The sequence below is a fragment of the Crinia signifera genome, chromosome 5 (assembly GCF_055691185.1).
Source record: "Crinia signifera chromosome 5, ASM5569118v1, whole genome shotgun sequence".
Classification (NCBI taxonomy): domain Eukaryota; kingdom Metazoa; phylum Chordata; class Amphibia; order Anura; family Myobatrachidae; genus Crinia; species Crinia signifera.
Window position 1 is genome coordinate 40,604,415 of NC_139221.1, and position 72,089 is coordinate 40,676,503.

General features: G+C 44.6%; 1 protein-coding gene across 1 annotated transcript; it reads right to left on the reverse strand.

Annotated features, from left to right (window-relative positions):
- Positions 1-27,063: 27,063 nt before the first annotated feature.
- On the reverse strand, positions 27,064-31,824 carry LOC146005688 (uncharacterized). Its single transcript, XM_083145112.1, has 2 exons — positions 30,456-31,824; positions 27,064-27,416 (listed from the first exon to the last, which is right to left on the reverse strand). Exons 1-2 carry the CDS (start codon positions 31,822-31,824, stop codon positions 27,361-27,363), a joined length of 1,425 nt encoding a protein of 474 aa, XP_083001238.1. The 3' UTR covers positions 27,064-27,360.
- Positions 31,825-72,089: the final 40,265 nt, after the last annotated feature.

Sequence of the window (72,089 nt, forward strand, 5' to 3'; positions counted from 1 at the left end):
ACGACTGCTTTGTAACCCTCCGATGGTGTAATGATTCGTATTAGCGGCCGTATATACGGCTGCTAATACGAATTATTTCTAGCAGTCTGCACGGATCAAGTCAGATCCGTGCAGGCTGCAGTGTGTAAAAAAAATAGAAAAATAAATAAATAAAAAAAAAAACCGGCGTGGGGTCCCCCCCACAGCCGAAACCAGCACCAGGCTGAAGGAGCCGGGGCCGGTAATTAAAAATCAGGGAGCCCGACAAATAGGGGTTCCCCGATTTTTAACAACCAGCCCCAGGCTCCAGGTCCGGGGCTGGTTCCCAAAATACGGGGGACAAAATGAGTAGGGGTCCCCCGTATTTCAAGAACCAGCCCCAGGCACAACCAGCCGGCAGGCTAATGCCACAGCCGGGGGGAGACTTTTTATGCAAGTCCCCCCGGCCAAAGCATTAACCCTACCGACCAGTCAGCCTGGCCAGGGGCCCTGGGGGAGTGGGGACCCCCCCAATAAAGGGGTCCCCCCCCCTCCAGGACTTACCTGACCAGGCTGAAGCCTGGTGCTGTCCCCGGTGACCCTGGGCTGTGGTCACCGGGCTGATCTTGGTGTAAAAAATAGAATAAAAACCATTGTCTTTTACTGGTGAACTATGAGTCCCAGCAAGCCTCCCCGCAAGCTGGGACTTGGAGAACCACAAGTCCCAGCCTGCGGGGCATTAAAGGGCCCGCTGGGTCTTGTAGTGCCACAGTAAAAGAAAGAGTTAAATAAACACACTGACACACGTGAAAAATAAAAGTTTAATACATACATAACACATACATACTGATACTTACCTTTCTTGATCCCGTAGGTAGCCCTGGTCCTGATGTCCTGGTCCGTGTCGGCGTCTGTATCCATGTCGGCATCCCTGTCGGCGAAGGCGTCGGCGGTCCGGAGTCCGAAGAAATCCATTTGGGAAGCTGTGGAAGGAAATCCTACTCACCTGTCCCAGCGCTGAAGAAGTCTTCTCTTGATCCGACGTAGTCCAGGTAATCTTCATGCTGTCGCCGGTCCCCGCTGTCTGCGCTGTCTCTGCATCGCGCTGAGGAGAGATGCTGAAGTTTCATATTCGGCGCCTCTCCTCAGACTGAATTCTATTGGCCGCCTAGCGGGCCGAGAGTCGGCTCCTGATTGGCCCGCTAGGCGGCCAATAGAATTCAGTCTGAGGAGAGGCGCCGAATATGAAACTTCAGCATCTCTCCTCAGCGCGATGCAGAGACAGCGCAGACAGCGGGGACCGGCGACAGCATGAAGATTACCTGGACTACGTCGGATCAAGAGAAGACTTCTTCAGCGCTGGGACAGGTGAGTAGGATTTCCTTCCACAGCTTCCCAAATGGATTTCTTCGGACTCCGGACCGCCGACGCCGTCGCCGACAGGGATGCCGACATGGATACAGACGCCGACACGGACCAGGACATCAGGACCAGGGCTACCTACGGGATCAAGAAAGGTAAGTATCAGTATGTATGTGTTATGTATGTATTAAACTTTTATTTTTCACGTGTGTCAGTGTGTTTATTTAACTCTTTCTTTTACTGTGGCACTACAAGACCCAGCGGGCCCTTTAATGCCCCGCAGGCTGGGACTTGTGGTTCTCCAAGTCCCAGCTTGCGGGGGAGGCTTGCTGGGACTCATAGTTCACCAGTAAAAGACAATGGTTTTTATTCTATTTTTTACACCAAGATCAGCCCGGTGACCACAGCCCAGGGTCACCGGGGACAGCACCAGGCTTCAGCCTGGTCAGGTAAGTCCTGGAGGGGGGGGACCCCTTTATTGGGGGGGTCCCCACTCCCCCAGGGCCCCTGGCCAGGCTGACTGGTCGGTAGGGTTAATGCTTTGGCCGGGGGGACTTGCATAAAAAGTCTCCCCCCGGCTGTGGCATTAGCCTGCCGGCTGGTTGTGCCTGGGGCTGGTTCTTGAAATACGGGGGACCCCTACTCATTTTGTCCCCCGTATTTTGGGAACCAGCCCCGGACCTGGAGCCTGGGGCTGGTTGTTAAAAATCGGGGAACCCCTATTTGTCGGGCTCCCTGATTTTTAATTACCGGCCCCGGCTCCTTCAGCCTGGTGCTGGTTTCGGCTGTGGGGGGGACCCCACGCCGTTTTTTTTTTTATTTATTTAATTTTTCCATTTTTTTACACTGTAGCCTGCACGGATCTGACTGATCCGTGCAGGCTAAAACGCAAATACGACATGAAAATGGTGTTCTATTTTCCTGTCGTATTTGCGTGCCTGTTTTACACCAATTAGCAGCCGTATTATCAGTACGGCTGCTTAGTAAATCAGAAACCACCATTCTTTTGAATGGTGATTTCTGTCGTATTCTATCGATGGTGTAGACATTCGTATTTGTAAATACAAATACGAATGTTCCATCTTTAGGACTACGAATTTTTGTATTTTTGGGATTGTAAATCCCGAAAATACAAATTCGTAAAAAAAAGGTGTATTTCTCCCTACGAATACACCTTTTTTCTACGAATCCATTTTGGTAAATGTCCCCCTTAATCTCCAAGTGTCGGGACCGCCGGGTCCACCGATCGTCACACTGGGGGCAAGGCCAGCACCAAGGTAAGCTGCCGGGCTGCCCCCACCCCTCATGCAACCCCCCCAGCCCCCGCCCGCGAGGTGAATGGATGCTGCACACAGGCATCCATTCACCTCCTCCCGGCCTCTGCTGCTGCTGTCTGCAGAGTACAGCAGATAGCAGCGGAGGCTGTGCGCGCCCCCCCGCCCAACCTTCATGTTGACCGCAGGACGCTGCGGTCTGGAGTTTGGGCTTACCCCATTGCTGTAAATGAGAGCCGAGTCGGATGATGGGTATGTCAATTTTGTCCCAAATTTTGTTTATAAAGTATAAATGTGCTCTAAAACCATAAAAACTAGTCAGTAATTGCCTTTTTTCAGTTTAGGGCAAGATAGACATTAAAAGCAAATGTCTATAATTATTGTTAGTATATTGCCCCTCAGTATCCATTGACTACTATGCTTATTAGTCACATTGGCATTTATTGATACAAACGGCATGCTACAGATACTGTACAGCCTTCTCATTAGGTTGAACCAACAGGTGTTGTTTGCATTGTACTTTTTATTTCATATTTATGATGTATTATGTTTAATTTATGGAACATTTTACATGTTCATTTTAATACAGCTGTAACTTATGCATCCTATCGTGGCATGCTGTGATGATTTATTGTAAATGAACATCAGAAGCTTTCACTGAAATATGGACTAAGATGCACTGAGGAGATGATTGATTGGATCTAGAACTCGCTGTTAGGAGAGCATTTTCCTCATGAGTAACATCGGTCAGCACAGAGTTCTTCATTCATAAGAAACAAACCAATGACTAAACATCAAAAGGAAAATAATATGGGAAGAAGACTAGGAGCCTAATACTGGGTCACATGCCACTTTGGGGAGATGTATTAGGCCTGGAGAAGAGATCAACTGGAGATTAAAGTGGCGATAGAGTGAAAGGTGTTCATTGGCTGGTGCGTTATCGCCTTTCACTTTATCTCCACTTTATCTCTTGTCCAGGCTTAATAGATCTGCCCCTTTATCTGCTGCTGTATCTAGTGTGGTTTGGGTGTTGCCATGTGTGAAATAGGGTGCAACTGGTCGTAAGCACGTAACAGAAAAGTCAGGCAAAGGCCAGGTTGACACCTATGTCAGACAGGACTCTTACACCTGGCATGGGATAGGTCGAAGTTATTGGTACTGATGATGTCAGACTAAAGACTGGGGTTTGGTGAAACCCATGCAATGGATGGAGGCCAGTATAAAAAACTGGGGCACAATTTGCCTCCCTTCCCCCCCTGAGTTTGCCACTATCCGGCTACATTAACTCCATTGCATACAGTGTTATCTTGTCTGCTGGGCTTAGATTGACAGATCACATTGGTGAATGGACCAGAAGAACACTTCTACATGTAGTCATATGGTTTCCGCTATCCAATCCAATTATAACAAGTGCAATGGGTACTTGTTTCCTATCAGGGCGCCCACTAAGCAAATAGCTTAGTGGGCGATTCAGCGTAAGAAAATCGCATGCGATCACATGCTATTGTATAGGGTGCAATGACATTTACTTTACTATACAGTTGTATCAGATGCAATGAGTTTGAGGCACCCCCCCCCCCTAGTATCCACGCCACCCCGAAGCATGGCGAGCGCAGCGCGCCCTGCGAGGGGTGGTGGAATGCGTCCTACCAACCTTTTCATACCCCCACTATCCACGTCGGCGTGGAGTTGATTTTATATAGCGTGGCGAGCGCGGATTACGTTACATGAATTCTTTGTCCCCTCACGGGACTCACTACGCTCGCCGCGCTTCGGGCTCTGTGGCTCGCTGCTCTTGCCACACTATATAAAGTCAATTCCACGCCGAGGTGTATAGTGGGGGTATGAAAAGGTCGGTAGGACGCGTTCTGATGCCGCTCGCTACGCTTCAGGGTGGCGTGGATACTGGGGGGGTGCCTCAATCTCATTGCATCTCATACAACTGTATAGTAAAGTACATGGCATTGCACCCTATACAATCGCAATTTTGCCGTACAATGTGATCGCATGCGATGAGATCGCACCGCCTGGGGGGGGGGTAGCACTGAATAAATTACATAGGAAAACCGCATCGCATGCGATCGCATCGCATGCAAAAACACGGTACCGTACGTAGTGAAACTGGGTGCCCTGCTAGGAAACAAGTACCGTGCAATGTACTGTATGGTGGATCCATTTTATCCTTCTCCATTACTTGTCTATCAATCCTTGACCGCGACATCTCGGGTTGTAACAGCTGACAGTGCAAAGTTAGCTGTCAGCTGCTACATGATAAATACGCTTGATGACTGCATTGGTATTTGATATCTGACTGCTTGAAACTATTATGAAACATGTTGCATGGAGTATGCTGAAGCTGTTTCTATAGCATCAGGTGCACCCTTAGTTTAGCAATGCAACAGCGCAATAATAGTTCTCAAGTGGATCTGTGCTTGGTTAGAATGAGGGTCACTTTGATCTCTTATTAAGTTAACCAGATCAAGTTGACCTCGTCTCCACAAATAATCTTAAACGTTCTAAAATAACGTGAACTTTTTCTTCATGTCATTTACTCTTTGTTTCTGATTTACCAAGTGTAATATCTACACCACCACTGAAGGGGATCGTTTTATCGACCACACTTAGGTCGACAGTCATTAGGTCGACACCGTTGGGTCGACATGCAACTAGGTCGACAGGGTTCTAGGTCGACATGGTTGAAGGTCAACAGGTGTCTAGGTCGACATGGGACAAGGTCTACATGGGTTTAGGTCAACATAGCAATAGGTAAACATGGGTTAGGTTGACAGGTCGCGAGGTCGACATGGGTTTTTTCACAGTTTTTTTACCCGAATGTCGACATAGTCGACATGGACACAGTTGGAAGTCAACCGCAGCCCCTCGCATCCCTCGTTTTGCTCGCAATGCTTCGGGCACACTATTTTATTCTCCCACTACGCCCTAGTGCAGGGGTGGGGAATATTACTGAAGTATCAGCCGCCAGCCCGCCTATATTACATACCAGCAGCCGGGGATGGCTGCTGCTGCTGCCGCCGGGGAGATGTGCATAAGACGCGCCCGCCAATCACTGCCGGCGCATCACCTCCACAGCCACTGTAATTGGCGGGCGCGTCTTCTGCACATCTCCCCGGCGGCAGCAGCAGCAGCAGCCATCCCCGGCGCCTGGTATGTAATATAGGTGGGCAGGCGGCTGATACATCAGTAATATAGGCGGGCGGGCGGCTGATACAGCAGTAATATAGGCGGGCGGGCAGCTGATACATCAGTAATATAGGCAGGCGGGCGGCTGATACATCAGTAATATAGGCGGGCGGGCGGCTGATACATCAGTAATATGGGCGGGCGGCTGATACATCAGTTATATAGGCGGGCGGGTGGCTGATTAATCGGTAATAAAGCCGGGCGGGTGGCGGGGGAGATGTGCAGAAGACGCGCCCGCCAATGCTGCTTCTCTCACCCTCCCTTCCCCAGTGACTGACAGGTCCAGGGGTTGTCATTTACCCCTGGATTCACCCCCAAACAGGTTAATGTGATTATGTCTGATTCTCATAATCAGGCATAATCACATTAACCTGTTTGGGGGTGACACCCCCCCCTCCTCCACACTGTCACTTTTTATGGTGTCTCTGCCCACATGTGTATGTCGCTGCCCGTGTGTATAATGCCCACATGTATATGCCGCTGCCCTGTGTATAATGCTCACATGTATATATCGCTACCCTGTGTATAATGCCCACATGTGTATGTCGCTGCCCGTGTGTATAATGCCCACATGTATATGCCGCTGCCCTGTGTATAATGCTCACATGTATATATCGCTACCCTGTGTATAATGCCCACATGTATATGCCGCTGCCAGTGTGTATAATCCCACATGTATATGTCGCTGTCAGTGTGTATAATGCCCACATGTATATGCCGCTGTCAGTGTGTATAATGCCCACATGTATATGCCGCTGCCCTGTGTATAATGCCCACATGTATATGCCACTGCCCGTGTGTATAATGCCCACATGTACATGCTGCTGCCAGTGTGTATAATGCCCACATGTATATGCCGCTGCCCTTGTGTATTATGCCCACATGTATATGCCACTGTCAGTGTGTATAATGCCCACATGTATATGCCGCTGCCCTGTGTATAATGCCCACATGTATATGCCACTGCCCTGTGTATAATGCCCACATGTATATGCCACTGCCCGTGTGTATAATGCCCACATGTACATGCTGCTGCCAGTGTGTATAATGCCCACATGTATATGCCGCTGCCCTTGTGTATTATGCCCACATGTATATGCCACTGTCAGTGTGTATAATGCCCACATGTATATGCCGGTGCCCTGTGTATAATGCCCACATGTATATGCCGGTGCCCTGTGTATAATGCCCACATGTATATGCCGCTGCCCTGTGTATAATGCCAACGCGTATATGCTGATAATTTTTATATGGCCCCCGAAGGGTTTTCAAATTTTCCAAATGGCCCTCGGTAAAAAAAAGGTTCCCCACCCCTGCCCTAGTGGATGGTAGGGCATGAAATACCGCCTGTCGGCACATGTTGGCTCAAAAAAACAGTGAAAAAACCCATGTCGACCTTCTGACCTGTCGACCTAACCCATGTTGACCTAACGCTATGTCGACCTAAACCCATGTCTACCTAGACACCTGTCAACCTAGTTGCATGTCGACCCAATGGTGTTGACCTAAGTGTGGTCGATAATACGACCGTATACCCACTGAAGCCAGGTATTAAAGACAGATCATTTGTGGGCTGAACCCATGCCCAGATTATCAATTCACGAGATAATGTCTCCACAATGTCACTAGCTTATTGTTAAATTCTAGGTTTCATTCTAGTGGCGGAACTTGTGGGTGTTGGGCTCAGGTGCATAAATATAATTGGGGCCCACCTCATCCACCTTAACCCAAGTTCACAATATGTAACACTGCAATGGATGACCTGGGAAAGGCAGAGGGTGACAGGAAGAGGCAGGCAGAGGCAGAATGTGACAGGGAAAAACAGTGGGTGACAGGGACAGCAGTGGGCCCCTTAGACCTCAGGGGCATTTGGAGCACTGCTCCTGCTGCACCAATCCTGTTCCACATCTGTATTCATTCCCTCCACAACCAGACACCAACATGAGGTAGAATGTATCAGAGACAGAAGTACACACACACACAATTATCTTGGCAGCCATAATGGGCCTTATTCTGGTTGGAGCGGCCGGGCCGTACGCGGACGTCCCGGTGTTTTTTATGATCTGCGCATGCGTACATTCGCTAATGCGCCTGCGCGACCACTCCACAACGCTTACGGACGGGTCTCTACGTGCGAAAAAACCTATACGCGAGTGTACGGGCATTGGGGGCGGCATAGGGGCGTGATGAGGGGAGCGGCCGAAATAATGAGGGAAAATGGGCGTAAATATGGGCGTACACGGGGGTGTGCACCAAAAATGAGCGGTGCTACTACCGCACGATCGCCTACAGCACCGTTCATTTCGGACACAAAACAGGCGGCCGCCAACCGCCATCTCAAACCACCCCTACAGATACCGCATGCCAGCGTGGGCCTGGGTTTGCTAATTTACGCTGCTTACTACCAAACACATACACCTGAATGTAATAACCAATGCTGCAGTCTATTAAGTCCAAACCATGATTTCACTACCTGCAAGCCACACACAGCACTCAAACACATTGGAAGCTTATCTTTCCATACTTCTCTACATTTAAAGGTTTGTTTAATTTAAGGTAAGACCTGCTTATATATGCTAAGGTAGGTATTTGTTAAACAGTTAGACACATTCACTACGTGCTTTCATAGACTTTACACAGTAGCACACTCAATCTACACAAGTCGACATGTGTCAACGTGTTCACTCTAATACAAACATAGGTTTTGTATTTATGATACAATAACATAAACCACATCTAACACCTACAAAGGATGTTTCAGCAATGTTTTAAGCCCATGCCCACTATTTTGCACATTAATTAATTCAATCAATTAATTAATTTTCATAATTATAGTTGAAAGGCAAGATTTGCAGGTCCATATATGTGAAGGGTATGTCAGCGTACACGGACGTACGCTCACTCTCACGAGCGGTGACATAAGCTGACTTTTCTATTGAAAACTATAGGGACCCGTCCGTGCAAGCTGGCGTACGCTCAGATAGCCGCAAGAAGTCGGTGGGAAGACGGACGAGAGACGTCCGTAAACGGTGGTGTACGCTCAATTGTACGCCAGTTGTCGTAGTGTAAGGGCTGGCCCGTCCGTGTACGTTGGCGTACGCACATTTGTACGCCACTCCCCTTCGACGTTGTTTCTGGCCGTACGTATGCGGCTGAGTTGTGGGTGGACTTAACCCCAACGGCCGCGTGCGGATAGCGTATGTTATTAGCGAACGTACGCACGTTTGGCCGCTCCGATCAGAATAAGGCCCAATGTAACATACTGTGGGGGAGATTTATCAAGCCCCAAGGGCAGTATTCAATGAGAAAAGTTCTCCGTGTTTTGTGGAGAATTTGTGCTTTGTTCGCCTTGGATGGAGCATTTTGCTCTCCAAAAGCGAGCAACCCTATTCAATGTGAAATATTCTCCGTCTTTTTAAGTGATTTTCTCCGTCTCTCTCCGTGTAGCAATTCTCCATCTTTTGATGGAGAGCTGGAATGTGAACTTTTGAACGTAAAGGTTTTTTTTTTTAATTTTGGTGTCAAAAAATCAGGTTTTTTTTTCCTGTGAAGGGGCATGTTATTTTTATTCATGTGCTTATAGCACATGAATATATATTTAATTTTAAAAAAAATATTTTTTTACATTTTTTTTTTTTTTTTTTTTACACAGTGCAGCCAGCAGGGGGCCCGAGCGCTCGAGCCGCTCATTAGATATTCATATATTCACTGCAGCCGAACGTAACTATGCACGAATGGTGCAGTGAATACTGGGTCCCCCGCTGGCTATAGGGGGGTGCAGCCTGGGTCCTGGAGAGCCCCCCTCCCCTCCACAGTCCTCTGGAGCAGCCAGGGAGACTTTAATCTCTCTGGCTGCTTCCGGCTCCCTGAAAGCTCCCTGCTCCCTGCAGGGGTTAAGACTCGCCGCGAGTGGCGGCGAGTCTTAACCACATTGAATAGAGGGAGCAGGAGTGGCAGCGAGCCCTCCGGAACACGGAGAGTGCATGGAGAGCTAAATAAAACGCTCTCCATGCACGGAGAACTTTTTCATTGAATACTGCCCTAGGAGAGAGAGAAAGTGGACAAATAAGTATTTGAAAAATGACAGGAGGTGACTGGTTGGTACTTTATCTATCACTATTTTCCCTCTCTCCAAGTTTTGATATATCTTCCCCATGATGGTGTATGGACTATGGAAGACTCTACAAGTAGAAGAGGTGCAGAGGACTTTTTACTAGGGGTGTGCACGGGGCACTTTTCGGGTCTGTATCTCGGGCAGTATTTTGGATCTGGATCTTTTACAAGACACCACCATTTTTGTATTTTGTGTTTCGTGTTTCGGATCTGGATAACTAAAAAATTTGCTCCTACACTATTATTAACCTCAATAACATTAATTTCCACTAAGTTGCACCGAGGTAGCTGGATGACTATGCTAAGCAACTAAAGTGGGTGGCACAAACACGTGGCCCAACTCGGAGTGGCACTGCAGCGCAGACAGGAAGGCAGTTTGAAAAACTAGGCCGCAAAGAGCACATAATGCCCAAAAAAGAGGGGCAAGGAGAAGGGCTTAGATCGTTGTGTGAAGCTGAACCACTAGTCATGAACATAGGCAGGGCCTAAGCTGTTCCTTGCCACTCCGTGTTGTAAATGGCATATTGGCAAGCTTACGTTTCTCCTCAAACGATTTACATTTAATGATTTTTGTTCGTGTTACTAAACTTTTGGGATTTTACATGCCCTCTACGATGATATTGGCAGACGACGTTAATGGCATTTCATTGTCTATGTCATGACTAGTGGCAGCAGCTTCAGCACTAGGACATGATTCTTGTTCTTTCACTATTTTATCCTCTAAATTTTGGTTCTCCATTATCTTTCTGGAGTATCGCTGAACTGGAATTATATTATACAGCTGTATCACTGCACTGGAATTATGCAGGAGTATTGCTGGGCTGGAATTATACAGCTGTATCACTAGACTTTAGCGGCAGTATTACCGGACTTTATCAGCAGTACCACTGGACTTTAACGGCAGTACCACTGCACTGGACTTATGTAGCAGTATCACTGGACTGGATTTGCAATGGCAGTACCCCTGGTCTGGACTTATATATAGCACTATCAGTGGACTTCAACTGCAGCAGTATTACTGGACTGTATACAGCACTATCACTGGACTGGAATTGCAGCAGTATCACTGGACTTTAAAGGCAATATCTCTGGAGTGGACTTATGCAGCAATATCACTGGAATGGACGTTAATGGCAGTACCACTGGACTTTAATAGCAGTACCAATGGACTTTATCAGTAGTATCACTGGACTTTAACAGCAGTACCACTGGACTTTAACGAGAGTACCACTGGAGTTTAATAGCAGTACCAATGGACTTTATGGATAGTATCACTGGACTTTAACGGCAGTACCTCTGGACTTTACCGACAGTACCACCGGACTTTAACGGCAGTATCACTGGACTTTAATGGCAGTATCTCTGGACTTTAATGGCAGTACCAATGAACTTTAATGGTAGTACCACTGGACTGATCTGTAAGTGCAGTATCACTGGACTTTAACGGCAGTATCACTGGACTTTATTTAACGGCAGTATCACTGGACTTTATTTAATGGCAGTATCACTGGACTGGACTGGACATTAACAGCAGCAGTATCCAATGATTTGAATCATCAATGGTCGATGGCCATCCCTAATAACAAGTATCACATATTCTATTCTGTTTTAGAATGAGGACCCTAGAGTGGATGTTTATTTCTTACAACTCCGCATTACTTCTGTTGTTGTATGGTGACAGTTGGTGCGGACTGACTTGGCTGTAGTAACACTTCTACCATTGCACCAGGGACAGTGTTGCCTGTGAAAAGGTGATTGGAAAGTCTCTCTACAACCAAGTAGTGTGTTCATAATCCTGCAATGCAATGATAATAAAGATGAATTCACATCATAGCTGGTACATTGCAGTAGCTCAATAACAGCAAAAGAAATTCATAAATTGCAGTCTTTTAAAATGTACCTTCCATTATCTCTGCTTGTATAATTTAACTCTCCTTTGAATGCTGTTTAATCTGTGTACTGAAGGGTAAAAGACAGAAGGGCTGTTTAATACACAGATATAAATTGAATACAATTGTGAATATGTTATCAATCATGAATGAGAACGCTGCCGTTCCGTTGGCAAGTAACGGTTAACATCTCGGGGAAGAAGCTTTTTCCCCATTTAACCCAGTAGCCAACAAAACCACCAGACCCAGCCAACTACTGAATGTTTTATCATTAAACACATCATTTAGTGTTATATAACTCAGCTCACTCTCATTAAGGAGACTTCTCTTGTAGTAAATGAACTCTTTATTTGCTGTCAATGGACACATCTGGGACTGCATTCAAATAGCTGCAGAATTTGTGCCTATACTCATTGTCGAGTGAATCTATGTGGGTGCAGTACCCCTATCAAACCGCTACACAGCCCCTTTACATCAGCCAGGGCTGGATTAAGGTCTGTGGGGGCCATGGACAACAAAAGGTCTGTGCCCCTCCCCCCCCCAACAGAGGCAGCACCCCCTCCCGGACAAAGGCAGGTCCCCCTGATACCTGGGCAACGCGAGGATCCGGGCAGCGCGGTCCGTGCAGTGCTGGGGAAGCAGGGAGGTCCCTACGGCAGATGGGCAGTCAGCGCCGGGGTCCCTGCGGTGGATGGGAACTAATAGTCCTACTCGCTGACTTCACATAAGCTGCAGGGACCCCCTGCCCGCCCCGTGATGCCCGACCCCGCGCTGACCGACCCTGCTGCCTGTCACCCATCTGCCACCACCACAGCTGTGCCAGTGTGGGGGGCCTAGATATGTGAGGGTCCTGGATGTATGGAGGCCACAGGGTGACCGCCCCTGTCGCTCCGTGGATAATCTGGCACTGACATCAACACTATTTGCTCTAGCCCTATCCTGGAAGGTTCGTGACTAATTCCCCTTCACCTTAAGGACCAGGATGTTATATCAGGTGAGGACAGAAGTTGTTAGATGCCCTTACAACATTTTATATTTTGGCTGTACTCTAGTTTGGTGTATTTTATTATTTTAGCTGCAGTGGCGTAGTGGCCTGCTGCATTTGCCACAGCTTATTATCTCCCTTCCAGGGAGATGTGGACCCAGTGCATGACGGGAAAGGTCCTTCCGGCAAAGAGGATCTAGCTGCTACCATCCTGGAAGCAAGAAATTCACCTGCAAATATGGGTTTATGCATACTCTCCACAAAATAGGCCACACTTCGGTCGATGGTGCTTTCACAAAAAAATATGTTAATGTAAATATGTTAAGCTGTTCACTGGTTCTAGTGATTGTGATATTGCTGCACTTGCCAGGTAGGTATGATACAATAACAATTAGAAGCTCAGAGATAAAATGGATCTTTCTTATTTGAACAAAGAAGCACTGGAATCAAATAATCAGGGTGCTCTGAAAAGGGGTATAGATAATGGATGAGTGGGCGTGGCATCTGGTAGAGGGGGCATGGACTAGCACAGCAACCCCAGTTTTCATCATTTTTAGGACTCTCTCCCTAACTCCCTTCCTGCACTGATGCAAGCACATGGCATCTCCTCAGTGATCACCGGCTGCTTTGGAGTAATTTCCGGCTCCCCCGACTGTCCACCCATCCAAGGGACATTTCCAACTGTGGGAGGGACAGCATTGCAGTCTCCAAATAGCGGGAATTTCCTGCTGTACTCAGGAAAGCTGGAAGGTATTCAAAAGTATGGGGACGGCGGGCCAGATGGGGGCTGAAAGGAAAGCAGGTGATACCGTATCATTGATATCTCCTGCATTACCTATTTAATAAATGGCCCTGATACTTAATTTCTACAAAAGAAAGTAAATTTTTTTATGATGCATCGGCCCAATAAATCATGTCAAAAGTGTCAAATCGCATGACATTTACTTCCGATTCCAATCTGATGCCCTTGTTATGGTTGCCACAAGGATTTGTTGTATCTGATAGTGGTGAATGGGATCGAATGCGATATATCGTATGTAAAAGGACCGCATACAATGTGTCACATGGAAAATTATATAGATATTTAGGTTGCCGTACTAGTCGGCGGCGTTACCGTTTTTTTCCTTCTGTTGTCTCAAGGTTGAATCAGAGTATGTGAGCTGTGAGTATTTTCTCTTTTATGGAATTTCACTTGTGCATCTCTTTTAGCGTAATAGTGACAATAAAAATGATTTGATTTGACATGTGGTCCAGCCGCTGGGGAGCTGCTGGGTCAGTTGTCGGGGTATTGCATGCAATACTTCGCACTAGTGTTTGGGGCACTTTAGCCTTTGGGCAGGACCTGCAGGAAAATATAATCAATGTATATATACATTATATGATATATACATACATACAGATGGAGTGCCTCTCAGACAGCGCTCGCCAGAATGCCCCCACTGGCAATCACCGACGGAGAGGCGCTCCATCTGAATGGGAGGCGCAAGCGTCTCACACGCACCCACATCCCAGTTTTCAGGCGGCCAGGGATGGGTGGGGGCTGGTGGTTGGCGATCCGACCGCCAGACCCCTGCTAGACAGCTGTGGCTCCATCTGTATATATATATATATATATATATATATATATATATATATAGAGAGAGAGAGAGAGAGAGAGAGAGAGAGAGAGAGAGAGAGAGAGAGAGATCTGGAGGAGCGGCACTCCGTGATGCTTGTAATCCAAACTGCAATGTTGCGGTGCCCCCCGCAAAACAACCTGGGATGTTCCCAGGATCTATGGAGACTGGGTGACGGCGGCACTCAACTGTACAAATAAAGAAACCAGTAGACTGGATTGGTTCCCAACGTTTCAAGGCGCTTGGCCTCTTTATCAAGGTGCAGGTGACAGACATATAAAACAAATACATTACAATCAGATACATATACTAACAGAAATTGGTCATCCTAAAGCCACAAATACAAATTTCAAATGTGTGAATCACAACCATACAATTGACTGTGATGCCATGCGCAGTCAACATTGTGTCAACCGTTGCGGGCGTCCGTGCTGCAAAAGGGTGGAATACACTTATTTTTTGTAACTCACCATTATGGGTGTGAATGAATTTATAAATAGCTGGATGATGTCCATCAGGAACCGCTATTTACTCCAATGAAAAAAATGTTTTCACAAAGTTATTCTATGCGGCTCCACCTGTCAGGTGGATTTGTATATCGGGCATTTATGGGCCCAATGGAAGACTTCTAATAGAGTTATTGTCGCACCTACATGATCAATTCACATATAAAAATATGTTAAAGATAAATCCCTCTGACCTGAATTCATATACAGAGGGAATTTCCAATAAATGTATTATAGAAAATCTATTTCATACACAATATTAGAAAAAATATGACCGACCCGCATGCTCATTGAGCCCCCTGGGGGCCAGAGTATCGAGTCTGTGTATCCAGCGGCTCTCTGCTTGACACAATTTGAGACCACTATCTCCCCCTCTTTTGAGTTTGGGGATTTGTTCTATAATGTGGTTTCTCAAGGAGTTTAGAGAATATATATATACAGGGTCGCCAAGAGAAATCCTGGGCCCCGGTAAAACAATTTCCCGGGGCCCCCAAGGACAGAGCTCCACTCTGCCTCCCCTAAGCCTTTTTGTGTTCTGTGGACCTGCTGGTATATTGCTGCTTCCAAGGCGCATACAGGGACAGTGCACGCCAAAGGCGCGCACCAAAAATTTACACCGTATTTCCTATTATACATGTCACACACCCATTACATATTATACTGCATGCCATAATGCCCATTACACATTATGCCACACACCATAGTGCCCAGTACACATTATGTCATACACCTTAATATCTTACATATTTTACCACATGCCATAAGGACCATTACATGTCATTCCATTCACCATAATTTTCATTACATATTATGCAACACACTGTAATGCCTATATAGCGCAGCATATTCCGTTACAGTGTCTTATATAGCGCAGCATATTCTGTTACAGTGTCTTATATAGCGCAGCATATTCCGTTACAGTGTCTTATATAACGCAGCATATTCCCTTAGTGTCTTATATAGCACAGCAGATTCCGTTACAGTTTCTTATATAGTACAGCAGATTCCGTTACAGTGTCTTATATAGCGTAGCAGATTCCGTTACAGTTACTTATATAGCACAGCAGATTCCGTTACAGTGTCTTATATAGTGCAGCAGATTCCGTTACAGTGTCTTATATAATGCAGCAGATTCCGTTACAGTGTCGTATATAGTGCAGCAGATTCCGTTACAGTGTCTTATATAGCGCAGCAGATTCCGTTAAAGTTTCTTATATAGCGCAGCAGATTCGGTTGCGCTTTACAATTGGACACAACAGTGATTAAACAAACTGGGTAGATACAAACCGACATGGGGGGTTATTCTAGTTCACTCTTTCTGAAAAAATCCTTCTTAGATGGACAAAACCATGTGCACTGCAGGTGGGGCAGATGTAACATGTGCATAGAGAGTTAGATTTGGGTGAGGTTTTACTTCAAAGTGAGATCTATATTGCAGTGTAAAAATAAAGCAGCCAGTATTTACCCTGCACAGAAACAAAATAACTCACTCAAATCTAATTCTCTCTGCACATTTTACATCTGCCCCCCTTCAGTGCACATGGTTTTGTCCATCTAAGAAGGATTTTGTCAGAAAGAGTGAACTAGAATAAGGCCCATGGTTACAATCTATGCTCGTTGCTATGGGTTTCGTGCTTGATGCCAGGGGTTAATATGTTCTGCCAGGGGTTAACATGCTTGTTGCCATGGGTTTACTTGCTCTGCCGGTTGTTAACATGCCCATTGCCATGGGGTTAACCTGCTCTGCCATGGATTACATGCTTTGCCAGGGGTTAACATGCTTGTTGAAATGGAGTTACAGTACATGCTCTGTCAGGGGTTACATGCTGACTTCCAGAGTTGGATCTCATGCAGGGAGGTAGCAGACACAGAGCACCCAGCCACCAAATTTAAAAAAAAGTGTGTGTGTCCGTCCAGATCCGGGCCCCCTGACAGGCCTGGGCCCGGGTAAACTGTACCTCTCAGCAGCCCTGTATGTATATATATATATATATATATATATATATATATATATATATATATATATATATATATATATAATTTACTTATAGGTCTTTGTATTGTCGAAGCTACAGAAACAACCATTTTGATTCTGAGAACAATTCAATAATGTCTCTGGCTGAGATTTGCAGTTTTGGACACCAGTGAAAACATCTCACAGTATTTACAAATATCTCACACACACCAGAAAATGAAAACACGCTGGATTTATATTTTCAAGGGCAAGCAATTGTGTGAAATTTCTCTTTATTGTTGAACATCAATTCTGGCTGTATAAGTTCTCAAGCACACCAGGAGTCTCGGGATAATCACAAGATGTAAGATATAGCCTGTGATCCTCCATTTTTTATGAATACGCTAATAGCTATGACAAAGCAGTGTAATGTGCACTTACAGGTGACCCAAGGGAGTGCAACTTCCACAGAAGGAACACAACTACAATTTGTCCTCATTGTCACAAATGCATGGAACAACAATGACTGTAGAGCACATATACCACCATCAACCAAGCAAGTACAATAGCACAATGGCATAACCACACAAGAACATGCTGAAATGCCGACATCAATGAGGTGACAATGGGGTTGCTGTTGTAGCCAATCACTACTTTGAAAACAATTTCAAAGAGGAATTCTACAGAAGAACTTTATGGAATAAAGTATAATAATTTTAAATATGCCTCACTATACAAGTTGAGTATAACTTATCCAGATATCTGTTATACGAATTATTTCGAAAACCATAGTTTCTGGAATGTACTTTTATTTTTTTGCTAAATTTTTTGCAAATAATACGTGATTTGGGCTTTTTTGACTATTTTTGAAAAAAATCCAAATCCAAAGCCTTTCACTGCCGCTTGACAAAGCCAAATCCAAATCCCGGCGACAAATCCAAATCCAAATCTTCGGCCCCGACACTCATTAAAAACTAGTAAAGACTAGCCACCAAAAACAAAATCATCTGAGAACAAGCCACTAGAATTCTGATCCGTTGAGAACTAACCACTAGAATTCTGATCTGATGAGCTAGCCACCAGAATTGTCATCTGCGGAGAACTAGCCACTAATATTGTAATCTACTGAGAACTGGCCACTAGAATTGTCATCTGTTGAGAACTAGCCACTAGAATTGTCATCTGCTGAGAATAAGCCACTAGAATTGTGGAGGGCGGTAGGGAGGGTGTTATGGTTCCAGTGTACATGCTAGGAGGGCGGGAATGGGATTAAAATAGGCCCTGGTGTTTAAAGTACACAGGCCCACCTTGGAGATAAAAGTGAAGGATGTAGTTGTGCGTAAGCCTTAGGCGCGCTCCGCAAAAGGGTATGTTGCCACTCAAAAGGGGGTGTGTCCTTGAGTTTAGTGTACCAAACCATATACAATTTCTACACACTATGCAACAAAGTAATACAGTAGACCCCATTATATTTGCCCCTTACACATGATACCAAATGAAATGAGCCAAAATTCACATAATGCCACATGGATTGAGGAAAAATTCACATAATGCCACATCGATAGAGCCAAAATTAACAATACGCCTCATAAACAGGGAGATTGTGCGAGAGTCCCGCATTAAACATTTACCCCATAATGCCCATTACATTTAAGCCACAAACCATCATTTCCATTATGTATTATGCAAAACACCAAAATGCCTATTTAAAATTATGCTACATAAGTGCTGCTTACCTACATGCTCATTGCGAAGGGTTCCCCACTCATTGCCAGGGGTTCCATGCTCGTTTCCATGTGGGATTACATGCTCATTGCCAAGGGGGAATATATGCTCGTGGTAACTGGGGGACTGCTGCCGCCAGGCAGAAGTGACCACCATCGACAGCCGGGCAGAGAGTGGGTGGCTGCCCGGCTGTATTCAGAGCACTGCAGGTCCCAGCTATTTGAAATAATAACCCTTTCACACCAGAAAATGCAGATACTTACACCAGCCTGCATTTTCTGGTGTGATAAATATATAAAAAATCAGTTTACCCACAATATCTCCGGAACCAATGGACCAGCCTGTATCTGATTGAAGGCCCAGCAATTTGGGTTCAAATGAGGTCAACCAGCTGCTGTGATGGAATTGGCAGCCGTTGGAATTGGGTGGCCGGCGGAATTATCGGTCCCATGTTATCCTATGGGGAAAACATTAGAGCTTTGCCAGCTATGTCTGACAGAGGGTAGCATGGGTGGGTGCCCTACCCCTGAATCCGCCCATTCTACCCTCCAGTAAAGAGCATCTACTCTACACTACCCATCAGATTGGGATCATTTAATCAAATGCTTGTAGTGTGTGAAGGAGACTTTGGCTTTGGCCTGCCCAGCTGGTACTGTAGCACAACATACATAAAGTAATGTTTCCATAAATAAGTTACACTGGCACAGCCGACCTGGCCGTTGCCTTAAGAACTGTAACCCACACAGTACACTGGGATGGGTAATGGCTAAGAAGCATGGAATAAATTAGGCTGTCATCTGCCAACACCCCCCCCCCCCCCACACACACACACACACCCCAGTTCTGGCACCCTATTCTGCAGACTAATCAGCTTATTGGTTAATCAGGCACTCACTTAACCTCAGCATAACCAGATCATCCATCATGCAATCTACACTTCTTTCTAAGGCCTATTAGCCACTGAGGGACACAAATGATCTTTTATATTGTTGTTGCTGTTGTTGTTGTTTATTAAATACAGAAGGGGGGAAACCAGTAAGCTGCTGCATATGCTCTGTTCTAGTAGTCAGACTGTACCGCTCAGTAGAGTCTCACATAGGATGATTTCTCCTGGTAGACACTAGGAATGGTTGTTTATTATCTGCATAAGCAGTTGTCCTGCCATGTGCTGGAACAGATTTCTACGCCGATGTCAGTCTACCTCTTCCTCAATAGGATCGCTGCAGTACAGCTGAGTCGCTCTATTGAGAGGATTATTTTAGAGCTTTCTATTTCAATAGCGACCTGTTGTTACCGCAACTATCATTTCATTTATATATTAAAGGATCACTTTTAATTTCTGCACAAAGCAGCTTGTTACCGGGAGAGTGAGAGACCGAAATAATTTGCTGTTGAATACCAAAAGCTGTTCAATAAAAGCCCATATGGAGGATGACGGCATCTGCTTTTTATGTTCCATTAATTTATTTATTCACAATGTAGAAATGAAGAACAATAGAAATTTTCTTTCTACTTACGCATAGGACAGTAGCCAAACACAAGGAGGCTTGCAAAGCACATTGGGTTTGCTAATAGACAAAACCATGTGCACTGCAGGTGGGGTAGATGTAACATGTACAGAGAGTTAGAATTGGGTGGGGTGTGTACTTCAAACTGATATGTATATTGCAGTGTAAAAATAAAGCAGCCAGTAATAACCCTGCACAGAAACAAAATAACTCACCCAAATCTAACTCTCTTTGCACATTTTGCATCTGCCCCACCAGCAGTGCACATGGTTTTGTCCATTAACAGACCATATGTGCTTTGCGAACCAATACTGAAAATACTGTATGGCAATTCTTGGATGAAGTCGCGGACCTTAGGTAATTCGGACCCTAATAAATTTACACCATTGTGACTCTATTTTGTACTTTTCCAGGCATATTCCAGGCTCTGTGGTAAAAAACTTCATGTGCACCAAATTGCAGGGCTGTAACTAAGGGTGTGTGAGCATCAGTGCCATAACTTGACATTTTGCTTCCCTGTGCCAGAAAGGGAAATGCCTACAGGAGTGGCACCCCTTACACACATAATGCCCACAGGACTAGAGCAGCTTATGCACACATTGCCCACAGGAGTAATGTGCCTCTTCCATGATTGTCAGACCTGTCATCATTCCCCCGTGTCTGCCCTTTCCCTCTTCCCCTCAATGTCAGCCCTGTCCCCCTTCTGCAAAGCCACCATGGCAGCCATGTCCTGCCCTTACACTGTGTCACCAGAGGCGTCAGAATTGCGGGGGTAAGGGGGCAGCTTGCCCCCAAAAATTTGAGAGAGGCGGCGGGGTACAGGAAGCTAAGAGCGATGGGGAACGGGCGGTGAGGAAAAACAGGGAATGGAAGTGGCTAGTTCTGCTTCGTTGGATGGACCTTCTGATGTCAGTACTGGATGGGCTTGAGGGTGGAGCCAAATGCAGCATACATTGTTCCCTTATGCCAGCTACACAGCAAGTCTTCCCGGCTGATCTCAGAAGACTTCTCCGCCCACCTCACCCCCTCAGTGGCATCCCTGCATTGCACAGTCTCCAACCTGCCAGCAGCCCTGATACCCTATTTCGAATACCCTAACCCAATCCACCAAACTAATATCTTTACCCAACTGCTAAATTGTCAGACATTGGCTGTGGAACTTATACAATGCCGTGTGCTCAGTATTTAGTGTGTGTGTGTGTGTGTGCAAAATCCTCTGTCCTCTGTGCATGCAAGGCGACAGAGGTCATTGCAAGTGAAGGCCATGCTGCTAAATACAGAATGGCTCCACGCCCACTATATCACTGCCTGCATCGGCATGTGTGTATGCACTTGATGACGTCAACACCACCGCCAGGTCCCATCGGCAGCAAAGTCCCACTGGTACACATGGGCCCTTATTCAGATCCAATCGCAGTACAAATTTGTTCTCAAAATGGCCAAAACTATGTGCACTGCAGGTGGGTCAGATGTAACATGTGCAGAGAGAGTTACATTTGGGTGGGGTGTGTTGAAAATGAAATCTAAATTGCAGTGTAAAAATAATGCAACCAGTATTTACCTTGCACAGAAACAAAATAACTCACACAAATCTAACTCTCTCTGCACAAGTTACATCTGCCCCACCTGCAGTGCACATGGTTTTGCCCATTTTGAGAACAAATTTGTACTGCGATCAGATCTCAATAAGGGCCATGGAGAAAAACCATCCAGTCATTAAGTGGTGAAAGGGGAATTCCATGCCCCCTACTTATTTTTATTGGACATATGTACAATATAAATAAAGGATAATAATAATAATAATAATAATAATAATAATAATAGCAACAAATCTTTTGTATAGATATAGCTTTTCCAATGCACAGACTTGGAATCATCTTATATTGTAATGAAGGACAATTAATACTACCTTCATAGTATAACTCCCGATATGTCCCCCTTAAAAGGGCCATCTTAATGCATGGGCTTGATGGGCAGTTGCCAAGGGTCCCCCAATTGTAGGGGCCTTCAAGCAGCGGTTGATTGGACTTTTTGACACTGCTTCTTGGTAGGCAGTAGAGAATGCGGCCTGGTTGCTTTGATTGTGACTTTGAACAATCAGAATGGCCAGGCAGCATCCTCTTCCTGCGTCCAAGCCTGCAGGGAAGCAGGGAGAGGATGTTGATTGGTGGATGGCTAGGGCTATCCACCAATCACAATACAGCATCCTCTTCTTTTACCGTTTTCCCCAGTGAATGGATGTGGAGGTCCTGAGTGCATTGCTTTTCCCAGGGCCTACAATGCTGTTAAGGCAGCCCTGCCCCTTACTTCTCATAATAAATAAATCTGAAGTCCAAACTCTACTTAATTTCACTCTCTTTTCTGACCCTCTACTTTTAATAATTGTAAGTGAGAAAAGTTTCACGTTGAATGCTAAGTAGTGAAATGACTATTCTCCCGTAAATTGCTGCTATTCCTACTTAAAGCATTTTTTTTTACTATGGGATATTTAATTGTTAACGTGAAAGGCTGTAAACTACATTTCAGTACATTGGGGGAAGCAGAAAGTGTCTGGCAGGATTCCTGATGAAATTGTATGCTGAGCATTTAGCATTGTAAAACGGACAATAAACGCCTTACAGCCTGTAATAAATAAAAACACTCACAGTGGCTTATTGATGTAACGGAGCAATTTGTTACTTATTGCCCTGTATATTTTGCTTATTCCTAGCTATGCCGTATTATTACAGTTGCAGGACAGTTAATGCTGGCAAGTGCATTTAACGCCCCCACAGAGGATATAAAAATGAATGATTTCTATCATCTAGCACTTGTCACACTGTTTGTGCATTTCGGAATTTTTCATTAACTCACCAGTATTTCTTTATTAATACTTAGACCTCTATACAAGCTGTAGGGAGCATTTGGCAATGACTAAATTGAGGTACGGGGGAATTTCATTTGAAGCATACATGTAAAACATTCCCATAAACCTATTAATATATCTGGTACGGAGATAGATATATTTGTTTATTAAAACATTCTTGTATAGTTGAATGCGTTTGGGTCCCCGACGTAAGTAGGGAATGACGCACAGAGGAATACATTTATTTATGTATATATATATTCTGATTCAGTTAGGCACGACTCGCGGGGCATCCATCTGTATATTACTTGCGTAGAGACGTAGAGATAGTGTATGATGTGGATTGACAGTAAAACAGATATTAATAAATGTTCAAGTTGCTCATAGCCAATAATATATATATACACACAGCAACAAATGCAAAATACAAATTAAATAAAATTCAAGTACAAACATCTGTTGTTTACTTGTTTTCCCCTTGTGAATAGGCAGATGCAATTCATATGACAGAGCAGCGTCACTAATGATTTCAGTACTATCACCTAGCGGGATCAATCAGCAATCAGCAGGCTAGTGTTGTGGATAATAAACTTCACTGCAGTTTGTTCATACTTGCCTACCGTCCAGAAATAGGTGGGAGGCTCCTGAAAATTGGGTGGTGCTCCTGGACCCCTGGAAAAGCAGGCAAGTCTCCTGCATTCCTCGCCACCTTGCACAGCCCTTCAAACCCGCTCTCGGCCGTCCACTTACAGAGCACAAGTGAGCGGTACGTGGGTTTCTGAAGAACGCAATTCTTGCTGAATCCTAGACCCACCCCAAGTTATACAATGCTAATTTTCTTTGCATTGTATGTTGGGAGGCGGAGACACGAAGTTGGTTGACAATGGAGCTGAAGCTGGGGCTCTTCTGAGGTGTGGACATTGAAGAGGCTTCGGTGGGGGCTCTAATGTAGAAATTAAAGCACCAAAGGAAGTAGAAGAATGCTAAAATGTGGACATTGAAGGATCCAGGACAGGAGGTTGTGCACTGCTGTAATATGGACATTGAAGGGGATGGTGAGATAGTGTTGTGGTATGGACTCTGGAGGAGCCAGGGATTGCTGTGATGTTGGCATTGAAGGGGATAAGGAGGGAGTAAGGTGACGAGTGCTGTGTTTGGTGATTATTGGGGACATGTTGAGGGTGTGCTGTGGTGTGAAAGGGCCTGGGAGAATGTTGTAGGGTGAGAGGGGGCGCTGTGGTGTGAACATGGCAAGGGCCAGGAGAGGGGGAGTGGTGTGGTGTGGACCCTGGAAGGGCCTGGGGGAATGCTGTGGGGTGGGGGGAGTTTTCTGTGGTGTGCACATTGGAAGGACCGGGAGTGGTGGCATGCTATGGACGTTGGAGAGGTCTGGATGGGGGAAGAACTGACGGGGTGGGGAAGCAGGGTGTTGTGTGTTGGTTATTAAAGGAGGGTGAGTGCGTTTGGTATCTGAACATCTGAAATCCTTGGACTTTGGCCCTTATTGCAGTAAATATTTGTTCTCAAAATGGACAAAACCATGTGCACTGCAGGTGGGGCAAATGTACTGTGTGCAGAGAGAGTTCAATTTGGGTGGGGTGAGTTGAAACTGAAACTACACAAGTAAGGCAGTTGTTGGGCTCGCTGATAACGTAGATTCAAACGTAGCGTAGGCTGTCCCCGTGAAACTACAAAAGCACCGAATAATGCAGCCAGTATTTACCCTGCTCAGAAACAAAATAACTCACACAAATCTAACTCTCTCTATACATGTTATATCTGCCCCACCTGCAGTGCACATGGTTTTGCCCATTTTGAGAACAAATTTGTACTGCGATCAGATCAGAATAAGGGCCTTTATGTGGAAATGGTAATTCTTTCACTTTCCTTAAGAAACTATTTCAAAACTACCAGAGATTACCATGCATTAATTTGAATTCATACAGTGAATCACATATTTGTAATGAGAATTTTATCTTTCATATATATCTACTGTATGTGGTGTACTTATGTGGTGTACTTATGTGGTGTACTTATGTGGTGTACTTATGAATTTAATTTTGATTGTTTCTCAATTGTTTTAGATATCTATGTTTAAATAAATTGTGCACATTATTTATACATCCCAAAGTTTAACAATTATTTAAAACTATATGAAATTGTTTAAATCTAGTGTAAATTAGGTTTATTGATTTTAAGGATAAAAAGTACAAAAGCAGACTTTGGTATACAAAAAAATCTCAAGTCACAATACAACAACTAATATTAAAACCAAGTTGTATAAGCAGAAAGTAAAGAAAAATAAGAGAGAGAATGAGCAAGGAAAGAGAATAAAAAGGGGAGAGGACAAAAAAGTGGGGGGAGAAGCTCCAGAATGCTCTGAGTAGGAGGATAACAAATAATCTACTTATATATAGAGGCCACAGACAGAAAGGGGGGAAAAGGAAAAAAATTCACAGGGGAGGGTTTATGAGGGATGGGATGCAATAATGTCCTTATAGGTTTTGGAGGCTTTGAAAGCCACCCAGCGGAACCATGTGTCCCTAAATAGCGCATATCTATCATCCACAGACAATAAGATATCATCACTTTCCATATAAAAGGTAACTTAAACCACTCGTGAACCGTTGGGGAGAGGAGGAGCGCCACCTTACCGGGATAACAGATTTAGCGGCATTATTTAGATGGAAGAGCAGGGGAGGTAGAACAGCCACCTCAGACCAAAATGGGAGTATGTAAGGGCATTGCCACCATATGTGGCATGGGTTGTTAGGGGCCCCAGAGCATCACCAATAGATATTGGGAACCCCAGTGCCCATCTTAGAGAGGGCATCTGGGCACCTGTACCAGTGAGACAATCATTTATATTGGGTCTCCCGTACCCTGACACTAGGGGTCACAGGCATGTACTGAATGGAAAATGTTAACCCAGTTGACACTTCCAATCTTCCCTCCCAACTCCCGATCCCAAACTGCAGTAAAGTGAGGGAATTTAAAGCTAGTATCTTCCAAAATGAGGTTTTAATTTAGAGAGACTTACTAGTATAGAGGAGTTGAAAGGGTGTAAGAGACGTACAGAGAGCGCCAAAGGGACCAAGGGATTGGACACAGAGGCGTAGGGAGGGCGGAGCCACCGGAGCTCCTGCTCCGGGCGCCGATTGGTTGGCTGGCGCCGCAGGCCCGCCCCCCCTCTGCAAATGATCCCTGCTACTTGTGGCGTACGCCCGGGCAGCGCCAGCGGCTGCCCTGCCCGGCGCGGTTCTGTGGGACCGGATGTGGTCACCATCATAGCGGCAGCACTGGTCGGACATGGTGGGCTAGGTGGAGACACTGGAGAGAGACCCTCCTCCTAGCCCTGTAGCGGCAGATCGATCGATGCGGGGCGGCGGTGCAGGTTCCCGGCCAGCAGCAGTAGCACTGTGCACATTAGGGAGGAGGACCGAAGGAGCAAGGAGGATCCGCAGCAGCAGCACAGCATGGGGCAGTCGCGGGAGCAGCACGAGCGAGCAGCAGAGGAGACAACAGGACTCCGGAGCAGCATAGAGAGGGCAGCCCGGCAGCGCCGCAGATGACATGGTAAGCTAGCGGCTGGCTGCTTCGGCACTTCCCTCCTGCTTCTCTCCCTCTGCTCACGCTGTTTACTTTAATAAGGCTCATGCTGTCTCTCAAACCACCGCCCCCCTCACTACAGACCCCCACGCAGCTTCAAAAGTACCCTCTGAAATGTACTTTGGATAGCTCCGCCCATGGCCCCGCCCCATTTACATGCCGTAAATGGGGTGGGGCCATGGGCGGAGCTATCCAAATTACAATTGAGTGCTCCCACGCCCCCTCTCTCCCGCAAAGCCCAGCTAAGAAGTCGGCAAGTATGCTTTAACACTGGTTTGCAGGAATCTATGACCTGCAAACCGGATTTGTTCTAGGGAACAGGATTGCCACCTAGCAACAGCAGGTGGGATTAGGCAGCAAGCCTCCCGAAAGTGCTGAGGGATAGAAAGTGAAAAAATTTTTCACTTACCTCTCCCTCTACAGCTACAGCGCCGCTGGAGGCGCGCGCGCGTGCGCGCGCGCGCACGCCGCGTCACGTGCACGCGCGCGCACACGTGAGCGCGCCCCCCAAGCGCTGGTCAGATTTTTTCGGAAGGTTACTGGTGGCAACCTGTCCTCCCAGAATATGGGAAGGTAAGATGACCTCCCGGTAGGTCTACTCCTAACGGGTACCTAGGTAACAAAGACTCAAAAACCCGTAATGCCTTGAAACCAGAAAAAGGTTTATTAACATGAAACCGGGAGCCCTTCTGAGAAACTGGGCTAACTAGATAATAGGACTATCTCTCTGAAAGGGAGATTGAGCTTCCTGAGCTGAATGTGTATAAGAAACTTGATTGCAGCCTGAGGATTAGCCGCCGACTGAGTGATGGAGGTCACTTCTGATCCTTATTGGCCGGTGCCTGTGGCTTCTTTTGGTCCCTCGGTGCGCCTGATGGGAAGAGAGAAGGATCTTTAGGACCAACTAATTTAACAGAGGAAGCGCCAGACCTAGCGACATTTGGTGCCAACCAAGGGTGGGTGGGTGGGAGCTGTTGCTAGGTGGCAATCCTGTTCCCTAGAACAAATCCGGTTTGCAGGTCATAGATTCCTGCAAACCAGTGTTTTGTTCTTCGGGAGGCTTGCCACCTAGCAACAGCAGGTGGGCAGACTACCACATACCTGGTGGTTGCTCTGAGAAATTCGATCTTCTGAAGATCGGTTGGTCTCCAATAGTGTCTTGCAAAGGTACGGGAGGAGGACCATCTTGCTGCTCGCATAATCGCATGCAGGGGGATGCCTTTCGCGGCCGCTCTAGTGGCAGCCGCTCCCCGCAGGGAATGGCTTTTGAATTGGTCCGTGTCTATACCCGCCTGTTTCATGGAAGCTACTATCCACCCTCTGATGGTGGATGGTCTAGCAGGGCGGTAGGGTTTCCTACAGGTGATGAAAAGTTGGGAGATGTTCTCTCTAATGAGCGCCGTTCGGGCCAGGTACAGTTCTAAACATGTAGATATACAAATATTGGGGTCGGTGGGATCCCTAATGATGTCGAATTCCACTATTGGTGTATTAAAGGACGAAGTTTTTGTATGCCCTTTCAGGATGATGTGGTAACCTGTTGGGGTACGTGATAACCACGGGTCCTCTATGTGGATTAGAGTTAGCTCAGCCCCTCTTGCTGCTATGGCCAGGGCTAATAGGGATGCTAACTTGCGGGAGAGTAAGATTATGTCCTCCACTGTATCTTGGGAAGACCAGAATGTAAGGAATGGCTCTATGTCCCAGGTATTAGAATACTTTGGTGTGAGGGGCCTGGAAAGGTGGATGCCTCTCAGAAGTCGGAGGTAAAGTTTATTATTCGTTAGATTAGGAACTAAAATAGCCAAGGCCGAGCCGTATGATCTTATGGTGGCAGAGGCTAACCCTGATTGGTATTTAGATGCTAGGAAGTCTAGGGCTAGATGGAGAGGTGAGCCCCGCGTCTGTAGGCTGCGTTGGCTTCTCCATGTGTCAAATTCCTTGATAATGGCCCCGTATCTGGATCTAGTTCGCGGTCTTAAAGACGCATTAATTAGTGCCCTTGTGGGAGATGCTAGGGCTCGGTCGGTCAGCAACCCAATAATATTGCCATCCACATGCACTGGGGAAGGGTCTCTAGTATGTCTGAGGTTCCCTGGAAGCAATCCCTGGACAGCCCCAGGGGGATCTTCGGGCCGATCCGAAGTTGGTTGACTAGGGGAAACCACACTCTGGATGGCCAAACAGGGTATACCAGAACTATGTGGGGTACCCGGTCCTCCCTGATCTTCTGAAGGACTTTCAGGAGAAGGGCTGGGGGAGGGAAGGCGTAAGGGTGCCGAAGGTCTGTCCAAGGGAAGGACATTGCATCCATCCTCCAGACTCCCTCGGTCCATATTCTGGACACGAACCGTGGGATCTGGGCGTTTGTGGGACTGGCGAAGAGATCTATTTCTAGGTCCCCGAATGCTTCTCTTATCTTTTGAAAAACCTGGCTTTTTAGAGCCACCGAGTCTAGAGAGATTCTTTCGCGAGATAGCGAATCTGCTAGCTCGTTTAGCTGGCCTGGGACATAAGATGCTACTAGGATAATATCCCTCTGTGTAGCCCACTCCCAGATCTCTAGGGCTTCCCTGCATAGGGAGATGGACTTCGTGCCCCCCATTCTGTTTATGTATGACACCGCTGTTGTATTGTCTAGGCACAGCTGTATGCGGGTGTTGGTCATGTGATTGGGAACTAGAGCTCTCAACGCTAGTTTCGCTGCTCGCAATTCTAGGATGTTTATGAACATCTGTGTCTCCTCTGCCGACCAGCTTCCCCGGACTGCCTTGTCCTGTGAGAAGCCTCCCCACCCCGTTAAGGAAGCGTCTGTGGTGATTGTCAAAGACGGTGGGGGGTCTATCAGGGGACGAGGAGGAGGGATAGGAAGAGTGTTCCAGTAGGACAGCTCTGTCTTTGCTTTCCTGGACAGGAATATTGTATCTTTCCATGCATAGTGAGCGTGTAGGAGCGATCTGAGGAGACCCTGCATCTCCCTGCACATCAGAGGAACATGACGAAAGCCTGGTGACATGGCGATCATCTTGCCAATGATTGCGGCTAGGTCCCGCAGGGTTAGTCTGCGTTTCCCTAATGTCTTGTGGATAAATGATTGAGTGTCCCGCCATTTCTCTGGAGGGACTGCCAGTGAAAAAGAATGGGTATCCAGGTTGAACCCTAAGAATGTTATTGATTTTGTGGGGCCGAGGACGGACTTCTGTGTGTTTAGAGTGAAGCCCAGGGCGGACAGGAGAGATAAAGTCATGTCCCTGTGTTTCGTTAAAATCTCGCTGTCCTGGTGCACCAGTAATATGTCGTCTAAGTAAATGATGCACAGGATACCCCGCTGACGTAGATGGGATATGACTGCTTTCATTACCCGTGTAAATGTATAGGGTGCACATGAGAGGCCAAATACCATGACAGTCCACTGATATGTATTGCCTCTCCAGACGAATCTGAGAAAACGTCTGTGGTTGGGATGAACCGATATAGAATGGAAAGCTTCCTTCAGGTCTATCTTTATACAGAAGCAGTCCCTTGTCAGGATGTATGGAATGTCTGCTATGCCCTCCATACGGAATCTCTTGGTCTTGAGATACCTGTTTAGACCTTTGACATTTAATACTGGTCTTACGGAGCCATCCTGTTTGGCTATAGGGAACAAGTGACTTGTCCAGCCCGAAAGCCCTGGGTTCGCTGGCTCTATTTTTCCCTGGCTTAATGCTAATGCCAGGACCTCGTCTATTTGAGGACTGCACTTCCTTGAACAAGGAATGCGGCTGAACTGGTGTGGGAACCGTAGTAGAGGGAGCTTCAGCCCGAATTGAATGGTCTTTAGTAGCCATTTGTCTGAGGAAATGCTTTCCCATTCTGCATAGGCTTGGCCCAGAGTTCTGTGGCATGTGGTGTGTGTGGGTACACTTACCGAAATTTCGGCCTCTCTTGGAGCTGTTCCAATTGTTTCCTGCCGATGTTCTGGAATTATCGGCTGGTCTGCTACCGAACCCTCCGGTCTGGGTTCTTCTTGTTCCCTGGTATTCTCGGGACGGACCCGCGGGTCTCGAAGTCCGGCCCCCTTGGAGAAAGGGCCTCTTGAAGTGGTCACCCCCTTTCTTGAGGTCGGAAAAGGATTTCCTTGCCTTGTGGCGTATCTTGACCTCTTCTATGAATTGGGGCCCAAACAAGTCCGCATTTTCTAGATTGGGGAATTCTAGAGACTTAGGGGCTAAGTCTGCCAGGCCCGCTGCCGTGAGCCATCTGGATCTGCGGGTATTTGTGATGTGATTGAAGGTCTGTCCTATAATCAGTGTTGCTCTACTGATGGCCTTCAGAAGAGCCATTTTAGATGCTACCAGTGCGTCCAGGGAGACGCTAGCTTCACCTTCCCTTTCTGCCTTGTCTAGGACATATAGTAGCGGACCAGCTGCGTCTGCTATCTTGTACTGAATCTTCTTCAGGGTACGGTCTGTGGTGTCATTTTGCCTTTTGTCACCCACAATAGACATTAGCGCTGGGTCAATGCCAGGCGCAAATAGCGCAGGAATGTCTGGTAGCCCTGTATGAGAGCGCAGTACCAACTCATCCTCCTTAACCAGTGCTGCTCTGAAAGCTAACTGAGCGAATTTCTGCACCTCAGAATTTTGCTTCAGTGCCCAGTGGGTAGCATAGAGCTTAGATGGAGGGGTCTTTCCTGCTAGCGCCACTCTGGCCATTTGGATGTCACTATATTCCCCCCTTTTTGAAGAAGCCGAAGTTCTGGTAACTTCTTCAGACTCCCAGTCCACTGGGGGAGGGGGGCTACTCCTGCGGGAGTACTGTGACGACCTGGCAGGTGACCCTTTGTGCTGTAAACGGGTACCTTCATGCTGCCTGCTACGGGCAGGAAAGTTATGCCAGCTACGGGCAGGGGATGTGTGCTTGCTCCGAGCACTATCAGGTTGCCTGCTACGGGCAATGCCAGGAAAAAGGGGTTTTTCACCTGAACAGGTCCCTTTTTTGGCAGACTTAATTTTATCAGTCTTTTTTAGACTTTTCCTGCGTGGAATAGGGCTCCCTGAGGTGTAGGGTGACCCTGCCTCTTCATGGGAAGACTCATTTACCTCAGAGTCTGAGTCAGTCTGCACCACTTTCCTGACTGACTTTTTCTTCCTTTTTGCTGGAATTTCCTCAGAAGAGGATGAATCGCTTGAGTAATGAGAGAGTGCCCTCTTGTGGGCTCTCTCCGCTTTACTACTGCCAGGCATGGAGGACATATCCAGTGAGTCTGTGGCAGACACAGAAACGCTGTCCTCCATGTCTGCTGACAGAAAAAATCTGACCAGCGCTTGGGGGGCGCGCTCACGTGTGCGCGCGCGTGCACGTGACGCGGCGTGCGCGCGCGCGCACGCGCGCGCGCCTCCAGCGGCGCTGTAGCTGTAGAGGGAGAGGTAAGTGAAAAATTTTTTCACTTTCTATCCCTCAGCACTTTCGGGAGGCTTGCTGCCTAATCCCACCTGCTGTTGCTAGGTGGCAAGCCTCCCGAAGAACAAACAGTGTGTTCTATAGCGCAGCAGATTCCGTTACAGCGTCTTATATAGCGCAGCAGATTCCGTTACAGTGTCTTATATAGCGCAGCAGATTCCGTTACAGTGTCTTATATAGCGCAGCAGATTCCGTTACAGTGTGTTATATAGAGCAGCAGATTCCGTTACAGTGTCTTATATAGCGCAGCAGGTTCCATTACAGTGTCTTATATAGCGCAGCAGATCCCGTTACAGTGTCTTATATAGCGCAGCAGATTCCGTTACAGTGTCTTATATAGCGCAGCAGATTCCGTTAGTGTCTTATATAGCGCAGCAGATTCCGTTACAGTGTCCTATATAGCGCAGCAGATTCCGTTACAGTGTCTTATATAGCGCAGCAGATTCTGTTACAGCGTCTTATATAGCGCAACAGATTCCGTTACAGTGTCTTATATAGCGCAGCAGATCCCGTTACAGTGTCTTATATAGCGCAGCAGATTCCGTTACAGTGTCTTATATAGCGCAGCAGATTCCGTTACAGCGTCTTATATAGCGCAGCAGATTCCGTTACAGTGTCTTATATAGCGCAGCAGATCCCGTTACAGTGTCTTATATAGCGCAGCAGATTCCGTTACAGTGTCTTATATAGCGCAGCAGATCCCGTTACAGTGTCTTATATAGCGCAGCAGATTCCGTTACAGTGTCTTATATAGCGCAGCAGATTCTGTTACAGCGTCTTATATAGAGCAGCAGATTCCGTTACAGTGTCTTATATAGCGCAGCAGATCCCGTTACAGTGTCTTATACAGCGCAGCAGATTCCGTTACAGTGTCTTATTCAGCGCAGCAGATTCCGTTAGTGTCTTATATAGCGCAGCAGATTCCGTTACAGCGTCTTATATAGCGCAGCAGATTCGGTTACAGCGTCTTATATAGTGCAGCATATTCCGTTACAGCGTCTAATATAGTGCAGCAGATTCCGTTACAGCGTCTTATATAGTGCAGCATATTCCGTTACAGCGTCTAATATAGCGCAGCAGATTCCGTTACAGCGTCTTATATAGCGCAGCAGATTCCGTTACAGTGTCTTATATAGCGCAGCAGATTCCGTTACAGTGTCTTATATAGTGCCGCAGAATCCATTACAGTGTCTTGTATAGTGCAGCAGATTCCGTTAGTGTCTTATATAGTGCAGCAGATTCCGATACAGTTTCTTATATAGCGCAGCAGATTCCGTTACAGCGTCTTATATAGCGCAGCAGATTCGTCTACAGTGTCTTATGTATTTCAAATGTAACATGCCAACACATGTTAGCCACGCCCCCAATTCATTTCCAGGGGGGGGGGGGGGGGGGCGCGAAATATGCCCTTGCTCCGGGCACCATGGCACCTAGCTACACCGCTGATTGGACATGATGGCAAACTTGTACGTATCACAAATATTCGGTGTCGGGTAAGTTCCACCAGTCGGAAAGTCAGCGAAAACGGGTGCTGCTAGTTGGAAATGGATTTGACAATCCAGCTGCCTGAATTAAACCTGTTGCAGACAAATCACGTCCGGGATTGAATACTGTTGACTGCTATTTCCGTCTGGCGGAACGGCTGTGATTGAATACCCCTCTATGTCTTGGAGAATGTCACTAAATAATAGATAATAAAAAGTATGTTAAAAAAATTGAATTTAAAAAAAAATATATATAGGTAAAACACACAAAGATGTTTTTTTATAAAAAATAAATAAAAGGAAATAAAATACATTTAGATATCTCACTGTGATGTTGCTGTGATGCGTTTTGCAGATAAACTCTGCTTCTACAGACAGCAAATGTGTGTACTGTTCCATATATATATATTTGCACACTGACACAATGTTCATCATTATGGCTCTGTAAACCACCACTATTGATATGAAATGACACAATGGAGATGCAATTACAGTGCAGACTTTCAGCTTTAAGTCAAGAGATGAAACAAAGATGTTCTATGAAACATTTAAAATTGTAACAGTTTTTATACACAGTGCCCTGTTTTCAGGGCTTTAAATGTAAAAATAATCATATAAAAAATGTAACTTGTTAATACTTTGTCAAAGATGATTGCCTAAGGTGTGGAAACAATGGACATCACCAAATTCTGTTAAATTAAAAACTAGGATGTCATTTTTGGCATATATTTTTGGCATCATTATTTGCCTAATTCGCAAACGTAAAAGAATGGGGGGGTTTGGTAGAAATGGAATCTGTATGAGATATATGGCGATTTTTGGTCACAGAAATGTGAGAATTATGGTAATGGAAATGTGTGTTTTTTTACACATGGTAATGCGCATTTTTTTGTCATAATTAAATAAAAACTGCCTGGGGTCCCCCCCTTCTGGGCCAAACCACCTCCGGACTCATTCAGCTGGTCTTGGTTCCAAATATATGGGGGACAAAAAGCGTAGGGGTCCCCCCTATTTCTGAAACTAGCCCCAGGCTCTTAAACTGTTCCTGGTTCCAAAAATATGGGGGACAAAAAAACTGGGGCTCCCCCATATTTTAAAACCAGCACCAGGCTCCAGCAGCCATTTTTTTTACATACCATGTCTGGTCTGCCCTGGACAGGTCCATGGAGGAGTCTGAACCCCCCCCCCCCATTAAAGGGGGACTCCCATCCAGGGCTAAAGTGCAATGCTGTCCCCGGTATCCCAGGGTGGTGGTGCTGGGCAGATGTATGTAAAAAAATGAAAAAAAAAAAAAAAAACACATTGCTTTATAAATCAGAACTGCAAGAACCAGAATACAAAGCATTAATATGCCCGCTGGGTCTCATAGTTCACCTTTAAAAATAATGTGTAAATAAGGAGACACACACAATGTAAAAGTTTATGAAACACCCCCTTAACACATTAAAATCATTCACATATACATACCTGCTCCAGCGCTGTCATCTCTGCCACTCGCTAATGACAGGCTGCTGCTGCTGTAGAATAAAGGTGTGTACACATGGTCAGATGTGCCTTAAGATGCGATCCACGATCAGATCAGATCGGATCGGGATCGCATCTTAAGGCACATCCGATTTGCATACAATCTTGACTATATAGTGCAGATCTGCACAATATAGTCAAGGCAGCCAAGACTTTCTGGCTTGCGATACATGAACGCGCATCGGGATCAGATCGGGATCGCAAGGGTTAAAACCCTTGCGATCTGCATCCGATTCCGATCCGATGCCAATCCGATGTTGACTATATCATCAACATCGGAAAGGAAATCGGACAGTGTGTACACACTATAAGACACTGTGCATTTAGATCTGGCATTCCCAACCAATGTAGTCAAGGCAGCCAAGACTTTCTGGCTTGCGATACGTGAACGCGCATCAGGATCGGATCGGGATCGCAAGGGTTAAAACCCTTGCGATCTGCATCCGATTCCGATATGATGCCAATCCGATGTTGACTATATCATCAACATCGGAAAGGAAATCGGACCGTGTGTACACACTATAAGACACTGTGCATTAGACACTATAGCAACTGCATTGCTAACATTGCGGTTCACTACCCAGTGCTAAGTTCCTACATCTCCAGCACTGGCATTAGTGTACTTTTTGCTGCAGTGGTTATCTGCCAGTCACACACGGTACTGTGCTAAAGTGTCTTGTTTGTCCTGTGTGTCTGGTTCGTGCTTTTGTATCCAGGTCTCTCTCTATTTCTGTATTTTTCTTGGACATAATTTGCCCGGGAAAAGGTGGCTGCTGTCGGTGAAGTTTAGCACACAGGAGACTTTAAGGACTGCTGGGTAAGTGCTACTGTGTCACCCGTGCATCCTTCTATAATAGTCCCCCCCCCCAAAAAAAATATATAGTATATACAGTATATTTATTTATTTAGTTAATTAAAGTTTCTTAAATAGCGCAGCAGATTCCGTTACAGTGTCTTATATAGTGCAGCAGATTCCGTTGCGCTTTACAATAGTAGACAGTGATAAAACAAACTGGGTAACAACAGACAGACTTGGAGGTAGGAGGGCCCTGCTGCAAGCTTACAATCTATAGGGATTTAGGAGGGAAACACAAGGACAGGCACCAGTAATAGCATAGCAGTCCCACCAAGTTGCAAGTCCAGAAGAAAAGCTATAAAATACATAAGTGCCTCAGAGGTTTATGTGTGTGGAACTTAATTATGATATATTGCTGCACGGAATCTGTAACTTCCAGGTAACAATATACGCTACACAGTAGGACCTCTAGCATCTATCCATCTGCCCAGTAGGACCTCTAGCATCTGTCTTCTGAAAGTCGGTGGCCATTTTTGGAGGGACATTTTGAGAGGATTCTATACAGACAGCTAGAGCCATTGGAATCTGCAGAGACCGTGCACCCCCACAGCACCAGCTCCCCCAAGCCACTACTTGGGCTGCAGTACCATTGTTATGCCTCTGGTGAAATACAAATGTGCAATTTGGTAAAAATGTTATTATTCTGCAGGGGCAACTCTCCCTCCTCTGTACGAATATATAAACAAATCTTTCTAATGGTGTGTACACACGGGTACAATCTGCATGAGATTTTGACTATATAGTCAAAATCTCATCGGGATCGCATGCAGATCACATGCAGATCGCATGGGTTTTTAACCGCAAGCAGAAAGTCTTGGCTGCCTTGACTATATAGTGCAGATGTGCACTATATAGTCAGTTGTATGCAGATCGCATGTATTCCGTGTGATGTCATCCCGATGCAATCTGATCGCGTTGGGATGACAATGCACGGTACTCGCACCGTGGATGAAATGTAATAGGATGAGAGATTCAGAAAAAGAGAGATTTGGTAAGAAATCTCCAGGTTTTTTTAAAGCGGCAATCATTTACACTGCAAAACCAGTTTGATTGTGCAGTGTAAATGATTGACGCTTTAAAAAAACTGGAGATTTCTTACCAAATCTCTCACTTTCTAAATCTCTCACTCTATTACATTTCACCCCGTGTGTACACACCATAATATACACAGCTTCATATTTACACCAGGATGCACTAACATCTGCGCCCCCACTTCGCCACACAACGCCGGCTACCGCAGAGATAATTATCGCTTATGCACTAACATATGTGATAATTATTGCAAAGTACAGCTCTTGCGTTAAGAGCTGTCCTTTGCGTTGCGCCGGTGATGTGCAGCCGGTCCCCAATGGCTCTCCAGCAGCTCCCCCTCTCTCTCTTACCTGGCTGTTGATGATGATGCTGCGGGGCGGGCTCTCCTCCTCCTCCCTGCACCCAGAAGAGGATGTATAATGCAGGGAGGAGGAGGTCACTGGTCCGGGCAGCACAGTGTTGTGCTGCCCGGACAAAGGTGAGGGGGGGTCAGCAGGGTCCGTGCGGGGCGGAGATGCTCGCGTTAAGAAGCCCATAGGCTTCTATTGGGTATCGCCAGCTTCTGCTGGCGATGTTGGTTTTCCTGCATATGAAAATGTGGTAATTTAGTGCATCCCGCCCAAAGTAAGAACAATCAAGGATAATGCTTTAGCTATGAATTCATAATCAGCCAATTAGAAGCGGTTAACAAGTGCTGGCAGCTGTCCTCATTTAAGACGAATATTTTCCCTAGTCCCCAGGTAATCACTATAGTTATTGCTGTGATAGAATGTATCAGTGTCACTGGGGCATATTCATCAATGTGCTTCATCTGAATAATCCGGCTTGCAACCAATTTCGGGGTGAATGTTAGTAAATGTGTGTTTTAGCCCCTGGAAAAACAGTATCAATTTAGACTGATAAAATAGCATTAAATCAACCTTTGGTAAATATACCCCCTAGAGTCACATATGCTACACTTATATTAAGCAAATATTATACCTCAAACTGTTTTATTTACTGTATGTCCTTGCTCAGGTTCAGATACAAATATATCTATAGACTTTGAGCTCTAATGCCATTTCTATAGGTCACGCTCACATAGTAGTGGGATGTGGTTAGCATCCTGGCTGTCAGGTTGCCAGCATTCACAATACTAACTCTGGAATCCCAACTCACTGCCAGAAAAGTGCCATTGGAATCCCAACATAGATGGAGATGCCTATGCCGGAATCCCGACTGACATATTGGCAATCGTAAGTACAGTATGGGGTCCCATCAGCATTAGGCAGCGATTAGGTTTAGGGATAAGCAGGTGATTTAGGGTTAGGCTGCATGGGGGGAGGAAGGTTAGGGTTAGGCTATGGTGAGGGAGGGTTAGGTACTTAGAAGGAGTTGGGTAGGCTGCAGGCAGGGCTGGCAACAGAAATCTTGGGTCCGGAACACTGATATCTCGGGGGGGGGGGGGGGGCAACACCGAACACGGATTTGTGTTACATTGCATATTGAATGTTTTTTTTATTATTATTAGAAATAAATAGATAATTAATATTTACAATGCAATATAATATGGGAGGGCAGAGATGGGAGGGCACAGAATTGTGCGTTGTGTGGTTTAGTGTGTTGCGTGATGTCACTAAACTCATTAGTACAGGTAGCCAGACAAGTGATTAGGCAGCCATACTTTCAGACCCCGAGTCCCTCAAAGTCTTGGGGCCCCTCAACTGGTCGGGGCCCGGTACAAGTGTCCCCTTTGACCCCCCCTGTCGCCTACCCTGGCTGCAGGGCACGAGCATTAAGTTTAGGCAGTAGGGTAGGCAGGTTAGGGTTATCCACTAGAAAGGAGGGTAAGGGTTAGGCTGAGGAAGTGAGGAGGGTTACGGTTAGGCTGTAGAAAAGGAGTGTTGGGGGAGGGCAAGGGAAAGGTAAGTATACGTCCGGACCTTTGTTAGAATCCCCTCCATCGGAATGCTGGCGTCTGTATTCTGTCCGCTGGCATCCTATCTGGCGGTCATCTGTATGTATTCACAATAATGTATGAGTGGCTGATGTCTATTTATTGGCAAGGAAAGAATGAGAATGCTATGCACAATAGGTGAAACTGCAACAGAATTGCACTAAGGAAAAACTGCACCAAATTCCTACCTAAGCCCTCTTCATACTTCATATTACACTATCTCTACTTTAACACTACTGACCCCCTCTGTTAGTCTTTCCAATGGTACCCTTTCCTTTACATAATTCAACCTCACTCAGCTGCTGAACCTTCTCTTCTCCTTCTACTGTACATCTCCAACTTTATTTCAACCAACTACCCTATCACCCACACACACCTCTGACAATAAGATTTTTGGTTGGTGTGTGGTGCGCTATCATCAGCTGCTGGCAGGAAGAAAAAGGAAAATTGTGCCAGCGCTGGCTGTTTTAAGACAAATACAGTACACGGTTCTCAAAAGTATAACAATTTATTAATAACATCAATTAGAATAAGTATTAAAAGAAGTAAAAAGGTAAATCACTCTAGTGGTGTAGTTAATGATACACAATTTTGAGCTAGCTATAACGCGGATAATCAGATTTGAATTTAAGCTTTTAGCTTAGGGTGAGTTCAATTGTGAAAAACAATGTGAATAGGCTGTATATTACCATCCCATTGGGCCCGGTTTTGTTTTGCCAGGTTCTGTGACACAATGTCCTGTGGTTGTCCTATATTTTCAAGGACTCAAGGTTTCCCAGTATGAGTGTCCTCTTAAATGCATCTGGAAGGATTAGGGATCATGCAGTTATCCCATAAGAAATTATTTGTAATCCAGGAATTATGAGGATCCTCCTTAGGATGGGTGGACAGGTCACTTGGCAGGTGGGTGGGTGGCAAAAAGAAAATGCAGTTTTCACAGGTGCTGTGAAAACTTTTCCTTTTACACCTCTGACAATGACTGCCACTTGACTTCTTCCCGCAACACCGGTCCCAACTCCCACCTTGAAGATTTCTCCAGAACTGCTCCCAACCTTTTACACCTCTGACAATGACTGCTACTTGACTTCTTCCCGCAACACCGGTCCCAACTCCCACCTTGAAGATTTCTCCAGCACTGCTCCCAACCTATGGAATCTTCTTCAATCAGATAGGCAACCAAAGATAGTTTGGGGTGAGACAGCGCTATCCTGTTTGTAATGTCACTATGCAAGTATGTATCTGGACAAAGAATAAAGGTAGAAGAGATAGATGTATAAAATAATGTAAGGTTTATTGAAAGGTCAATAATAAAGGATATATTCCTAAGCAAGCAGCTAAAAGTGTGGTATTCTTGTCATGTGCTTATACCAGACTCTGATATGGGGATAATGGGGTGGTGTTTACCCTAAGGGTAAAAAAGGGGGGGTTTATACCTCTGTGGGTATTTAATTGGTGTTTTAATTACACCTATGAGGGGTCCCCCAAATGGGGTTTCCTGTGGCAAGTGTCACCAGAAGAGTGTTCCCAAACGGGTGTTCCAGATAGTCTATACTAGACTTCTTTAGCTACTGTAGGCCCTGCACCAGAGCCTATGGTCTCTCCTGGTGATTTGTTCCAGGAATGGAGTCTGGGTGATATGGTGGGGATGTCTGTGTTTCCAGCAGGGAGGTGCCTTATGGGCTTCAGGCGATTCCAAAAGAACCCCCTTACAATCTCATAGGTTGGTGACCTATGCCCTCTCTGCTAAAACACTGTCCAGAACTTGTCAATGTCTCAGTTACAAATGCTGCTAGCGGCGTCCCGCATCGCAGCCTGTTTCAAAGTGTGACTCACGGTTCCTTGGTAGAAGTTCTCAGCGGGGATGCAGCAGTATCTGGCAGCGTGTAGCTTGTTCACTGGGGCTCCCCTTCCTTCTCCGTGTGGATGCGTGTCACTGTTTTTCTCCGGCCACTTCCTGGTCTCCAGTCTCGCGAGACTTCGGGCGCCGGGTGTACAGCGCTATTTAGCTGCGCTGGTCTGGTTCTGGGTCTCTGTAGGTGAAGAAATCACTTGGTAGGATGTTGTGGGGTGCGAAATTAATGTCTCAGCAACGCGTTTCGGCTCCAATAGCCTTCCTCAAGCTTAGTGTCAGTTTGTAAAGGTGCTCATTAAATATGCTTGCACCTTCTCATTGGCTGGTGCTCCCGTACTGTGATTGGTCTGACTCATTGAGTGGGAGTTGCTTGTGTGATGCGGTGGATGGGGATTCGCCTCCCTAGGATATGGGAGTTGCTTGTATTCGCCTCCCTAGGATATGCGTGTGTTTAAACGGAAAAACTGGATGTCAGCCTATGTCTTACTGTAAAGCGCAGTATAAATTCCTTACAGATATAGTTTAAATGTAATAAACTCTAGGTGGTCTGGAAGATAACTTGTATTGTGGCTACTACTATAGGTTTGACAATCATATATTTTGGAATATGCGCAATGGAGAGAGATAAGGTTCAAGGGAGAGATGGAAGCAGGATGGGGAGGGAGGGGAAGATGAGAGAAACAGAGGAGATATTTGTGTGATGTAGGACTGAAGAGAGGTGGAAGGGAAATGTAGCAGTTGTGAGGTCGGTGTATAGTTATTAGGGTTTGAGAGAGTTAGGGTAAGAGAGATACTGTATTGCTTCTGTGTTAAATGGAGACCAGGAAGTGGCCGGAGAAACACAGTGACACGCATCCACACGGAGAAGGAAGGGGAGCCCCAGTGAACAAGCTACACGCTGCCAGATACTGCTGCATCCCCGCTGAGAACTTCTACCAAGGAACCGTGAGTCACACTTTGAAACAGGCTGCGATGCGGGACGCCGCTAGCAGCATTTGTAACTGAGACATTGACAAGTTCTGGACAGTGTTTTAGCAGAGAGGGCATAGGTCACCAACCTATGAGATTGTAAGGGGGTTCTTTTGGAATCGCCTGAAGCCCATAAGGCACCTCCCTGCTGGAAACACAGACATCCCCACCATATCACCCAGACTCCATTCCTGGGACAAATCACCAGGAGAGACCATAGGCTCTGGTGCAGGGCCTACGGTAGCTAAAGAAGTCTAGTATAGACTATCTGGAACACCCGTTTGGGAACACTCTTCTGGTGACACTTGCCACAGGAAACCCCATTTGGGGGACCCCTCATAGGTGTAATTAAAACACCAATTAAATACCCACAGAGGTATAAACCCCCCCTTTTTTACCCTTAGGGTAAACACCACCCCATTATCCCCATATCAGAGTCTGGTATAAGCACATGACAAGAATACCACACTTTTAGCTGCTTGCTTAGGAATATATCCTTTATTATTGACCTTTCAATAAACCTTACATTATTTTATACATCTATCTCTTCTACCTTTATTCTTTGTCCAGATACATACTTGCATAGTGACATTACAAACAGGATAGCGCTGTCTCACCCCAAACTATCTTTGAATCCAATTAAAAGGGACTGGGATACCCTTCATGAGACTAGCAGCACCTGGACCTAGCTTAGAGCACACACAAGCTGAGCGCAGTTGTGTTAATCTATCTTCTGTATATTGCCGTTTTCCCAAAATCACACTGCAGCACGGCAGAAACAAAAAAGCAATCACACATGGGCCTACTAACACTAAGAGAAAGTCGTATAGATAGGGCCAAAGACACCTTTACCACATTCGAAAGAACATCAGCAGCCCTAGGAAAGGGACAGGATTTTCTCTCACAACTAAACAAACTAGAGAAAGTACTCAAGAAAGAAACCAAATTATGGTGGGACACGTTTGCCTTACAGTGGTATTTAGATCAAGGAACCACACCAAAGGGACTGACTATTAAAAAAATCCCCACACATAATAAAGACAACCCTGTATTTATGGACAGATGGAACAATACCCTTAAGGAGTGTTCAACAAAACTGATACATATCATTATTGACCAGCATGAACAAGACCTCAAAACATTCGACAAAGAAATCACAGATCTCTATAAAGACCTAGAACCATTCAGGGGGGAAGAAGGATATAAACAAATAGAGACACTTACTAATCAAAGACTCCAGAAAGGGGAAGAACTGATAATAGAGACAAAGAAACGAAAATTCCTAAGGGACAAGTGGGGGGTAGGCACCACATCAAAAAAAGACAAAAAGGCACCCCAAACCACCAAACCTAAACATTCTATAAAAACACTAAAAAGAAAAAGAGAGACAGAAACCACTCACCAAAAAAACAGCAGACTGACAATCTCCAGACCAAAAACAGAATACAGACACCCCGAAACCAATAGAATACTCACATATCAGCAATTTATGACATATACACATAACATTAATGTAAATAAACAATCACTAGACCAACTCCAAAGCGACGAAGACCCAGACTCAACATGCTCAGAAACAGACCTATCAACATTTTCTATATACGAAATAGAGGACAATGTGTACACAGACATTGCGAGGCAATCCCTGGAAGCAGGACACATCACTTTCCGAAAGAACGACATACCACAGCCAGAAACCACATCACAGAAAGAACCCACACAACAGACAGAACAATGGGGGACAGATTTTTTAGATCTGGAGGCAGGCATACGAGCCTGCCAGGCACAACCAAGCACACCTATCCCACAGAAAAGAAAAACAAGAAGCGGTTCAGAGGGTGCAGGGGAGGCAAAAAAGACAAAGCAGGAAGACAGACAATAGAACAAGGGATCTTCAACCTTAGCTCACTGACCTTAACTAATGAACACAAATCAGTCTTACAAAAAGGTTTGAAATTCGCCCCCACAAAAAAACTATTTAGACATCAAAGCATTCACAAGAAAATTGACTCTCAAAAAATTCTTCGCACAAAATCCAATAACCACAGACAGAACACCGCAGATTGACGAGACATACAAACACACAAATCTCAAACCCAAGTCAACTTTTAACCCCCAGCACACAAAGGGACACATCATCAAAACTTTTGAGCAATTGGTATTACAGGATCTTGAAGATCTTGAAACCAAAACACATAAAAGGGACAACCTCAACAGACAGGAACACGAGGCTCTAAAGGAACTCAAGGACAATCCAGACATAATCATAAAACCAGCAGATAAGGGTCGGGGTATAGTAATCTTGGACAAACAAACATACATTGACGAATCGAATAGGATCCTGGGAGATCATGACACATACCTTCCACTTAAAACAGACCCAACACAACAATACATGAAAGAACTGAAGAAACTCCTTAGCGACGGTTTATCCCTGGGTGTTTTGAACAAACAAGAATATGATTTCTTATTACCCAAACACCCAGTGGTACCCGTCTTTTACTATCTGCCAAAAATCCATAAACACCCCACAAACCCCCCAGGAAGACCTATAATTTCAGGCATCAGCTCCATCACCACTAATCTGTCACAATACATAGATCATTTCCTTCAACCCCTGGTCAGCAAACAACCCTCACATCTAAAAGACACCACACACACCCTACAGACACTACAAAACATCACGTGGAGTGACGACATGTGGCTGGTTACCAGCGACGTGACGTCACTCTACACTGTCATACAACACCACCAAGGACTCCAGAGCGCATCACATTATCTCAATCAGGACAATTCAACAAACCCAACACAGACTGACTTTATCACAAAAGCCATTGAATTCATTTTGACAGACAACTACACATGGTTTCACAACAGTTTTTATTTACAGCGCACAGGGACCGCCATGGGGACCAAATTCGCCCCCAGCTACGCCAACCTCTTTATGAGTAAGTGGGAGGAGGAAGCCATATGGGGGGAAGCGAGCTGGGTGCGAATTTGGTCCTCTGGCGACGTTACATAGACGACATACTGTTTATTTGGCAAGGATCCGAACAATCACTCACCAACTTCATACTGAAACTGAATAATAACGATAGAAACCTAGTCTTCACCACCACATACAGCAAAGAAAAAGTTGAATTTTTAGATTTGGACATACACATCAAAAACAATACAATATCCACCAAAACATTCCACAAAACTGTCGATGTCAATAGTTACATCCTGGCAGACAGCGGACATCATCCCAACTGGCTCAGGAGCATACCCCTGGGTCAGTTTACCAGATTACGCAGAAATTGCACGCACATAGAAGATTTCAAAACACAAAGCAATCATTTAAAAACACAATTCAAACAAAAGAAATACAATACAGAACTGGTAGATGAGGCATTCCAAAAAGCAGAACAAAAAAACAGAGAAGATTTACTCACAACAAAAACGCCAATGGAAATAAAAGCACCAGACACGAATGTTTACTTCATCACCGAGTATAGCAGCTCGGCTGGTGAAGTAAAAAACCTCATAAGCAAACACTGGAGAACACTTCTAAAAGATGACACACTTTCAAGCCTACTACCAAAACATCCAAAAGTAGTTTATAGAAAAGCCCCTGACATCAAGAAACAACTAGTAAAAAATCACATTCCGCCAACCAACTATACACAAACCAAACTCGACAAAAACTCTGACACAAAAGGTTTTCACCGTTGCGGTACATGCATAGGCTGCCAGACATGTAAGACAACCACAGGTAAAAAAATAAAAACATTTACATCAGAAGTAAGTAAACAAACATTTAAAATTAAACAAGAGCTGACATGCCACACGAAGGGGGTCATATACCTCCTATGGTGCCCGTGTGGTACACAGTATGTAGGCCGCACTATAAGACAGTTTAAGGTGCGGCTGGCAGAACATGTACGAAACATCCGCAAAGGAAATGAACAGCACAGCCTATCAGCGCACTACAAGAACGCACATAACCAAGACCCCACAAGCCTACAGTTCACAATCATCACAAGTGTACCCAGGAACTGGAGGGGAGGGAATTTTGAAAAGAAACTAGATAGGGAAGAATTAAAGTGGATCTATACACTAAAAACCCTAGAACCAACAGGACTGAATATAGACTTCAACATAGCAACTGTGCTATGAGACCACACATAGCCTGACGAGCACATGATTTCTCTACCAACAATTCCTTAATCATTTACGAACCACGTCGTCACCGAATCTCTGGAGGCAGATATATAAAATTATAAGGACCTAATACAAAAGGTCACGTAGGAAAATTACCAATGTACCATATACATTATCTCTCTCCAAACCCTATATCAATAAGAATTACCTAATGATATTTGAACTAATTCACCTAAAGAAACACACATTAACTACAAGGTTTAGGAACATATCAGAAGTACCATTTAACACAGAAGCAATACAGTATCTCTCTTACCCTAACTCTCTCAAACCCTAATAACTATACACCGACCTCACAACTGCTACATTTCCCTTCCACCTCTCTTCAGTCCTACATCACACAAATATCTCCTCTGTTTCTCTCATCTTCCCCTCCCTCCCCATCCTGCTTCCATCTCTCCCTTGAACCTTATCTCTCTCCATTGCGCATATTCCAAAATATATGATTGTCAAACCTATAGTAGTAGCCACAATACAAGTTATCTTCCAGACCACCTAGAGTTTATTACATTTAAACTATATCTGTAAGGAATTTATACTGCGCTTTACAGTAAGACATAGGCTGACATCCAGTTTTTCCGTTTAAACACACGCATATCCTAGGGAGGCGAATACAAGCAACTCCCATATCCTAGGGAGGCGAATCCCCATCCACCGCATCACACAAGCAACTCCCACTCAATGAGTCAGACCAATCACAGTACGGGAGCACCAGCCAATGAGAAGGTGCAAGCATATTTAATGAGCACCTTTACAAACTGACACTAAGCTTGAGGAAGGCTATTGGAGCCGAAACGCGTTGCTGAGACATTAATTTCGCACCCTACAACATCCTACCAAGTGATTTCTTCACCTACAGAGACCCAGAACCAGACCAGCGCAGCTAAATAGCGCTGTACACCCGGCGCCCGAAGTCTCGCGAGACTGGAGACCAGGAAGTGGCCGGAGAAACACAGTGACACGCATCCACACGGAGAAGGAAGGGGAGCCCCAGTGAACAAGCTACACGCTGCCAGATACTGCTGCATCCCCGCTGAGAACTTCTACCAAGGAACCGTGAGTCACACTTTGAAACAGGCTGCGATGCGGGACGCCGCTAGCAGCATTTGTAACTGAGACATTGACAAGTTCTGGACAGTGTTTTAGCAGAGAGGGCATAGGTCACCAACCTATGAGATTGTAAGGGGGTTCTTTTGGAATCGCCTGAAGCCCATAAGGCACCTCCCTGCTGGAAACACAGACATCCCCACCATATCACCCAGACTCCATTCCTGGAACAAATCACCAGGAGAGACCATAGGCTCTGGTGCAGGGCCTACGGTAGCTAAAGAAGTCTAGTATAGACTATCTGGAACACCCGTTTGGGAACACTCTTCTGGTGACACTTGCCACAGGAAACCCCATTTGGGGGACCCCTCATAGGTGTAATTAAAACACCAATTAAATACCCACAGAGGTATAAACCCCCCCTTTTTTACCCTTAGGGTAAACACCACCCCATTATCCCCATATCAGAGTCTGGTATAAGCACATGACAAGAATACCACACTTTTAGCTGCTTGCTTAGGAATATATCCTTTATTATTGACCTTTCAATAAACCTTACATTATTTTATACATCTATCTCTTCTACCTTTATTCTTTGTCCAGATACATACTTGCATAGTGACATTACAAACAGGATAGCGCTGTCTCACCCCAAACTATCTTTGAATCCAATTAAAAGGGACTGGGATACCCTTCATGAGACTAGCAGCACCTGGACCTAGCTTAGAGCACACACAAGCTGAGCGCAGTTGTGTTAATCTATCTTCTGTAGATAGGCAACCAGCCTACCGGCATATAAACGGGTCAATAAAACTAACCACTTCCTTCAAATCTGCCACCCATAACCCTCTTGCCTCAGCATCCCTCAGCTCTTTCCCATCTCACTCTTTGGGGTTTAATTACTAAGATGGGAGTTCTAATGAAGATGGGATGTTGATATGCCAAATCCGATTATATCTATTATCTTCCAGAAGCTGCTAAATAAGTAGATTCTGATGGGTTACTATGGGTAAATAAACCCCTTTGTGTCTATTCATTTCGGTCAAATATCGAAGCTTTGTCCAGTTTCATGAATTTACTGCACCTAGTTGTGTAAATTCTAATTTAGAATGATGAAAGATGTGAATTTGTAACAATTATGTAAGTTGTAATTTCTATATGTTCTTGTCCTTATTTTTGGTGCTACAGAACATTTTTAGCTCCAAATACATAATATAATAATAATAATAATAATAATAATAATAATAATAATATTTAATAATAATAAATATCCTGTAGAAATCGGGATTACTCAATGGTATATAACCAAACCAGACAGGCAGCTTAAGAGAAAAACAATGAATTATAGTGGAAGTTCCCTTTAGATATACTGTAAAATATAAATATAAATTCCAATACATGTACAAAATACATTCTCAAAATCTCTATCTGCCATTAGCAAACCTCCTTAAATGTATTTTATCGTCTATTAACATTGCCTAAATAAACAATTTCTAAATACTTTTCATCTGAGCTGGAAAATTATATTTAAGAACTTTATATCCAGTCTCCCTCTAGGATCCTCATTCAGAGGCAGCCAACATCACAGTTCTCAATGATCAATCTCTGCGGGAGATTCAAACACTTACATGTGGAAGAATTATTTTTGGATTATATCATTTTATATCATTTTTATTTTTTTGCACGGAAAAGGATTCATTTATTTTGTAATGGTGGCGTAATTGTTTAGGTATGTTATCGTGAGCTAGCTCTACACTGCAGGAATCCTGGCGCTCCATTTCCAGACAGAAAGTAAGGTTTTTATTAGTTATCTCCAGCCGTAAAAGTTTCCGGAGTCACGTTAATAAAAACAATAATTGCTCATGAAATGTCATGCACGGCTAGGCCCCAAAATGTGTGTCAAGTATGTTAATTCAATTAAGAAAAAATATCATAAAAATTATTATTGTATACAGAGACAAGCACCTTTACCAAGAGCAAATACTCATAAACCGCCCTTGTTCAACTCCTGCTTCCCATGATTCTCCAGGACCTAGGGGGAGATACCTTCTAAAAAGGACAATTAAGATGTTGTCATTACAATCAATCAGATTTTAGCCAGAACTGTTACAGTGGTACAGTGCGGCTAATGGTACCCTGTCCCGCTGTACCACCCATCTGAGTCCTGCAGGTGGTGGCGAAGTGGCAGTTGTGCTGCTCCGCATCTGTCAATGCAGGGGGAGGAGCCTGGGGCCTTCGAGCTGTTTAGGGAGTACTGGGCATGCCCCCAAAATGATGACAACAGGGGTCGCAGTGCTAGGCCATGCCCCTCCACCCAAGGCCATGGCCACCCCTAGAGAGACCTCAAGGCTTTTTCAGGTGCATGTTTCCAGTATAGCAAGTCCCGATGGCTCAACTTGGGGGGTATGTTATACAGTAGCTACCATTTTATGGAAAGTACTAGATAAATGTTAGATATAATCTGATTGGTTGCTATTCCCAATTCCTCCCATCATTCTCTTGATAAATGTCCCTCTCAAAACATTGGGGCCGTGAACTGAATTTGCCCCCTGCCCCGACGGTCGGGGTTTGCACATGCATATTTCTGCACATGTGCAAACCCTGACTCCGATTGGCCTAGGCGATTTACAATGTTGTCCTGCTGTTTGCATTGGGAAAGGATGGAGGTGGCGGGTATGAACGATGAATGATGTTTAGAAAACACAAAAATAAGCAGTGCTAAAATAATTAAAGACTGGTTAATCTATCACAATTGTATTTATTAGGTAAACTAAAATTGACCTCTTCAAAAGATAGAAAATGCCACTGGTGGGAATTCTATTGCTTGGATATCTATCAATAATGGCAATTCTAATTTTTTTTTAAATACATTTATTTATTTTGATATCCTCTGATCACTGGTCCCATTCGTTGCTTCCATTAAGTTCCAGACGAAAAGATAAACATACACCAGTAACCTTCTGTCAATGCTTCTTCTTTTTTCTCTTCTATTTTTTTTAGCTGGAGTTAAGCTGCAGAGAAGTTTTTCCTCTAAGCCGTATGTTGCTTTTCAGCCTGAGGCGTATAAGAGGGAGGGTGGGGGGGGGGGGGGAAGCTTTGCCACCAGCTCACAAACTCAAAGTTTCATGTGGCAGAATAAGACTTGGCTATTTGCCATTCTAGCTTGTCCCTGGATCTCTGCTGGAGGCGATATAGGTGACCTCCATATGTCTCACAGACTAGAAATTAAAAGAAATATCAGTCACAAAAAAATGCCCCTTGTAAAGAAAATGCAATTAATGTAAAGAATGAAATATTTCCTTTATCTTCCAACAAGATTAATTAGATTTAGTTTTTTTTTGTATTTTAAAAAGTGTCATAAAAATCAAAGTGATTATAATCAGATTTAATGAATGTCTGCATTTCATTGTAATATTCTGCTTTCATCAGTGACCCTGATCTATGAAAAGAACTAAGTAACTAGCAAGTTAGCTGTACTAAGGGGTATTGATTACTTCCTAGTTAGCTTTATTCCTTTCAATGGTTTATTTAATGGGGTTTAACGGGCTTAATGGTTTGTTGGGGTGCTTATTATTACATCAACAAGTGGTAGCAGGTGTCTGGCATAGTAACGCAACACAATGAGTTGGGATATAATTCTGTAATCCATCCTAATAGGCTGCTACTGTATGCTTGGAGATTATGAGGTAACATTTTAAAATATTGGTTAATTAACAAACAGTATGTACAGGACTTAGCCCGTGCTGCACCCCTTCAGTGGAACGCACTCCCTCACTGAAAACTCACCTAGTCATCAAAGCATACCCTTCCACTGCATAAACCAGCTGGTTCTCCGACCCCTTGCCTGTTTACATCCTGCTATCTAGCCACCACCCACTTGCTTGCACCTCTTGTAAACTGTCTGTCTCCCCTTCCTACTAGATTGTAAGCTCCTTCGAGCAGGGCCCTCTTCCCTACTGTTGTCAAATCCCACTTCTCTTCACATTTCACTCACAGCTCTCCTATACTCAAACACTCTGTGACCATCTTCGTCTGCATACTCATCTCCATCATTGGCCTCAAGCCTCTTATACAGTAGTATGTTGATTGAGTCCTCACTACTTATATTTAAGCTGTAATGTGTATTGAACTGTGGCGCTCTTTATTTGTTATGTATTCAATGTAATACTGTTTTGTCTCACTGTACTATTCCTTTGTACGGCGCTGCAGAACACTTTTGGCGCCTTATAAATAAAATTATAATAATAATATTTTGGGGATTTATTTATGTTATATTACTTTGCTGTATGTTTGTATTTTAGGTAAAAATACTTTCACCAGTTAGCGCTCTCTCTTTGGTGCCGATTCAAGCTCATCCATGTAGGTCTGGATTCGGCCTTGTGCATGTGCATGCATGAATGACCCCAAGAGCGAATGGCTGCAACGAGTTTCACACTCACCGAACTGTTCACTCTGGACAAGGAGGTCATGGGGCGGGCAGGAGGCGATACCAGGGGAACGCCCAGCATTTTATGGGCATCCCCATGATAATAATGGGTGTTCCCCTGGGAACACAGGTGGATCGATGCCGGCATGGGGCCCTCTTTTCAGCCATCTCTGTCTACGATAAAAGTAAGCATAGAATTATTTTTATCCATGAACAAAGAAAAAATCATTTTTTTGTCCGGGGCGGCTGCATGCGAGGGGATGTGTTCTTGTTCACATCCCCTTGCATGGTAGCCAGGGGATGCAGATGGCGGGGAGGGGGGAGGGGACTGGTGTTTGGCAGGGCGGTGGGCGGCACTTACTTGTTCGCTCGGCTGTGAGTGTACGCAGCCTAGCGAACAGGTCTGAATTGGGCTTTTTGTATGTACCGTTATGAGAGCTACCTCTGTCCGTGGGATTAGCTATTTGGTTATATTATAAAGTGATGATACGATATTAGAAGGAAGGAGACAATAAAGAAGGCCCACTAAAGAATAAGCAGGGTACCCTGGTAATAGAAGGAAAAGCAAAAGCGGAATTATTCAATTAATTTTTTGCTTCGGTATTTACAAGGGAAGCTTCTTCAGAAGATCTCCCACAGATTAAATGCTTGGCTCTTGATTGCTCCCAAACTGTATGTTGAAATAGTCAAAATTAGATTACAACCTAAATAGTAACAAATCTCCCCTAGGATACTAAAAGAATGGAGTTCTGTCATAGCACTACCATTATATCTGATATTCGAGGAATCAATAAACTCGGGGATGGTACCAAGGGACGAGCTTATAGCTAACGTAGTACCAATATGGAAGAAAGGTAGCAAAACTAACCCTGAGAATTATAGACCGGTCAGCCTTACATCCATTGTGGGGAAAATATAAGAAGGAATCAGTGGCGTAAGTTTGTCCATGTTGCCCGGAGGCAAGATAAAAGTTGGTGCCCCCCATAGATAGATAGCTAAAGAGAGGAAGAATGATAAATATGGGGGGGGGGGGGGTTGAGAGAAAGAGACAGAGGGGTGTATCAGTGAAAGTGAGGAAATTAGTGGGGAGAGCGAAAGAGTGTCAGGGATAGAGAGAAGGGGGTGAGAGGATTTAAGGGTGAGAGAGGGGTCAGGTACAAAGAGAGAGGGGGGTTACATGTGCAAGAGAGAGAGTGAGAGTGGGGTCAAAGAGAGAGACGGGGGGTTACACAGAGAGTGAGGGGGGGTCAGGCAAAGAGAGATGGGTGACAGAGGGGACAGGCAGAGAGGGATTGGGTGACATTGGGCTCAGGCAGAGAGAGAGGGGGTCAGGCAGAGAGAGAGGGGTTCATGCAAAGAGAGATGGGTGGGAGGGGGGTCAGGCAGAGAGACAGAGGGGGGGATCAAGCAAAGAGATGGGTGACAGTGGGGTCAGGCAGAGAGAGAGAGAGAGAGAGAGAGGGGGTCAGGCAAAGACAGATTGGTAACAGTGAGGTCTGGTAGAGAGGGACTGGGTGGGAGGGGAGAGAGAGAGAGAGAGACAGACACGGGGGGGGCAGGTAAAGGTACCTTCCATGTCCTTGGGCCCACTGTGCTGCTGCCCCCAAGATTCTGCTGACGGTGGTGAATGTTTCTGGGTTCGGCCCCAGAGCCTCACTCAGCCGTGCTCAGATCTGTTGTGCTGCAGCGTGGCGCTTTTCCGCCGGTGAGCTGCAGGGGAGAGAGCGGAGGGGGTCCGGCGTCACGGATATGGATGGCAGTGTCGGGGTAAGGTGCTGTGGGGATGCTTCTCCCCGGGGCCCTCATTCGCTGCTGGTGACAGAAGGCGTGGCTGACACCCGGCCGATGAGCACACGCCGCACGGACCTGTGCTGCTCAGTGCTGCCAGAAGCTTCAAGTATGCTGCGCTTAGGGACGGATGTATATTTCTTTGAGGAGCGGGGAGTGACGGTGGACGCCGCTGCATACAAAGGGGTACTGTCGGGCAACACTAAAATCGGAACATCGGGGGCAATGGAGCCAGTGCCCCCTTTAAGGCTGGCGCCCGGCGGCAGATGACTCCATTGCCTCCGGGAGTTCCGCCACTGGAAGGAATAATAAAATATAGTATACAAAATTATTAGAACAGGAGAAGGTGATAAGTAAGGCTTCGTCAAAATCAAGTCAGACTAATTTAATTAGCTTCTATGGAAGTCAGTAGGGGGCTAGACTTAAGGAAATCTGTTGATGTAGTACTTCTTGATTTCGCTAAAGCTATGACACGGTGCCTCATAAAAGGTTATAAATAAAACTAGGTAATTTAGGTTTAGGAGTTAAAATTTTTAATTGGATTAAAAAGTGTTTGCACAATCGGGGACAACAAGTGGTGGTAAATGGCATACATTCCAGCTGGGATAAGGTCCAAAGTGGAGTCCCACAGGGTTCAATATTGGGAACCACCTTGTTTAATATATTCATTAATGATATAGGAAGTGACATAGTGAGTAAAATTGCAATATTTGTGGACACAAAATTGAGTAAGGAATTTAACTCAAGAGAGGATGTGGATACACTACAGAGTGATAATTATACTGGAAAGTTGGCTAGAAAGGTGGAAAATGCAGTTTAACGTTGATAAATGTAAAGTAATTCAGTATGGGAACAAAAATGAACAAGCTACTTATAGGCTAAATGGAGTTATTATAGGGAATTCTGCTGTAGAGAAGAACTTGGGGGTCATCATAGAGGAATAGGAAAAGGAAAATTGGATAATAGTGCACACTGCTCAAATGCAGCAGCAAAACCAAACGGCCATTGGCATACATTAAAAGGGGAATGGATTCAAAGGATGCCAATGTGATAGTGCCTCTTTACAAGGCATTGGTGAGACCACTCTTGGAATACTATGTTCAGTTAAAAAGGACATCAATTAATTGGAACAGGTACAGAGAAGGGCGACTAAGCTAGTAAAAGGTCTTGAATCACTAGAATACAAAGATAGGGTAACCAGGCTGAATATGTTTTCACTGGAGAAACGGAGGCTGAGAGGTGATATGATTAGTATGTTTAAATACAGGATTGGGAATTATAAGGAACTAAGAGATGATTTGTTCACTAACAGGTCTATACTTAGGACACGTGGGCATGTACTGAAATAAATTCTGTACTGAATTAAGAAGAGGATTCTTCACCATTAGAGCAGTAACATTCTGGAACACCCACCAAAAAGTGGGCATATTGGGAGTCATGTCACAAGCAAATTTGGCTTGGCTTACCAGGGATCTGCTACCAGTGTGCGCAGGCTGGGACATGTTTAGGGTACAGTATCCACATGATATGTCAACATGTGTTTTGCATTATTTTCCCCATTTTTTGGGAGTTTTATACTTTTGCATCTATGTGGACTCCAATTAGGAACAGTATAGTGTGCCAAGCACAGTGGTAGTGGAGTGTGGCAACTGACCTGAAGCACAACGAGCAAAGTGAGCCATGCCAGGGATACTCATAACACTAGTTGTAGGTCCATGTGCTCGGGTGTCGATATTGGCATAAACATTTTTTTCAAACTCATGTTGACCTTTTAAATGTCATTGGTGTTGAACTATGTAGACACTATCAACCCTTTAATCCGGAACCAATGTTTAGAGGCATCAGGTTCTTTACATTTGCAACTGTAATCATCAGTGCTGACTTATTGTGATGTCAGCAATGCGGACTGTACAGTCGGCATTGCACCAAATATCCGTGAATTCTCAGTGTGCCAGACTAACTGTAGGCACAAATATTTTTGTATGAATATGCCGTTTTGTGGTGTATATAAAAAGTCTAAGGAATCCATGTATATATATCTATATATAAAGTTTTATGCAAATTTTTGGGTACCACTGGAAAAATTGCTGGACCCTGAGGGGGTGGGGGGTGGGGGTGTAAACCTATTTGAAGGGAGCACATGGAGAAATAGCTGCCCATAGCAATCATTTAAATTCTAGCTAGGTATATTGCATAAAATGAAACCTGGAAGCTGATTGGTCGCTGATTGGTCGCTATGGATGTCTACACCTGTCCTTTTTTGAGGGTTAAATATATTTACCACAAAATCTCAAAAGAGGTTAACTTAATCTGCTATGATACAAAATAAAACATGACCTGTTATGTGCAATTAATTTGTATTTGTGGAACTTAACAAATATAAGCAGTGTTCTAGATCTGAGCCATATGTTTGCAACCACAGGAATTTACCTTTTTGAGTAAGTTGTGTAAAATGTTCCTTCTTATTACTCTTGAATGCATCTAATTTTTAAGGAGATTTGAGTTCTGATTGCCATCCAGCCATTGTGCTGCTAGCAGTATTATCGGAAATGTTTGCTCGGCCTTTAAGATCTTGCCTTGACTTTGACAGTTCCCTTTAACTTCCAGCTCTTAATGAGATTTCTGATGGCAAAGATTCCAATCTATAAGCGCATAGGTATCTCTTTATAGCCTTGAATTGCTTTGTTACAGTTAATTATCTTTTTAATTTCAATTCCCCAGATAGCTTCTTGGTTGTTGAGAATAGGTGGAACATTTTAAGAGGTCAGAAAGGTCGGAATATTAATTCAACCAGAATTATCGTCACATGGCTTAATTAAAGTCCTAACAAGTCAATTATAGCTTGAAGCCTAAAAAACAAAAGAGGTATTAATAAATCATCTGGATGAGTACCCAAACTTTTGAACACGCCACATTCATCAATTTGTATTTTCAGTACATTTAATTTAGGAAATAAATGGAAGTGATGCATTATAATGTATGGGGGGGGGGGGGCATATTACCTGCAGAAATTGTGCTTACATTTATAAAATCAAGTCTTGCAGAAACATACCATTTGTCCACCACTCCCCAAACGTTTGCATCTATATATACTGATTTATAAACATTTATTGAATAAGCGACAGTGCATTCTGTGTTGCTTTGCAACTGGGAATGAACAACAATAAGGATCAAATTTAATAGGATGAGAGATTCGGAAAGTGAGAGATTTGGTAAGAAATCTCCAGTTTTTTTAAAGCGCCAATCATTTACACTGCAAAATCCAACTGGTTTTGCAGTGTAAATGATTGCGGCTTTAAAAATACTAGAGATTTCTTACCAAATCTCTCACTTTACGAATCTCTCATCCTATTAAACTTCACCCGATGGGGAGTATTCAATGATTTTTTTCTCCATGTGCAGCGAATCCTGTTTAGGATTCACTGCACATTTCAGGGTTCAGGCGAATTTTAACCCCTGCGGCATGGGACGGAGGCAGGCAGGGAGATGTAAGCCAACCTGTCTGCCCCAGAATTTGTGTGGGAAGACTCCCAGATCACAGGAAGCAGAGGCTGCCCCCCCACCCCCGGAGGGGCAGTGGTAGGGAGCTGGGGCTGGGTTAGGGAGCCGCTCCTCTGGTCCTGCACTTAACAAGCTGGGACCAGAGTGAAGTGAATATATGAATATCTAATGAGCGGCTCCCGGACCCTGCTGGTGAAATATGTTAAAAAATATAAAATTAAAATTAAATACCAGTATAAGCCTACTTTTTCAGAACATTTTTTATGCTGAAAAAGCCCCCCTCGGCTTATACTCGAGTGAGGGTCCCACTTGAGTCAATACGTTTTCCCAGTTTTTTTGTTGTAAAATTAGGTGCCTCGGCTTATATTCAGGTCGACTTATACTCGAGTATATACGGTATATATTAATGTGCTTCAAGCACATGAATAAAAATAGCATGCCCTTTCACAGAAAAAAAATCTTATTTTTTGACACAAAAAAACCCCAAAACCCTTTATTTTAAAAAATCACTTTCCAGTTCCCCTTAAAAAGATGTCGAATGCAAAATGGTGAATCATGGCAAAAATCAGAGAGAAAGCAATTCGCCATCCTAGCATTGAATACACTCTCGGCGAATCCCAGTGAAAACTCCATTGAAATACACCAGCGAATTGCAGCGAGCATTAAACGGAGAACTGGTCGGCGTTCACTGATTCACCCTATTCAATGTTTACTGTTCGCCGAAAGCGAACAGTGAACATTGAATAGGGTGAATCATATTTTCAGTAAAAGAAAATTCACCGCAAGGAGTGAAAACAGCCCGATTCGGTGAATTGGGAGCATTGAATACTGGCCTATGTGTTAATGGCAGACAGAGAAATAAGATTGTTCTGGTGAGGTACTCTATGACAGGTCTACATTTACTCAGTGTACAATAATAATGTGTTGACAGGACCATGAACGTAATCTGAACCTCTCTATGGGGTTTATTCTAGTTCATTCTTTCTGAAAAAATTCTTCTTAGATGGACAAAACCATGTGCACTGCATGGGGGCAGATGTAACATGTGCAGATAGAATTAGATTTGGGTGAGTTATTTTGTTTCTGTGCAGGGTAAATACTGACTGCTTTATTTTACACTGCAATATAGATCTCACTTTGAAGTAAAACCCCACCCAAATGTAATTCTCTCTGCACAAGTAACATCTGCCCCACCTGCAGTGCACATGGTTTTGTCCATCTAAGAAGGATTTTGTCAGAAAGAATGAACTAGAATAACCCCCTATGTTATGCAACTTTTCCATATATTGCTTCCCTGACCCACTTTGTGTAGTGGCTGGACCCCTTTTTGGCCACCCGGGTCCCCCTCAGGGATGATAGAGGTGTCTTACCCCTTTTTTCCAGATTGTAAGTCATATGTGTACCACGTTTGGTGTAAATTGCTCCAGGCTGGGATATACTACACACATACATCTTCTTCTATATATATATATATATATATATATATATATATATATATATATATATATATATATATATATCTTGATAAAGGGGTTGTCCCCCGAAACGGCCCGTCGAGGCTTCAATAAAACCTTTATGCATTATGCTGCAGTGACGTGCAAGTTCTGTTGGAAGGACCCTGCTTTATATATATATATATATATATATATATATATAGATATAGATATAGATATAGATATAGAAGAAGATGTATGTCTGTAGTATATCCCAGCCTGGAGCAATTCCATTTTTACTTTTCACTTTGTTGTTGCACTTGTTATTTCTTCTGGTCCTGACGAAGGGCGACTGCCCGAAACGGCATAGACCGTTTAGAAGAAAAATAAACTTCACCATTTGATTCACCAAGCCCCGGAGTGACGCCTGCTTTCTTGGAGATATATATATATATATATATATATATATATATATATATATATATATATATATATATATATATATATATATATATATAAAGAAAGCACTTACCCAACCTTGCAGATGGAAAAGAGACAGACCAGCACTCAGTAAAGTTGTGAAAAAAATACGTGTATTGAAGTTGTATTACAGCATAGTAACAATGGGTTATTACAACATCAAGATGTTGTATATATATATATATATATATATACACACAGACACACATATATATATATATATATATATATATATATGTGTGTGTGTGTGTGCAAGAAATATAGGTGTAGCCATGGTATTTAAATAAATTGTGGGGTGAAAGACCATTTACAGTAAGACCAGAAAAGAGATAATTGCCTGTATCTGTTGGTTGGCGCACCAGAGAATGTGGACGCACTTGTGATGTTGTCTCTTGCTTATTCAGAACATTAACACTTACAGTGCCAATCTTTTTAAGGCTTAGTTAGTTGCTTTCTATTTGCATTAAAGAATGTCTACAGTGGCCATGTTGATTTTGGTCTTAAGGTGCTCTCCCCTCCAATACATGGATTAGACTGATTCTAACCGACTGAGGTCAGCAGCAGCACAGGTCCACGAGGGTGTCTTGTATGTTATTGGGAAGGGAGTTTGGATACCTTGAGTGATTGGGGATGGGCTGGCAGTTGGCCCCATCTAGGATTTAAGTTGGAGGAAGGTATGATAGTTGGCCCCATCTAGAGTTTGAGTTGGGAGAGAGGCTGGCAGTTAGCCCCATCTAGGATTCGAGTTGTGTGATTTGCTGGCAGTTGGCCCCATCTAGGATTTGAGTTGTGTGATGGGCTGGCAGTTAGCCCCATCTAGGATTCGAGTTGTGTGATATGCTGGCAGTTGGCCCCATCTAGGATTTGAGTTGAGAGATGGGCGGCAGTTGGCCCCATCTAGGATTTGAGTTGTGTGATGGGCTGGCAGTTGGCCCCATCTAGGATTTGAGTTGTGTGATGGGCTGGCAGTTGGCCCCATCTAGGATCTGAGTTTGTGATGGGCTGGCAGTTGGTCCCAGCTAGGATTTGAGTTATGTGATGGACTCTTAGTTGACCCCCATCTAGGCTGTTCAAGGAACCCCATTTAATCCTATTGTATTTGAACAAATGGTACACTGTGTGTAGGGACATTCTTCCTTTGCTACTATAGTGCCTTTTCCCTTAGGAAAAAATAAATCTGACTCTTTATTCTACTCAATATGTGTCTTTACAGTACTTTAGATACATTTATAGCTAAACTGAATTTAATTTAGTCCAACCAGTTAATATAGTTTATGAGTATGTGTTTTGTAAGCTATGTACTGTGACCTTTCTTTGTTATGTTTGTGTATGTGTGCTGTGTTTTGTGAATTGTGTATTGCTAAAGGTATGTTGATGTGTATAATGACCTGTGTATTGTTATAGGAAAGTGTTTTTGTTACCTGTATATTGTGTGCTGTAAACTGTGTGGGATGCATTGTGTATGGTCATTACGGAGCTGTAATAAACGTTTTGGTGCTCTGGACCAGAAAGAGAATAGGCATTTAATCCCCCCTCCCCATTTTTCCAGGGTGGTGAGGTTGCTGGTAACAAATGCAATTATAAAAGTATTTTGTAATAACATTTAGATTTCCCAGTGCGAAGGGGGGGACGAACGACTAGCTGGCAAGAATACTAATTGATCCCTTCTTTTGTAGGTCACTCTGTACAGCCTGTTGTTACAGCACTCAGGTCTGATGGCCCCTCTTACTCACAGCCACAGTGGGACCCGCTGACTGCACAGTGGCTCCAGTACGGAAAGATCGACATGCACCACGTGAGGGAAGGAAGGAGAACAGTACCGTATAATAAAGGGGAAAAGTCATGGCAGGATTACTGGATGGTAGAGCTTCTGTACTGCAGAGATGGAATAACAGAATGAATGGGGACAATGTAGTGTAATGAGCATGGTGCAATGAGCATTGGAGCCGCATCATCTGCTGGTAATGAGCGGCATTGAGGACGGCTTTGCATAGCTCTGCGCCGGGCAGGGGGAAAGCCGCTCAGTGTGTATGCAGTGAGCTGCTTTCCCCGCACCAAGAAAATCCTGAGGAAGACCTGGCAAGGTTGAAACGCGTTGGTGGAGAGTCTGGGACATATTTGGAGACCTGTACTGCTGCATGCACCTACTTCTATTTCAGGGGTATCAGTCCGGACCTGATCCCCTGAACAAAGTTAAGTGTTCATTTTTTCATCTGTACTGTGCAGTTTGTACTGGCCCATTGTGATCCACATTTTAATTGTCTTTTCGAATAAATTGGTTATCTGTATTATACCGGCATTTTTTACCTTCTTCTTTTTGATATATAACTATTGACATAAGAAAAGGAGTTCTGAATCAGAAGGAGACCACATTAAAGAAACCGAGATAGGATTGAAGCTGCACTGTGTTGTGTAAGTGGGGTACGTCCCCAGTCTTATTCTTTCTATCCTGCACCGGGTGGAGATTCAGTCTGACCTTGGGGAAGGAGAGGAACTGATAGAAAAAAGGCCTTACCTTTAGGCTTGAAAAGAAACCTTTACGTGAGGAGCACATCCTTCTCTTGGTGTGAGTAGGGTACGCTACCCTTCTGGACTTCTACATATATATAAAAAAAACTTCCCACTTCTATTTTAGGGTGGTGGCTACCAAATAATCCATTACTAGTTCTAGAACATACTACACTATATTCCTTCTTTTCTTTTTTGCTTCTCTTTTATACTCCCGCCACGGAGAGAGGAGGGGCGAAAAGAAAGAAGAAAAAGTAAAGAAAGAAAGAAAAGACACGTCTTGGAATACTACCCACCAAGGACTATCTTTTAGATATCAACATTAGTTTGTGAGCGCGGTGTGCGACAGGGGAAAACTTTTCTTTGTATTCCTTGCTTTCCCCGCACATCATCGCTGTCCATACACGCTGGGCATAGTCGCTCAGTGGATGGACCTTAACACTTATTATATTTGGCCCTATATGTTCTTTTTAAACAAGATTCATGTTTCATTGCAAATGACTAATTTCATCTTGTGAATAATACAGACTTATTCCTTCCTTGGCTTTTTATGTAATGCCGTTCTTCAGAAAATGATTGCCCCAGAGCACAGAGCAATAACATAAGGGAACATAACAGCTAATAGCAGTGCTAGCCAGTGTATTGAGAAGCTTGATATAAATAAAAAATAATGAGTTCTTATCTTAATATTCTGAATGCAATGCATTTGCTAAATCTTCCAAATGCCTCAGCAATTTATCGGTCTGTGCACTTACTATGCGATGCATCTAATAATTGTATGTTGGAAAACATTTCCTTTTACATCAACTATTTACAAACCTGAAAAGCCTTCCTAAGTCCGATGAAGCAATTTGCCCTGCTATTAAGCGGAATGACAATTACCCTTACAATCTCTTAAATGTCATTCAAGTGGACTTGAAGAACTCCGTTTCCTGTTTTATTCTTCCCCATTGAAAACTATTTAATAATTCTGTGTTTAGAAAAAAAAAAATTGTCTACTGGAGAGCAGCAATCTTTTAAATGGAAAACAGTGATTTTACTATTGTTATTTGTATGCATGGATTTACGTAAGCATAACAGATTCTAATGTACAACCTTTAGAAAAAGTCCAACTAAGCGATAGTTTGGACTGAGATGAAGAATCATGAACCAGTTATGAAAAGGGGATAATTATCCATTTACTCAGAGCCGTTTCCAAGAGATGAATGAAATAGTGCAAATTAAATTTCACAGTAGAACAGATCATTTTACAGAGGAGGCAAATTCGGGTGACATCATTTTCGAATTCATCTTTTGTTAAGCTGTGTTGGGAAATGCCGATACACAATATGATCCTGACGTAGAGCACCGTAGGCCACAATTTTTCATCCCAGATCACTATATCTGATACCACTTTTACACCTAAACTGCCGGGTCGCACCCTTTTCGGGCCCTGAGCTGGCACTCCAGGATGACATCATCTCCAAGCGCCGAGAAACCCGCCGACCGTCACCCCCGCAACGCTGCCTGACACCCCCGCAACGCCGACCGACGCGCTGGGGGCAAGCCCAGCACCCAGGTAAGCTGCTGGGCTGCCCCCAGCCTCCATGTGCCCCCAGCCTCCGTCCATGAGGTGAATGGATGCATCCATTCACCTCTGCTGCTGTCTGCATAGTACCGCAGACAGCAGTGGAGGCTGTACGCAGTCCCTGCCGAACCTCCGGACTGACCTCAGGGCACTACAGTCCAGAGGTTGGGGCTCCCTGATTGGAGGAAATGGGTCCCTGGGTCGGATTACCCGGGTTACCCATTTACACGGCCCCTGACTCCGGGGAAGCCCCATGTCTGACCCTGAACATTTGCCCCTATTCATCCATTGACGCAAATAAAATGTGAATGGTCAACAATGTTAAACCTTTAGCTTTAATGGTACGTCAAACAAAATCAATGTTAAAACATAAAAAATATATTTAAAGTGAGGGTCCTTGGCTTCAGGGAGTCAGGGATATTACTCCTATTTCAGGAAGTCTCCCTGACAATCAAGGAGAATTGACCCCTCTTCAAGAGGGGGGTACTCTTACAAACCACCTCCGGCGTAAGAGCCTCCGTTAGGTCGGTGTTATTCATATTCAGTTGTAGTTATGTTTCCCCTGGATCAGTACTCCGGGTTTTGCTGATCCACCTTGCCTGGGTTTCATGCTCACCATGGTCTTGGGTGTGGCTGCCTGCTAGGCCTCTTTGTATTTAGGTATTCTCCCAGCATTGATACCTGCCAGTTATAGTTTTGTTTAAGCCTTGTCTGAGTCTGGTTAAAGTATTGTCAGAGTCCTGTTATAGGGGATGCAGTTAAGATCCTGGCGGTCGGGATCCCGGCGTTCAGAATCCCGACGCCGGAATCCCGACCGCCGAAATGCCGACACTTTCTCCCTCCTGGGGTGTCCACGACACCCCTGGAGGGAGAATTAAATAGCGTGACGAGCGTAGGTGGGGCAATCCACGTACCCCCCTTGTCGGCATTTCGGCTGTCGGGATTCCGGCGTCGGGATTCTGAACGCCGGGATCCCGACCGCCGGGATTCAATACTGAATCCTGTTATAGTCCTGAGTATTCCAGCAGGCACTCCTGTCAGGTGTCCTGTGAAGTCCTGCCTGTACCAGTGTACCTTTGCAGCAGTCTGAGAGATCCTGCCAGGTGTCCTGCAAAGTCCTGCCTGTGTCAGTCTTGTCAGAGTCCTGTTATAGTCCTGAGTATTCCAACAGGCACTCCTGCCCGGTGTCCTGTGAAGTCCTGCCTGTGCCAGTGTACCATTGCTGCAGTTTGAGAGACCCTGTATGAACACAGATCCTGTCTGCAGAGATAAGTGCTGGTTTTTCCACCTTCAGTAATTCAGCTGATCCCTGTTATGCCTGGTACACACCAGAAGGATCCGGATTGTTAGAAGATTGTTAGCAGATCGTGCAATGGTCGCACGATCTTTTGGTGCACACGATCTGCTAACGATCTGCACCCGATCACGATCCGATCTGAGTCTGTATCTAGTTGAATGGATCTTTTACAGATCCTACCTGCAGCAGGTAGGATCTGCAAAACGACAGCGGGGACGCACATCGTATTGGAATTGGATCGGAATTTGATCTAAACATGCAAAAACATGCCCAATCTACATGCAATTGGTTGGAATTGGATCCAGATTGATGGAATTGAGCCCTAATCGTTCTGTTGTGTACCCTACATTAGAGTTTATCTGTGTGGAGTATATGTCCTCTCTTATTAGGGGTTTTGCCATCCAGTTCCACACAGATTATATATTGTTTATTATTAACATCTTCATGCATTGTTGCATTTGTGCTAGTAGCCAGGACATACTGTGTTTACATCCTGCTGTATCTCTGTAGTTACAAGTGTAGGGGTGAGGAATTACTTATTTGCATAACATCTTCTTGCATTGTTGCATTCCTAGGAGTTCAGTGGGGGATTTCTCCCATATTCTTCCACTGAACTCCCGGGTGTTTCTGACCATTTATTATCAAAGTACCACTGTCAGTTTTTTTGTTTTCATGGGTTTTAGTTAGTTATCCTTTTGTCCATCTCTCAGTTTCAGTTGACGCGTTGTCCTACATTAGATCTGGGGGCATCGGGGTTGGAGCGGGCCTAAATCGCTCCTTCGGACGCAGCTGCTATAGGTGAAGTCTAGCACTGCATGCGTCAATCGACCACTGGGAGAGACAACAGAGTCAGGGTCAGGTTCCAAGTGCTCTGTGGCAATACCATCACAGCCACAGAGGCACGATGGTAGGAATAGAGAGTCTCTATTCCTGCCACCCTTCCTTGGCACTCGCCTATGTTTTTTGGTAGGAGTTTGTTTCCATTTTTTTATATGTATTGACTGGAGTGAATAAACATCTGAACTGACTTAAATGCCTGTGAGTGTCAAAAATAGGGAGTGAACACAGACTCCCAATTCTTTACCAGCATCCCTTTTGACACTCACCACCCTTGTTGGGTAGGATATCATTCATACATGTGTGTTAATGTGCCTCTTTGACATATAACCCTGTGAGTGTCAAAAATAAGGAGTTATCACTGACTCCCTATTCTTCTCAATATCCCTCTTGACACTCACCACCGTTATTGGGTAGGGTATCAATGATGTTTAAAAATGTAAACGATTTAATGTCTTTTGTGAATAAATTCCTATTTTACTAATTCAAGGAACACAGTGCACCTGAAAGTTTTTGTGCTACTTGCCAAAATGTATAGCATATGTGTAATGTCTAAGTGCAGCCCATGACCAATTCAGTGGATGCCCTTTATAAGCACTTCTTCAACATACTGTACATAATAGGAGTGTTGGACACACACACTATTGATAAGAAGTGACAACTGTTTCCCACGGCTGACAAGCAGAACCCTGGGAGGCTCCCTAACAGTGTGGCAGAGCTGTGAGTGAGGAGCACAGGAGGCAGTGCTGAAATATGGAAGACACTTGCGAATGTGGCCGTAGCGTAAGGCTTGAGTCTTAATTCTTCAAGGCTAAAGGATCCCTGACGTCACAACCATGTGTTATGCTACAAGAGGAGCAAGGTTGGGACATGGGACCCCAAAAGAATGCTCCCCACACTTTGAACACAGTGGTGAGTGAAGCGGAGCGGTTACAAAATCTATTAGATGATGTGTGTATAGTAACAGTGATAGCCCTCTGATCTTGCTCCTCCCCCTGGCATAGCATGTCTCATGGTTGTAACGTGGAAAGTCCTTTAGCCCACTAGAATTTAGCAACTACCGTAGTGTAAGATATGAGGGCTAGTTGGGTGCGGCTGTTACTGTCCAGCCATGATGTCAAGGTATGAGTGGCGGGCAGCTAGGAGTGGGCGAAGTGCCAGGGAGAAGTGGCCCCTGGTTTGTGGGTGTCCTTGGACAACTCCCGATCAAGGCCTTACATAGAGACTGCCCTGACGTAACATGAGTTACATGTACCATAATTGCTGGAGTGAAAATCATCATCAACTCAATCATTTGTAGTGCCATATCTTTAACAACATTCCCTGGGTATTTTATAGGAGAATGAGGAGCATCTTCATGAGGGGCTGTAGATGCCCTGAGGAGTCAGTGTTTTTAGAGCATGCTGCTCATAGGCTACTTCTCAGCCCAAGGTGGAGATGCAGTAAGTTCCGCCGAAACACATCGCCGGCATTCGCATTGTTGGACTTCGGAGTCCGAGACACATTGTGGTCCCAGGTTCATTCCAGTAGTCAACATTTTCAAAGTATTTTTTTTAAATGTTTAAGTGCAGTAGCGTGATTGCATACATCTGGCCTAGAGAGAGGTGCTAACCATAGTCTTCTAGGACTACCTCATGTCTACAGAGCTAAAGATTGCACAGAAGTTGGTCAACAACATCTTCAACACAGTCAGCCCCTCTATTGCTGTCTGAATGTGAAGGTGTCTGTGATGAAAAGTTAAGGATTATTGTGTCTGGCTATCCTGGTAGATGCCATAGCACATATATCCTCAGACATTCCTTTACAATATGCAAAGTATTGGGAGATGGGAAATGCAGGAGTGACGATATTGACAAGTATTTATTTGTACATGCCCTTGTTTGACAGGCTAAAGTAAATGTAACACGTAATCTATGAGTCATTTCAGGTGATTGAGTATGTAGGGGTCACTCCTGGATAATGACACCTTCAGCTGACAGACTACTGCTCAAAACAAAAGTAATGAGGTATTGAGTGAGTGATGGAACCTTTAGACTATTAAAGACCTGGATCAGATGCCTTGATAAATCCAGTGGTGTGCTGCTCTATGTCCCCGCTAAACTGCCTGGTATTGTACTCGCTTTCTGTCTACTGCCCAATCTGGCTCTACATTAAAAAGGCCTTCGAAAGATCAAGTGGAGAATTAGTGGAAACTTCTTCTTCTTTTTGTTCTTCTTCTTATTATTATTGTTATGAAAGCTGTAAAGAATAAAAAGCCTATTTCAGCTTGGATGGCTAATCAGCAAATTTGAAAAATCGAGCGATTGTCAAATGACTGCGCATGCATCCTGTATGCATCGCACATGCCTGATGGTGATTAGTGAAAGAAAATGCGTATAAAACGTAAAAGGGCTGGAGGTTGACTGACAGGAAGCCGGTGTTTGGCGGATGGAAACAAGGGGCCAAATGTAATAGGGTGAGGGTTTCAGAAAGTGAGAGATTTTGGGAGAGTTTTCCCATGTTTTTTAAAGCAGCAATCAATTACATGGCAAAATCAGCCTGGTTTTGCAGTGTAATTGATTGCTGCTTTAAAAAACATGGGAAAACTCTCCCAAAATCTCTCACTTTCTGAAACTCTCACCCTATTACATTTGGCCCCAGACGTTTTCCGGGAGTGTCAGAAAAAACTCCCGATACCAAGTGTTACATCAGTGCCGGTCTCAATCCACCTGTCTCGGTCACAGAGTTGTGGAAGGGTCAGACTCACTGACATTTGCATAGACTGGAATAATCGGTACTTGTTTCCTAGCACGGCCACAATCTTTGGCATCGTGTACCTTTAAGTTAAGGTACACGATGCCCGCGATGGACCCGATTTCCTTTGAAATCAGGTCCATTTTGCCAGCAAAGGAAAAATCGCGGGCATCGCTTCGGTCAGGACCATTAACATTGGCCCCGACGCGACCGACACGATGCCCCCGATTTTGCCATAGGCTTCAATGTTAAAATATTTTTTAACATTGAAATCGGGAGCATCGCGTCGGTCTTGTGCCATTATAATGGCACAAGATGAAATGGACTTGATTAAGTCCATCTCACATAGTAAAAAATTTGAAAAATGTGAAATGTGCCAATATGACCCATTTCACATTATATATGGCCCCGTCGTCACCCCACGATAGACGCCAACCTGAAGCGTGGCGAGCGCAGCGAGCCCGCGAGGGGCGGCGGTGCGCGTCCCCCGACCTTTTCATTCCCCTACTATCCACGAGAATATATAGTGTGGCGAGCGCAGCGAGCCACCGAGCCCGAAGCATGGCGAGCGCAGCGCGCCCCGCGAGGGAACGCGTATACCTGTGACGTTATACGCGTCCCCTCGCGGGGCTCGCTGCGCTCGCCACGCTTCGGGCTCGGTGGCTCGCTGCGCTCGCCACACTTTATATTCTCAACTCCATGCCGACGTGGATAGTAGGGGAATGAAAAGGTCGGAGGACGCGCACCGCCGCCCCTCGCCACGCTTCGGGTTGGCGTCTATCGTGGGGTGGGGTTTACGTTGTAAAATTTGGGGGTCTAGGGAATATTTTACATTGAATCCAATGTAAAATCGGGTCCCAGGGACCCTATTCACATTTGATTCAATTAAAAAATCGGGTCGGTCGCGTCGGTCGCATCGCATGCGACCAAATCGCATGCGATGCGACCGACACGATTTTTCCGACACTACCACCCCGATGGAAATCGGGGTGGCCGAGCTAGGAAACAAGTACCGAATAATCATTTGATGTTGCGGGAATTGTTTATGGATTTACAGGTGGATAGTGAATAACGATCCATTTGCATTTCACTTACAAATTTACATGGGCGGGTTTTCGATCTGGCGATAGCTATCTACTTGCAGTCAGTTGTTACTTTGGAGATTAGCAATCCAAGCCAAATTAGCCCCAAAGTACAAAAAACAAAAGTTGCTTTTACATATTTTATAGCATGGCTTATTTGTTTAACTGGAGTATTTTGTCTACTAGATTTTCTAAATTCAGACCTCAGTTTACCTACAGTAGTTTATTTATTATTTATTATTTATTAACAGTTTCTTATATAGCGCAGCATATTCCGTTGCGCTTTACAATAGCAGACAGTGATACAACAAAACAGGGTATTTACAGACAGTCAAAATTGAATGACAATATTAATAACAAGGATGACTAAGGGCCCATACGCACAGGGCCGGTGCTAGGGTGTCTGGCGCCCTCCTGCAAACCATACATTTTGCGCCCTTTCACATTGCCATTGCAAGAAGCTGCAGCCCGATTGTGGGAGCGTATGCAACATGCGATCCTATGGAGGATCTCGGGTGCATGTACATGTATGCAATGCATACACCATCTCAGTGTTGTGTCTACACAATTTTGCAGGCACTAAAGGTGCCCATACACGCTGCGAGAATCGCATATGTTATAGGCTAGATCGCATTGCATCGCACGGCATGCAATGTGTGTGCAATGCAATCCGAAAGCAGTACAAAAAGTATGTGCTGCACATACTTTTTGTACTGTGTGATGCGATGCCTGATTTCAGCGTGTATGGCCACCTTTAGGCACATAACCCAGCCCATTATTTAAAAAGTGTCTAAATTAATATAAAAACATCTACAATTATTTAAAAAATTGTTAGAAACATGTATAATAAAAGACTCACTGTTCTTTTGCTGTTTAACTCTTGTGCAGTCCCTCCTCTTCTATCTGCATAGGCAGGACGCTGAGGATGCCATTACACCCCTCTCGTGACTGAGGGGAGAGAAGGAGGAGATGGAAGAAGAGGGGAGGAGATAGAGGGGGCAGAGTGTTGAGGACTTGCAGTGGCCTCTCCATACTACCGCCCGCTGTCAGACAGGCACTGCGAGCAGCGTGCAGGAGGCAGTGACAGTGAGGGCTGAGGCAGCTTTAGCAGAGCAGGGAGGGAGACAGCGCCTTTTCAGCATGGCGCCTCCCTGCTTTGCAGGAGCTGCTGAGTGGGTAGCGCCGGCCCTGCATACGCACTGGGTGACTTTGAGCTGAAAGCCGCTCAGTTTACTCATTTGAGATGCTTTCAGTTCAAAGTATGCCCAGTGTGTACAGGGCACAGATGCCTACCCTCCTGCATTCTGTAGGAGACTCCCTGAAATAACAGCAATCTCCCTCTCTCCCTCATTAGTCTAGCAATCTCCCTCATTTGACCTTGCCCACATAACACTGTTACATTTTTGGGGAAAAAAGGAATTAGAGATAGATACATTTACATTAAATTATCAGCATCATTTCCCAGCACTTTACCAAGTATAGTAGCTCTTACTAACTGCTTTGGGGCTCATCTACATTTGGATATAAGTTATATAAAACGATTCCTCTCAGATGTAGCAGTACACACCCACGCTTCTAGGTGCCACGTGCACAATCTCTTTTCACAATCTCTCCATATATGGAACAAGACACGCCCTTTGGGTGGAGCATGACACGCCCCCCTCAATGGGGCACTGTGAAAAATCCTCCTACCAACTATAATCTCCCTGAAATTAGTTTTCAAAAGTAGGCAAGTATGCCCCAGGGAAATTTGCTTAGTGAAAAGTGCTTAGTATGTATGCACTGAGCGTTTTTCATCCCATCAGTATTCCCCATCATCATTACCCATGCATGCTAGGCAAAATCACCCAGTGTGTATGGACCTGAATTCTTCAGCAGTGATGGCAAGGAAAACTGGCACATTTTGACAGACTTTTCAACCTCTGCCTTTTTGCAACAGTTTGATATTTTCTATAAGTGGATTCTCTGTAAACCCTGCACAAAAAGAGTGAATTATGTATTCTGCTCTGTACTGCAAAACACAGCAAATGAAAACACTTCTGTGCTGGAAACAGTAATGGATCAGATTTTCTCTACATTTAAAAAGACCTGCGGAGGGATTGGACACACTTGTAACCGCTGTGTGCACTTAGAATTGTGGAAGGGTTATCCAGAGAGACACATTTTCTATTACTTTCAATCTGAGCAGAGATGTCGCCTTGCTGACTAGATTCACCAAATGCTTTCTATCAGCAATGTACGTCTTTGCCTGTACAAACATAAGTTTACATTTATTTTCTATGTGCCCTTAACGTGCCTGATTTATTTGTATCATGTTTACATTGCAGACATAAATGATCCTAGCAGACACGACACATCATAAATGACACGCTAGCTTAGAAAACGTGAAAAACTGCAATTAAAGAAAAGGGTTGGGAATAGGATGATATTGAATGGGAGCCAAACTCTTTAGCACATCTGTAGCCAAGCTGCATTTCAGCTGTGGTTACCAGATGGCCCTGGAAAGAAAACATATGTTTGCACAGCATATTTCTGTATTTTATTGCTTAATGTCATTCTGGAATTCAGGAAACACTGGACATTCTGTGCCAAATCAAGCAGGTGTTAATCATAAGTGGGTTGAGCACCATGTCACTAATGTATAAAATTACAGTGTTTTACTATTCCTAATTAAGAGAGTAAAATATATGGCTCCGTGGTCTATCCTATATAAATAATAATGGCCAAAAATCATCATCGCCGCAATGATGTTTGTTGGTCTGCGTGAAATGAGATATCGAGTCCTGTCTGGTTCACACCATAGAGGATTCGAGATCAGGGAGAGATTACCGCAACAGGACATCCAGTTGGCGATCTGACAAATTAGGTTACTGTAGTGTATAGTGTGACGGGCCAGGGGTAGCGTCAGTACAGAGGAAATATACTAATTACGAGCTTTGTATGTGATCATCAGAATAACAGCTTGTTGTTATTATTGTTATTATTATGAATAAAATGTATTTGTATCTTGCCAGCATACTGTACAACTGGATACAAACACAGAAATAAAACCCGGGCATTAACAATAAAGGAGATGGCTCTGCTCCCAAACTTTCAATACTAAAAATGGTTTTATACATTTTTAATTGCATATTTATCACAAGCCACATTTGTAATGCATATGTAACGTCCATGCATTTGCAAAGTGCAAATTAATATTTGCATGCAAATTTACTAATAATCTCTTGCCGGGAGACCTGGAAGCAGTGTGACAGGGTGAAGCTATCACAGTGCTTCAGATTGGTGGTGCACACTGCACAAGCAGTCATTGGCTGTCACACGCATCACCGGGGTAATAGAAAGTGATCTATAAAAATGTGCTTATTAGTAGCCGATAGGTTAATGACATCTGGAGGTGATTTTTTCTAATGAGGGTCAAACTCAAGACTTTGCTTCCCTCAAGAATACCTCTCCCAGACATGTGCCGGATGGCTCACCGACAGTCGGGATTCCAACATTGGAATCATGAATCAAATCAAATATTTTCCATCGTGGGGGTCCACAA

Excerpts from the sequence above, each read along its gene's own strand:
- LOC146005688 (XM_083145112.1), bottom strand. The coding sequence starts at position 31,824 with ATGGAGGACAGCGTTTCTGTGTCTGCCACAGACTCACTGGATATGTCC. Across the intron at positions 27,417-30,455 it reads CAAGAGAGGCCGAAATTTCG|GCGCACCGAGGGACCAAAAG; the intron begins GTAAGTGTACCC and ends TCTTCCCATCAG.